This window comes from Malania oleifera, chromosome 3 (genome assembly GCF_029873635.1).
Source record: "Malania oleifera isolate guangnan ecotype guangnan chromosome 3, ASM2987363v1, whole genome shotgun sequence".
Lineage (NCBI taxonomy): Eukaryota > Viridiplantae > Streptophyta > Magnoliopsida > Santalales > Ximeniaceae > Malania > Malania oleifera.
In genome coordinates this window covers 125,701,353-125,773,441 of record NC_080419.1, presented here as the reverse complement: position 1 = coordinate 125,773,441, position 72,089 = coordinate 125,701,353, and the positions used below count along the sequence as shown (strand labels likewise).

Below are 72,089 nucleotides of genomic sequence, written 5' to 3'. Positions count from 1 at the left end.
TTTAAATATAAGTTAGCAGATAGGCGGATATCCATCGGATAAAATCCTAAATTTGCCAACCAATTCATTTAAAGGCGGATAAAAAAAATTCAAACCATATGAGTCAATTTAAGCAAGTCAGATTTGGTTCGGATTAATAAATTTTTATCCATTTTATCAGGTCTAGACACAAATATACTAGAATTAAAATAACTTTGGGAATGACTTACTTATAGGAGATGGGATCACTATTTAGTTGACTTAAAAAGGATGTAATATCAAATGGACACTTCTTATATTAGAGTTTGGGATATTTGATATATAATTTTACATTTCAATATAGCTATAATGTATTTTATTTAATAACAAAACATGTTGTTGTCATTTTATTTCTTTTTTTAATATCAATTAATATTTTATACTAATTTATTAGCAGTTTTTTATTAGTATTTTTTTGTATTAATTTTTTTAACATAGGCTAATAAGTAAAAGATGAAAAACATATCGTAAATACGCTTCTTCATCACCTTCATGCCGTGAAATGAATTAATCATCATTTTCAAACTTGTTATTTATATATCATAGAAACGATGTTAATTCATCAAATTTAACGTTTTGGTTTATAGAAAGGACTCTTTGTAATTAAAGGATTTTAGTGTTACTTTTAGAAGTTTACGAGATATTTGTCAAAAAGTAAATAGTTCATGGGGTATAAGTGCATTTTTCTTAAATTTGATTGGAATTAATCATTAGGCTTAAGCTATATAAGGATAGATAACTCATTTTTCATTTCTATATCTCATTATAGTTCCTTTAAAAGTTCAAACTAAGATTTAAAAAAACAAAAAAATTCTAAACTTTAACTGTCAGTTTGGAATTTGTAAAATATTTTAAAAAAATTATAGGGAAATATGAAGAAATCCGATGCATGTTTATTTGTGAGCAAAATTTTTAATTTTTAATTTTCAAAATTTTAAATAATTGCAAAATGCACTTTAGTTTCCACTTACCCTATAAAAATTTTAAAAAGATGCCTTTCAATTTTTCTATACACATCTAGAAAATTGAAAGATAATACGATATTTTTATAATTATTTTAAAAATAAAAATAAATTCACAAGTGAACATGATTTTGGAAACTAGGCCACTAAACAACCCAAAAAAGCCCTCGGGTTGGTCGGGCAACTCGAACCAGTAGTTGAATCAATGACATCAGCATGATGTCATTAATATGTATACTTACATATAAATTCATAATTATTAATAATGAAAAATAGAAGGTATCTAAGAATTATGTCATATATGCTTAACATTTATCTCTCAAATTCAAGTAAAATCATAGTGACTTTCATTTTAAAAATATCTAAGAATTATATTAATTAAATATCATTTTATTTTATTTTTTTCTTCCTTTTTTAATTTTTAAAATTTTGATTTACAAAATTACCCTTTAGGTAAATGAGTTTTACCATTTGATATAAAATTATTTTTAAAAATAGTTTCAAAATTAAAATAAATGAATTAGGTTGAACCAACAACAAACTTGAATCGCACCAGTTTCAGCCAGTTCGCACGAAATCAGCCAATTCTCCACCAAGTCACTCAATTTTTGGTTTTCAACCAATGCCTGATCTGGACAAGCATGTGCCCGATTCTGGTCAAACGGGTAATGGTTAGGTTTTTGTGTGGCCTCACATTTTTATATTTAGTTAATTATTAAAAATAAAGAAATATATAATAATTTAACACAAAAAAATGAAAAATTAATTTCTCTCTCATTTGATATTAATAAGTCCAACAGGTAATTAAGATGTCCCTTTCAGGGTTTAAAATAAATTCAAGTGGGGGTTTGGAATGCATGAGGGAAGTAGCAAAATAAATAGGCTTACCAACAAGAATTAAATACCTTGGAGCACACTCAAACTCAACTCCCGAACAATTAATTAATTAATTAATATCTCATATTAAATCCTCATAATTCATGTGTGTTTCACAAGCTCCATGAGATCAGTACACACAAAAAATATAAATGAGATGGTTCTTATGTTTAGTCGTGAAAAAAACAATATTTTTTATTTTAATTTTTTAATAAAAATTATTTTAAAAAGTATTAAATATTTTTTTTAATTTTTTAACACTTGTATAAAAGCTTGAACAATATTGTTCAAATTATTTTCTATCATTTACATTAGAAAACTAAAATTTTGTGTCATTTTTAGAATTCTTAGAAAAAATTTAAAAATAAAAATAATTTTAGAAAATTAAACCGACCCAAGCCTCCTAATCTATCACATCGTTAACATTTTTTAAGTTTTCATTGTCGACAAAGAGGAAAAAATTTTAAATCCTGTGCCATGTGTCTAACCACAAGTAGTTTTTTAATTAGGCTAACAATTTTCTTCTTAAGAAGAAGTGCAACTAGTCATGTACTGATGCAGAATATCATTCTTTATGTAAATTCTCGTATGTGTGTTTGAGTAATCTCAGACCAATAATAAATATCACATAGTAACAATGATGTGATTTATCATTAGTTACTCGATTCGTGCTATATAAAATTGTATATCGAAATTATATCCTTGTCAAGGAAAGAATCATTAGCCTTTTACAAATGAAAATTATATCTTTTCTTTCATTTTTCTGAATCTTATTTATCAAAGAGATCAGTATGTTATGTTTTAGGGATGAAAAATGTTAAAGGGTGGAGGCTCGTGATAACATGGACCCATGTGATAGATATTCAGAAGATGCAGCAGTGTGAGGCTCACATTGATACATCCACCTAATACTTGTCACATGATAGGCCCGGATCAAATAGCACGTAGCCTACAGAGATGGGTCATCGCTCTTAAAGAAAAAATAAAAGAGAGAAAGAGAGAGAGAAAGAAGAAGAAAAAGTTGTCCATATTGTAGCCATTCTTTGTGGAACAAAAGGAAATGTTGTGTGGCTGCCACTTTATGCAGAGGTTGTCAATAGAGATCCGTATGATACTCTTAAAAGTTTTTGTCAGATGCATATTCCAATCTTAGGATCCAAAGCACTAACGTGTCTTCCTTTCCTTTGTTTAATTGGAATTAACCAGTCAAAGAATGATTGGTACGTAGTATTATATGTATTAATCCCATGGGCTAGATTCAATCAAATCTCTAGTTATCACTTACCCTCTTCTCTGCATTTGTATGAGAATTGTGTTTGGTAGAAAAGAAAATTCAAAAAACACCCAAGACCTGAATTTATGGATAAATAATTTTATTTTAAACAATTATTACTAGTGTTAGATGTGAATGTATATATTTTTTAGTTATTTGTATAAGAAAACATGAAAACAAAATATATTTATTTTCTCTTTATATATTTTTTGTCCCAACTCAGGAAAATTTCTAGGTCCGCTATTGCTCACTAGGACACGAGAAGTTAAACTCTCTTATATACTTGCACAAATGGGAAATGTGTGAAATATTGTAGTCCTTTTTTGTAATCTTACGAAATATTCACACACAAAAAAAAAATATTGGATCATAAAATTTGTTAAAAAGATACAAATCTCAAGAATTTCAGAGATTTTTCCTAAATTTTGTTAAAAAGATACAAATCTCCTCTTATATTTTGTAAAAAAAAAAAAGTCTGTCTTTTTGACAATTTCAAGGGAGGTTTGTAATATTTTTGAAATCTCAAGAAAGGTCTCTGCCATTTTTGAAATTTTAAGAAATGTTTCTATCTTTTTGTCAAATTTTAGGAAATGTGAGTGTTTTTTGTCCTAAAAATAATACTACAATTTTTTAAGCTATAATTGTAATTGTAAATAGATATTTTTATTAATAGAAGATTGTTAAATTTAATGGATTAACATTATGTGTATAACATGTAAATGATTAACAATTTTTAAATGAAATTGCCTCCATATCCCTAAGGAAGACACAAATAAACTTGGCAATGCAGATCGGGTTGGAATCCATAGTGGATTAGGTGGATTATCGGGTGAAAATATTAAAATTCATATTCGACTCATTTAAGTTTTAGATTTATGACAGTTTGGATCGAATAATTCGTGGCAAATGGCGGATAATCCATCATTTTCATCTCGGATATAATTTTCTTTACCATCCAATAAACAATTTATTTTATAACACAATAACTGAAGTTGTTTTTAAAATTATAATTTGTTAATATATTAAACATTTAATAACTAATCACAAAATTAAATATATTTTTTAAAATATTTTCAAAGCATAAATTTAGAGACTTTTATTTTTATAAAAAAAAACTAAGCATTTGGGCTTGAGTTTGAATGTGGGATAGGGTAGACCTAAATACGCTTATAGTAGTACAAAAGTTGAGAGTGTGGGACTAAGTATTGACCAATACAACTTATGCTAATTGATTTGATGTCTAATAAGCATGAGCATATCGGATTTTCAATAAATCTAAATATAAGATAGCGGATAGGATCCATCGGATAAAATCTTAAATTCGTCAACCAATTCATTTAGAGGCGGATAAAAAATAATTCAAATCATATTCGACTTATTTAATATATGGATCGGTTATGAGTCAATTTAAGTGAGTTAGATTCAATTCAGATTAATAGATTTTTATCCATTTAGTCAGGTCTAGACACAAATATGCTAGAATTAAAATAACTTTAGGAATGACTTACTTATAGGAGATGGGATCACTTTTTAGTTGACTTAAAAAGGATGTATATCAAATGGACACTTCTTATAGTAGAGTTTGGGATATTTGATATATAATTTTACATTTTAATATAGCTATAATGTATTTTATTTATTAACAAAACTTGTTGTTGTCATTTTATTTCTTTTTTTAATGTCAATTAATATTTTATAATAATTTATTAGCAGTTTTTTATTAGTATTTTTTGTATTAATTTGTTTAACACAGGCTAATAAGTAAAAGATGCAAAACATATCGTAAATACGCTTCTTCATCACCTTCATGCCGTGAAATGAATTAATCATCATTTTCAAACTTGTTATTTATATATCATAGAAACGATGTTAATTCATCAAATTTAACGATTTTCGTTTATAGAAGGGACTCTTTGTAATTAAAGGATTTTAGTGTTTCTTTTAGAAGTCTACGATATATTTGTCAAAAAGTAAATTGTTCATGGGGTATAAGTGCATTTTCCTTAAATTTGATTGGAATTGATCGTTAGGTTTAAGCTATATAGCAATAGATAACTCATTTTTCATTTCTATATCTCATTATAGTTCCTTTAAAGGATCAAATTGAGATTTAAAAAAAAAAAAATCTAAACTCTAACTATCTATTTGGAATTTGAAAAATATTTTTAAAGAATTATAGGGAAATATGAAGAAATCCGATGCATGTTTATTTGTGAGCAAAATTTTTAATTTTTAATTTTCAAAATTTTAAATAATTGCAAAATGCACTTTGCTTTCCACTTACCCTATAAATTTTTTAAAAATATGCCTTTCAATTTTTCTATACACATCTAGAAAATTGAAAGATAATACGATATTTTTATAATTATTTAAAAAAAAAAAAAATTCACAAGTGAACATGGTTTTGGAAACTAGGCCACTAACTGACCAAAAAAAGCCCTTGGGTTGGTCGGACAACCCGAACCAATAGTCGAATCAATGACATCAGCATGATGTCATTAATATGTATGCTTACACATAAATTCATAATTATTAATTATGAAAACTAGAAGGTATCTAAGAATTATGTCATATATGCTTAACATTTATCTCTCAAATTCAAGTAAGATCATAGTGACTTTCATTTTAAAAATATCTAAGAATTATGTTTATTAAATATCATTTTATTTTATTTTTTTCTTCCTTTTTAAATTTTTAAAATTTTGATTTACAAAATTACCCTTTAGGTAAATGAGTTTTACCATTTTGATATAAAATTATTTTTAAAAATAGTTTCAAAATTAAAATAGATAAATCAAGTTGAACCAACAACGACCTTGAGTCGCACCAGTTCTGGCCAATTCACACGAAATCAGCCAATTCTCCACCAAGTCACTCAATTTTTGGTTTTCAACCAATGCCTGATCTGGACAAGCATGTGCCCGATTCTGGTCAAATGGGTAATGGTTAGGTTTTTGTGTGGCCTCACATTTTTGCATTTAGTTAATAATTAATAAATAAATAAATAAATATATAATAATTTAACACAAAAAAAATGAAAAATCAATTTCTCTCTCATTTGATATTAATAAGTCCCACGGGTAATTAAGATGTCCCTTTCAGGGTTTAAAATAAATTCAAGTTGGGGTTTGGAATGCATGAGGGAAGTAGCAAAATAAATAGACTTACCAACAAGAATTAAATACTTGGAACACACTCAAACTCAACTCCCAAACAATTAATTAATTAATTAATATCTCACATTAAATCCTCATAATTCATGTGTGTTTCACAAGCTCCATGAGATCAGTACACACAAAAAATATAAATGAGATGGTTCTTATGTTTAGTTGTGAAAAAAACAATATATTTTATTTTACTTTTTTTAATAAAAATTATTTTAAAAAGTATTAAATATTTTTTTAATTTTTTAACACTAGTATAAAAGCTTGAACAACATTGTTCAAATTATTTTCTATCATTTACATTAGAAAACTAAAAATTTGTGTGTCATTTTTAGAATTCTTAGAAAAAAAAATAAAAAAAAAATAAAAATAAAAATAATTTTAGAAAATTAAACCGGCCCAAGTCTCCTAATCTATCGCGTTGTCAAACATTTTTGAAGTTTTCATTGTCGACAAAGAGGAAAAAATTTTAAATCATGTGCCATGTGTCTAACCCCAAGTAGTTTTTTAATTAGGTTACAATTTTCTCGTATGTGTGTTTGAGTAATCACAAATCAATAATAAATATTACATAGTAACAATGATGTGATTTATCATACCCCCAGGGTGTGGTTCAGGTGTTAGTGCGGGTTGCGGAAATGCCTTTCACAAGGTCAGGTGTTCAAACCCTCCCGAACTTGTTTCCGCTACTGGACTCCTGAATTTACCCTCCCTTTGGAATTGTGGAGTCAACTTCAAGGGGTGCAAAATTAGTCATGTAGACCGTAAAACGGATGCGTGGATACCTGATGCGTATTCCAAAAAAAATGATGTGATTTATTATTAGTTACTCGATTCATCTTATATAAAATTGTATATCGAAATTATATCCCTGTCAAGGAAAGAATCATTAGCCTTTCACTAATGAAAATCATATCTTTTCTTCCATTTTATGAATCTTACCCGTCAAAGAGATCAATATGTTATGTTTTAAGGATGAAAAATGCTATAGGGTGAAAGCTTGTGATGATATGGACCCATGTGATAGATATTAAGTAGATGCCGCAGTGTGGGACCCACATTGATACACCCACTTGTCTGGATCAAATAGCACTTAGCCTATAGGGATGGGTCGTCGCTCTTTAATTGAAATATTTAAAAAAACAAAAAACAAGAGAGAGAGAAGGAAAAAAAGTTTGTCCATATTGTAGCCATACTTTGTGGAACAAAAGGAAGTGTTGTGTGGCTGCCAAAGGACCTGACCCAATTGAATACATGGGCAAAAGGAAAATGCCTCTTTATGCAGAGGATGTCAATAGAGATCCATATGATACTCTTAAAAGTTTTTGTCAGATGCATATTCCAATCTTAGGATCCAAAGCACTAATGTGACTTCCTTCCTTTGCTTAATTGGAATTAACCAGTAAAAGAATGATTGGTACGTTGTATTATATGTATTAATCCCATGGGATAGATTCAATCAAATCTCTAGTTATCACTTACCCTCTTCTCTGCATTTGTATGAGAATTGTGTTTGGTAGAAAAGAAAATTCAAAAAACACCCAAGACCTGAATTTATGGATAAATAATTTTTTTTTTTTAAACAATTATTACTAGTGTTAGATGTGAATGTATATATTTTTTAGTTATTTGTATAAGAAAACATGAAAAAAATATTTATTTGTTTTTTATATATTTTTTGTCCCAACTGAGGAAAATTTCTAGGTCCGCTATTGCTCACTAGGACCCGAGAAGTTAAACTCTCTTATAGACTTGCACTAATGGGAAATGTGTGAAATATTGTAGTCCTTTTTTGTAATCTTTCAAATTATTCACACACAAAAAAGAAATATTGGATCATAACGTCTATAAATAAATGCAATGTCTAGCCTCTAAATAAATTTAGAGTTATTATTTTTAATGCTTGACCATGAGGAAGCATAATTAAAACAAAAAAGTGCAACTAAAATTAAATTTTGAAATTTATTTTTTAAGACTGAAAATTTGATTTTCGATATTAATGATCAATAGGCATCATTAAACTACTAAAAGTTAAACAAATTTAATGATAGTTGGGATGTGATAATTTTCATAATGACACAATTGCCCTTTGATTGCCGTTTATTTTAAATTTAAATTCCTATTGCATCCAAAAATGTCAAATATGTCTTAAAAACCACTATGTATATATAAAATATTAAATTGATTAAAATCGATTAACTTATTTAACCGAAATTCAGTTCAGCAGGTTTTAAATTCGGTTAAATATGAAATTTCGATCGGTTCGGTTAATGAGATTTTTTAATCTAAAATTTTTAATTAATTAATTAATCGAACCGACCAAATTCTCACCCCTATAGTAACAATAATGATATACTAACATATATAAATAAATCAATTTAAGAGGTAGGAATTACAGTGAAATTGTGTAAAAGGAGAAGCTTTTTTGGCACAAAGATTGTTTCCATGAACTCTTTTTCTTTTTGCATTTATTTTCATTTTTGGAATTGCTACACTTGCCTTCTAAACATCACACTTTTATCTACCTATGGTTTTATATATATTGTACTACGGTACAATATATATAAAATAATGGGTAAGTAAAAGTACAATGTTTGGAAAATAAATATAACACTACTTTTAATAAATTTATCGGTAATCAAATATACATAATAATTGATACAATTAGAGATATTGACATTATTTCAATGTATAGATTTTTTAAAAGCATTTATATTATTGATAAATATTAGAACAAAAGACACTGACCTCCCCTGATATTTAACAAAAAGATAATGACATTCGCTGAGATTTCAAAATGTCACAAACCTCGCTCGAGGTTTTAAAAACGTCACACATCTCCCCTGAGGTTTGTCAAAAAAGTAAAAATCTTCCCTATATTTTACAAAAAAAAAAAAAAGTAGGAAAGATTTGTATCTTTTTGACAAACTTGATGAAACGTATGTGTTATTTTTTAAACATCGGGAGAGATCTATAGCATTTTTGAAACCTTGAGGGAAGTTTTTTGCCTTTTCGACAAACTTTAGGAGAGGTAAGTGTCTTTTTCCCGAGTCTTATTTATCTCTAGCCATAATATCAAATATTTATTCAAAAAATTCAACAATAATCATTTTCATGGAGACAAAACAAAAGAAAGAGCATCAACTCACAACTTGCTTAATTAAATAGTTTCCAAGAAGACATATCTGTCTCTTCGTTTCTCTTCAAATGGGTCACATGCATCCACCAAAAGAGCAAGAAGAAATTTGAGAGGGAGCCCATCTGCAATTAGGTTTGATACCCAACACATGAATCCACAGTTCTAACTATAATTGAAGGGTACATAACTAAGCAACATACATACATATAAAATGTCCCCTGCATAATTAAACGATGTACATGTATTGTAAATACAAAAAAGAAAACGTTTTTATAACAACAATGTTTTTTCTCATAATATCTTTATAAAAAAATGGGCAAAAGATATTGACTCCGAGGTTTAGTGAAAAAAATAGAAAAATATTTTAAAGTTTTAAAAATACCACAGACCTTCCTTAGAATTTGTTAAAAGAAAAATATAAGAAAAGTTTTATCTACTTTTGACAAATTTAATGAAAGGTTGTTGCAATTCTTGAAACTTTAGGGTCTGTTTGGACCAAGAATTTTATGTGAGAAAAGAGAAAGGAAATATACTCATTTTCCCTTATATTATCCATCTTTATTAAATACTATAAAAAATTAAGGTTTGTTTTAATTAGGGCAGTCTGGTGCACAAAACTCTCGTGTATGTGAGATTCGGAGAAGGGGCGGACCACAATGGGTCTATAGTACGCAGTCTTACCTTACATTTTTACAAAATACCATATAATTGATATAATTTTTATTTTCTTTTTCCTTTTCCTTGATAACCAAACGTGAAACTAAGATTCCTTCCTATTTTTCTTTCCTTTCCTTGGTATTTTTTAAATTCCGAACAAATCATTAGGGAAGATCTTTGAAATTTAAACCTCAGAAAAAATCCCTATCTTTTTACACAATCTCAAAAGATGTTAGTATCTTGTGTAAAAAAAAAAAAAAAAAAAAGAGGCAAAATCAGAGTCATTTACAAACAATTTGAGTCATATATATATATATATATGTCCTGTAAAGCTTCATGTTTATTTATCAGATAAAATAATAATGCACCGACATGTTAGTGGGAAATCTCAACAGCTGCAGCATGAAGATGATTAATTATTTAGGTTTAAGTGAGGAGAATATATAGAACAATGAACATTAATCCAAGCACTGATGCAAACATCCATACAAAGACTGTCATTTGGTCATTTTCAAGGGTTGCATTATGGACACAGTGCCCACCTCTCAGATCTGAAATTAATTGCTTTCACCATATATCTTATCATTATTGGAGGGGAGGAAAGAATTGATTACTTCTATTATTCTATTAATCATTGATAAAACTTTCTATCCACACCTCTATCATTGACAAAATGGGTGAAGAACCAACAATGGTGATGGTTACCCATCTATTTATACTAGATTTGGATCTTAAAAGAAATGATCTACTTATAAATGAGTCAATTCGAACCTAACTCGTTTAATAAATACGTTAGATGGGTTTGGATCGGGTACTCGTTAAGTCATCCGTTTATATTTAAAAATAATAATTTATAATTTTTATTTTTTACTTTTGAATTTTTAGATAAATAATATTTTATAGTTATAAGTTATATAACTAGATTTGTTGAAAATTTTAAAAAAAAAAATGATACACAACACAACTGATAGATTATATTAATATTGGTATATTTTTTAAAAAATTTTAAATTATATATTTTTTAAAAAAAATTAAAGAGAATGTACTGTTTTTAAAATTTTAAGTTTTTTGTTAAGATATTAGTAAACAAAATAAAAAAACTAAATGAGCATTGTGTTTTTTTTTTTCAAAAATTAAGTTAATTTTGGTTAAATGTTAGAGAAAAAAATAAAAAAAAATAAATTATATTTTTATACGGGTACTTAACAAGTACCCGTTTATGACATATTTATTAAATAAATAGGTTCGGATTTATAGGTTATTTACTTGTTAATAAATGAATCAATTCAAACTGAACCTATTTATCACTTATCCGTTTATGACTTGTTTTGCCACCCTTAATTGGTTTTTCTGATTAAAGATATAACAAAGCAAATTTAAAGCGAGATGGGCAATTATTCATATAGTCTATTGATCCAAATTTGCTTCGAGGTTTGATTAGGGTTTTGTAAAGTGGGGCGATATTTGGGGCAAAACAAATTCAAGATGAAAATTGCACTTTTCCCTTGTTGCTAAAATCCGTCTTTGCATTCACAAAATTCATTCCAACTTCTTTTCCTAATATGCTTTTAGAAAATACTAAGTTTGCCCTGCAATAACGAATTAGGATACGATATCCATCATCCCGACTCCAACTTCATCCCTATTTTTGATCTATACAGAAGCTTGTTAGCATGAGTTTGACCTTTTTTTTGGATAACTTTTTTAATAAAAAATAAAGTATAATACTTTTTGTAGACTTTTTCTCGGCATTTAAAAATTAATTTTTAGGCCATTTTTATTTGTGAAAAAATATTTTTATTTTTGTTTTTAGTTTTATAAATAAATATAGGAATGCCACCTTGCCTTCTAACTTTCTTAATTTACAAAAGAAAGTTGAAAAATAACTTTTACTTGTTTTTTAAATTGTTAATATATTTTTTAAAAAATAGAAAGCAATGGGGTATTTTTGTAATTTCATGAAGATCTGAAAATAGAAAAACAAAGATTAATTTTCGTGACTAAAGTTATCCTCAATTTTTTTGGAGAACCTTTGGAAATTATGTATTTCAAACAATTTTTAACAACTAATTAAAGACTTTAATATTGCAAGTCTCTAGTCGAATCTTTAAAAATTTGCATCTTTTTAAGAAATTTCAAAAAGAGCACGTAGAATAGAAAAGACCAAAAAGAAAAAAAAAAAACCATCAAAATGCAACAGTCGTAGGTTGCATTTGTAAATTTATAAGTAGGGGTGGTAAAACAGGTCGAAACCCAACGGGTGACCCGTTTATGATCCATTTAAAAATAAAATGAAAGAGTAATATATATATGAAAATTTTTAAAAAATATTAAAATAAATAAATTAAATTTTTCAAATGGGTGACCCGTTTATTAAACGGACAAGTTTTAATATACATAGTAGTCGCACGTTAATAAACAAATCAATCCAACCTCAAATCTGTTTGATCCCGACCCGTTTATGACCCATCCGAACCCAATCCATTAACCCGTTTTGTCACCCTTATTTATAAGGAGACTAATTTATTAACTAAATCATACGCATATCATAATTGTTATTCAAAGAGTTCGACATAACCTTAGGGCAATAGTCTTCTCTACTCTGAAACGAAGTTTGATTAAATTTAAAATACTCAATGAAAAATTATCCATCTTTCATTTCATACCTTTTCTCATCTCTTCTAATATTTAAATTTAAAAATTAATAATGTAAAAAATTAAATGTAATCATTGAAATGTCCTCAAAAAAACACTATAGGTTTTTTACAATACAAATGAAATGAAATTATGCAAAGGTGGGTCTTAATTTTTTTATTTTTTATTTTTAATAAATAATTTGCACCTTTTCAGGAGATTAAATAACCAGGCCAATCACTCATTTTTATATGATGAAGGTGAAATCTACAATGCTAGTGTCCAATCATTAAGGTCCATAGATCACTTCTCATTGATCCCTATACTTTAAAATAGTGTGAATTTTAAGAAGTTTGTATTTGTGTAAATATAAAAATAATTAATGTAATTTTATATTATATTTATTTAAATTTATGTAAATTAAAATTTAAAATTCAAAATTTATGCTTACGAACACAAGGTAAATATATATTTTTTTTTTTTCTTTTATCAAAAACAGAAAAAGAAAAAAAGAAACGTTCTTCATTTCTATGCATTCCCTAATTTGTTCAATGATTTATAAATAAATTATACTCGGTTTTCAGTTGATTTTACGTCTGACTGAATATCGAAGCATTTATTTATTTAATTTAATTTATAAAAAAATTATTCCGACCAAAGAAATGAAAATTTCTTTTTCTTCCTTTCTTTTTCATTGCAGAGACCGATTGGCTTGGTAATTTTTCCAATTTGTACCATGATGCAAGTGGGCCTGTCTTGGTTTTAGATTCCTAGAGTTTTGTGGGCTCCTAATTGAATTGTCTAATTGAAATATCAGTCCATTGGAAGCCCAAACCAAGGGCCTCTCTTTTTTTTTTTTAGTCTACAAATGAGCCCAAGCCCACTGAGTTCTTGGATTTCTGCTATATATTGGGCCTAATGGGCCAATTGCGATCCAACTTTAGGTATTGAGTTCTTCAATCATACTTCATTATGTGTCAAACACATTTTCCACCTCACTATTGAATTTTTCTAAAATAAAAATTAGGAAAAAAGATCTTGATCTCCCATGAGATTTGGTAAAAAGACAATAAACTCCCCTCAGATTTTAAAAATCTCAGAGATCTTACTTAAGATTTCAAGAATTTGCTAAAAAAAAAACATGAACCTCCCCTTATATTCTGGAAAAAAAGAAAAAAAAAAAAGCGTTCGTATGATAAAATTTGGTAATAATTATGGACTTAACCTTACTCTCTTATTAGTCCTATAAAATAAAGTAGATACATGTATGTGATCAGTGTAATTAAAATTCCAACATAATTTATTTGAAGATTATTTCAAAATAATCTACAAAGAGGAGTAATAATTTCAAATTTTCATTTTCCAATGAAACTGTTGAGCTAGAAAAACCTCATTGCAATTAAAAAAAATTCTATTCATAAATAAATAGAAATAATTTGGTCAAGTAAGAAAGCAAAAATAGAAATGATAAGTTTTTCCTCTTGAGACCATAGTTGAAGCACATTTGTTGATATTTATGTTAGTACTGTATCTTTGGGCACTTGTTATGAGTCTGTACAAGGACCATGTATCAACAAACCTTTAAAAAAATAAAAAAGTTATAAGCATGAATACACTATTAATCATCGACAGACGTTGCATGCTAAAAAATCCCTCGTTATAACATTAAGAGATGTATTTTCTTCTCTTCTTCTTCTATTTGTTTTTCCGTTTTTCTCATCCTTTTTGTACAAATATGGATCATACCATAAAATGTTCCCCTTCTCAAATACATCACGAACTCCCACTTCCTTTTATAATATCCATTAGATTGGGTTACAAGGATCACTTACATTGTAATTGTATGAAATAAAAAAAAATATATGAAAATTGTATGGTTAAACACTAAGCTTGCAACAGATAGTTCGACAAGATCTTGATTATTGTAAAGGCGTAAATAAAATACAATTAAGAGAATATTACCTCTTTCTCCACAATTTTAAAAGTTGACAACACTTCTCTAACCCAAAAAAAAGAAAAAAGAAGTGTAGGAAGAATCTAAAGGTGTTTCCCTTTTGTGAATTCTCTCTATTTTAGGTTAATTTTATACTAGTATATAGACCTAACATGAAAACAATGCCTAATGAACCAACAAGTACGATGCACATGTATATATACCCATGACTTTTATATAATACAAATAGCAGGAGTTGACTATTATTATTAGTTTTAGTTGGTTTTATGATCCCTCACTTTCTTTCTATTGCAAAAATATAAAATAAATTGATAGATGAATAAATAAATAATTAGAAGTTATCCAAAAAATAATAATAATAAAACTAAAAATTACACAAAAAAAAAAAGAATACTATAGTTTCGAATCTTAAATTTAAATTAATTTTAATAAATTATATATATATATATATATTATATTATATTATTCAAATCTAAAACAAATGTCTCCAAACATTGGATAAAAAGTTGCCTAAATGAAAGAATGAGTATGAGCCCCTCTACCTTTGGGGAACCCTCTCTGGCTCTCTCCCAAATCCTCAACTACGAGGCTGGCTATCGTATAAACTTCCAAACTTTCAACTTTCAACCAATATTTTCTCATCCTGCTTTCCTATCTGCTCTGCTTATCGTGGGTTTTCCCATTTTCCTTTTTGTTTCTAGACCGTTAAAAACCTGATCGAAGTATCAAAAGCCCAACGTTTTTCCTGTATTTTCCTTCGTTTTCTTACTCTTTTTCCTGGGCTTTCTCGTTCATTGCCTCGTTGATTTCAACTGGGTTTCTTGCAAAAATGGGTAAGAATCAAGCTTACAAAGCTATGCAGAGAGCGAGGTTGGGATCGAGCTCTGCGGGGCCCGAGGAGATCGAAGACGGCATGGTTCGTCCCCTTCCATATTACCAATTCCTTCAATTTCAATCTCACACTCTCTCTCTAAAAACCCTTTAATCTGATTATTTATGTTATTTTGTTCCCTGGTATCAACGGCAGTGGCGCTATTCCGTGTTTATGCTCTAGTTTTTTATCTGGTGCTGAATGTCTAGGTCGATAACGTGCATCAAACCGTGCGAAATTTAATGATAGTTTTCTTATATATTTTTTTAAATTATGAAATTTAGTGTGTGATGGGTTCTTTGTCTTGTAAGTGCCATGCGATATCTTGTTTCCAAATTTTCCTTCTGAATTGTGAAGGGTTTCTAAGCCCAGCATGTTTAATTCAATCGATTCCGACTTGCTCAAGATTTTATTTTTTGGGGTAGTGGGTGGGGGGAGGGGGTCTAATGTAGATGGCTTAGAATGTCTTCAAACGACTGTCCATATGTGTTGAATTTTGACCTTGTATACCTTTATGAAGTTTTGATATGTTAGCAGCCATTTCTTCTGTCTATCGGAAGTAGGGAGTGCTATGCTTGAATTATCAAGGTATCCCGTGAACATGAGAAGTGAGCTGCTTAATGAGATAACATGATACAATATGATGGCTTCCCCCCCTTTTTTTTTGGGTAGAATGATGGTGTCCTTATCTTAAACTCTTGTTCCTCCTTGATTGGGTTTTTATTGGAGTTTTTTTTTTCCATCACATCTATTTGTTTTCTTATTGTCACTTCCACGCTTGGTAGTATGATAGAATATAATACGATATGTACCTATATGAACATTTTGTAGTTTGTGTGTATTGTCCAGTATGTGATTAAATGAGCAAAATATGTATTCATGTGTTGACTCCTTTCTGGGTGTACTGCATGATATGTGACATACTGATACAATTCACTAATTATGTCACATGTTTGACTATTTTAGTTGTTTTTAGAATAATATAAGTTTCTTAAGGCTGCAATTGGGCCGAGGTGGGCTGATCTTTAACATGTTTAGGCTTGACTTATTTAGCAAACGAGCTTCAAAACCAAGCTCAAGCTAGGCACATTAAATAAATGAGCTGCATGCAGTCTTTGTCTGACTCACTAATTAATCAAGTTTAAACGAGCCTAATGAGGTAAGTCTTATCTTGTTCAAATGTTCATTGTTTATCGATGAGGTTTAATATTAAATTTAAAATTGCACATTGATGTGAACAGACAAATGGTTTAGTTGTTTTACCAGCATAGGTGTAATATTTTGATTTGTGCTTTTAGTGTTTTGCTATCTTAAAAAAAAAAAAAAAAAAAGAATATATTGATTAGTGATGACTAGAGAAAAAAAATTTCTTTAAGCAAACATATATGTAGAATTAATTTAAAAGGAACTCCAAATTGAATGTATAAGTTAAGGTGCTTCTTCGTGAGCCAACAAACAAGTAAATTTTTGAGCCTATGTACAATAGTCCAAGAGCGTACTTGATTAGTTAACTCATAAAGCTTTATTAGTTCTCTTGAACAATAGGCCTATTGTTGCCGTTTTTAAACAAGCTAGCTTGTGACTTGGCAAGCCAAGTATTATAAAGCTTGGCCGATTACTTTTCCAATTTCAAATCTAAGCTCAAGTTTGATTCATTGATCTTAATGCAAAAGCTCGATGAGCATTATCGAGCCAATTACATAGCAGCTTGCAGTTCATTTGCAGCCCTAAGCTATATTCTTTCGTTGAAACAATAAAACAACAACAAAAAGAACAATTGAGTCTTTAACCCAGCTATTTAGATTTGCTAGTGGATCCACTTAGCACCATTCTCCCTAAAAGCTTTACTATTAGGTTGTGAGCCAACAATGTATATCAAGCTTTAACACGCCCCTGCACATGCCGCCTAATAGCACGTGGAGAGATAAACAAATGATAAATAACACCTATTACATGGAATAGAGTAATTTTTAAACACCAAACAATAAACAGGCAACAAGATTAGAACTTAGGACCTCTTGGTAACTTGTTTTGATACCATGTTGAATAATTTGGTAAAATGGAAGACCTTATAAGAGCAATTGGTCTCTCCCTTTATTTCTAATATATGTCTGTATACCAATAACCATAATACCTTTACTAGCTCACACTTCCCAACATAACGCTAGCACATGACCATATACTAATAATGCTAAATGATCAAATAATCATTAACACTCCCCCTAAAGTTGGAGCATATACAACATATGCTCCTAGCTTTTAACAAATGAATTTAACATAAGCACCCCACAATGTTTTAGTGATTAATTGGCAAGCTACAAATTAGACTTTGCATGAATGGTCATAATGTGCTTCTGAACAAGTTTCTTTTGAACAAAGTGGCAATCAACTTCAATGTGTTTTGTACACTCATGGAAGGCCGGTTTGGAGGCAATATGAATAGCAGCTTGATTATTGTGCATCAATTCCATGGACTAAGAATGTGGAAAACCTAGTTCTTTCAACATGTTCTTCAACCAAGCAAGTTTACATGTAGTGTGAGTTGTTGCCCTGTACTCTTACTCAACACTTGTCTTAGCCACTACATTTTTGTTTCTTATTCTTCCAATAAAATGAATTACCATCGATAAAAATACAATATTTGGTTGTGAACCTTTTGTTGGAAGGTGACCTGACCTAATTTGCAACTGTATATCCCTGAATATGAGTGTGACCTCAATCTTGGTATAAGAGACCTCTCTTAGGTACACCTTTAAGATATCTAAAAATGTGAACTACTACATTCCTAACTTGTTCTTGGAGAATCAAGAAACTCAATCACAACACTTGTTGCGAAAGAAATGTTGTGGTGTGACTATGAGATTAAAAATTCAATATTCCAACAAGTCTTTGGTACCATTTTGGATTAGGCAACAACTTATCATGTCTGGCACTAACTTGCTATTGGGATCCACAAATGTATCAACTTTTTTGGATCCCAATAGCCAATCTCATCTAAAAGACCAAAAACATACTTCTTCTATGACAAGACAATTCCAATACGATAAATCGATACTTCTATACCCAAGAAGTACTTCAGTGGTCCCAAATTTTTGGTCTAAAACTTAGTCTATGACAAATTCTTTAGCCCCTAGATACCTTGGTCATCATCACCAATAATAGTACCATCCATATGCATAATAAGAAGAATCTTACTAGATGAATATGGTGATAAAATGTAGAGTGATCTACTGCATAACGTTAAAGGCCAAACTTAATTATTACAACACTAAATAGACCAAACCATGCTCTAGAAGACTATTTTAAGCCTTATAATGTTTTCTTGAGCCAACACACCAAGCTTGACTCCCCTCTGAGCGACAAACCTAGGTGGTTGCTCCATATAAACCTCCTTTTGAAGATCACTATGTAGAAAACAAAGCATTCTTCACATCTAACTGATGTAGAGGTCGTGATAGCTAGTGGGTAAGGAGATTAATGAACATGCTGAGGCAAGTTTGGCAATTGGGGAGAATGTGTTTGAATAATCAAAATCATATACCTGAGTATATCCCTTGGTTGCAACCATTGGGATTGGCCTTCATGTTATACAGCCATCGAGTTTGGAGGAAGCGATACCGTATCTTGTAGGGCATGCATCTCTTTAGTCATTTTAGTCCTCCACTTAGAATGGGACACGACTTCATAAATACACAACAATAACAATAACAAAACCAAGCCTTAAGTCCCACTAGGTGGAGTCGACCATATGAATCCTTTTCTGCCAATTTGTACTTCATAAATAGATTTTGTAAAAACAATAGAATACATAGTACCGAACAAACTATAATATGAAGGTGACAAGAAATCATAACAAACAAAATTAGAGATTGGATGTTGGGTATAAGTGTGTTTACCTTTTTGAACAACAATTGGAGGATCAACATCTTGGGGAATAAGGTCATTTAATGAGAGGACTAGAGATGTTGAAGTGGAAGCTAGAGGAGTCTCTCATTCCTTAAGTCACCGTGTGTACACTTACAACTTGGGATGATCCAACGAGAAGGACTCAAACTAGATGAAGTTGTAGGAGGATTGGGCAGAGATAATAGGCTAAAATTTGGAAGGCTAGGTAGAGGAAGGGACTCATCAAGGTCAACAAAACTCATAAGGAATTAGAATGGAATGGTGTAGGCTAAAAAAAGGTGACATGAGCAAAGACAGAGAATCTGTACGAAGTAGGGCTATAACATAGATATCCCTTTTGAGTGCAGGGATAGCCCAAATGATACATTTGATAGCATGAGGATCCAACTTATTTGTTCTTGGACTTAGCTAATGTACAAAGAGCAAGCAGTTAGTGCAGCATCACTCCAAAAAACTTTAGGGACATTCATCTAATACACTAAGGCTTGAGTGACTTCAAGAATATGTATGTTTTTTCACTCTACAACTACAACTTGTTGTTGTGTGTGGGTATAGGATGACTGATGGATCATACCAGAATTAGTCATATAGTTAGTGAATTTTGTGCTGATGTACTCCTTAGCTTTATCACTATGAAGTATCATGATTGACGTATTAAACTAAGTGCTTATTTGAGAACAAAAGGAACAAAAGATATTATACAACTTAGAAGGTTCTTTCATTAAATACAGCCAAGTAATTTTTGGAGTAGTCATCAACAAACATAACAAAGTATCCAAACCCCATCGTTAACATGAGTACATGAGACGACGAGGACCCCAAACCTCCGAATGGACTAACATGAAAGGGCTAACTACTTGTTTATTGGCTTGAGAAGCAAAGAGAACAAGATATTGCTTCCCAAATTGGCAAGACACACTTAAAATTAGACACATAATTCGAAGTAGGAATTAGTTCTTTTGACTTGTTGAATGAAGGATGACCAAGGCGACAATGAATTTGATGTAGCAGCGACATTGCAGGCAATAAGAAGAGAGAGCGACTCAAAGTAGTAAAAAGCCCACGACCTCACGTCCTGTGCCAATCATTTTCCTTGTCTTTAATCAGAAAAGAAGGTTACAAAACAATTTAGTGGCTTTGTAAATTTACTAACAGGCATGATATTGAAGGGAGATTTAGGAATGTACAAAATAGAAGAAAGAGAGATGGAGGGAGTAGGATTTACTGTTCCTGTCCCCTTGATTGTAGTAGTTGACCCATCAACAAGGGTAACTTTTGGCAGATTTTTAGAATACTAGAGAGTAGAAAAGAAGTTGGTGACACTTGTCATATAGTCAGTAGTAGCAGAGTCAATGATCTAGGGACTAGTTGGGGAAATACCAAATGGCATATAGACTGTAGGTTTACCCTTCTGAGCAAAAATGTAATGTGATGAGATACTTGTTGGGATGCTTGATACTGTAGGAACCTTGAATACGCTTCCTCTGAGACAGTTATTTTATGCTATTCACCTGAACTAGTGACTAAAGAGGGAAACACAGATTTGGGGTCTCCATTCCAACACACACAACTTTGATACAACAGAAAATCATAAATGCATAGGGAACAAAATGCTTTTGAAATTCACGGACTCCATCTTAACACACACAACCTTCGACGATTGGAGCAAACCACAAGCACAGCGAACACCACAGTTTCAAGCCCCAATGAACTCAATAAACATTGAATAACAGTTTTGGGCATTACCAAACAATCAATCGTGGAGTGCTACACATGAGCAACTAAAAAAGGTGAGATCTTCAGACAAGAAATATGACAAACAACTTGATATTATGGTGTGGGGGAGGATTCAAGTTCGGGAGGAATGGAGCAAAAAGGCTGCTCAAAACATTCTCATGCCCTGACGCATGGTGTCATGGCTTTTGGCTTTTGGTCGGCACATGGTGGTTCATTTGGCTGTCAGATTTTGAAAGCTAGCAGATCAGCAGGTTTTGTGGCTTGCTATGTGGTTGATTTTGCAAAATATGAAGGATTTCTTGAGGTTTCAAAGAGGACTGCAATGTCCAGGAATTTTCCAGTGACTGCAGTGTTTTTGGGCAACTATTGAACCTGCTTCTGTTCTTTGGTGATGCTGATGACTCCTCTACAGTAACAAGATAGCGTGGGATTATGATGTATGGGGTTTGGTTTGGTGGTGTTTATGCAATTAGGGTTTAGGTCGGTTCTTGCTGTGTTATCATGTTAGATTACCACTTTACCTAAAAGTTAAAGCTATTAGGTTGTGAGCCAACAATGTGTATCTAGCTTTAACACTCCACCTGCACATACCACTCATTAGCATGTGGAGAGATAAACAAACGATCAATAAAACCGGTTACAGGGAATACTATAATTTTTAAATACCACACAACAAATGCAGGCAACAAGACTAGAACCCAGGACCGCAGGGTAACTTGCTCTGATACCATCTTGAATAATTGGGTAAATTGGAAGACCTTATCACAGCAATATGTCTCCCTCTATTTATACGTCAAGTGCATACAAATGGCCACAATACCCTTATTAACACACACTTACCAGCATAACATTAACACATATAATAATGCTAAATGAACAAAATCCCCATTAACAGATCCTTTTTCTCCATTAAGATAGATTAGAGTCTACCTCTATCTATAAAAGAAAATTTATTTATTTTATTTTCATTTTTCTGCCTTTATTTTAACAGTGCTCTCAACTTCAATCAGAATTCTGTTTACTGAAGAAAAAAAAAAAAAAAATTGCCTGATTAGTACCTTGCATGAGACTAACTAAGCTCCCCTTTGAGAAACTTAGCTTTAAAAATTATCAAAGCCACCTTTGTGATGTTCTCGTTGGTTTAGTAATGGATTTCCCTCAGGGCAGCAATGTTATGTCTACAAAAGACAAAATAAATTGTTGGCGCTGTTGAAAGTGGAGTGGTCCGCAAATCTATGTGGGATTTGTTATGATTAATCAACAACCTTTGCTAAGTGCTGCATGCTTTCTTGTGATGTCTACAATTTTTATCTGTGGGACAGCTGATCATGTCTTGTTGAGCAGTTAATAATATTCTTAATGTTGTGGGTTAACTACGATGACTTCTGCATGCACCAAAATATGTTGTGCTATTTAAAGCGCACTTCACTTGTTGTGAAGTTTGCAGTCAAGCCACTAACTGGCTTGAAGTGATTTCTTAATTAATGTTATTAATGGGACAAACAGTTCTCTTTCCTGCATCCAAGTTACAATAATAGATGTAGGTTACCTAGAAAATTAAAGATAATAATGTTATAACTCTTTTTATTGGTGGGCTATGGTTTCTGAAAATTTTGATTTTAAGATTTTAGAATATGGAAGGAAGGCTGGAAGATTACCAAAGAGTATGATCTAAAATATAAAAATACTGATTTTTGAGTGAATGAACTGAAATCGTGGCTAATCTTTGAGATTTTGGAGATGCCAGGGGTTTAGATTTTGAGGGAGTAAAAGATTGGGGATTTCGGAATGAGGGTTTAGTAATGAAAAGTAAAGAAATTTTTTGCTGATTGTGAATTAAATGGCGTTGAGAAGCCCTGGATATGAAGAAGAAGAAGATTGGCTTTATGCCTAGATTATTTTTTGCCTCACTTGAGTTTTATTGCCTATATTCTGTATGGTAACACAAAATTTATGAAGAGAGAGAAAAGCAACAAATGGAGGATGGAAAATCCTACTGGAAAAGAAAGAGAAAAAAATAACGAGAATTAAAACAGCTTATGGAAGAAATCCTTCTTCAAACTCCACTCTTCATAGTTTGTAGAGTACATTAAATTATCCAGATTTTTTGTCATTTTCTTCTTAGTCTTGCCATGGTCTGAACTTATTTCTCGACTTCTAAGTGCTATCAGTCTCAATCATATTATATTCAAAAGATCTTGAATTTTATTGTTTGACTTTATCTTTGAAAAAATGGGTGTTGGTAATATACCATTCCCTATGAAATCACTTTCTTACTCCCTTCTGGCTTTATCACCAGCAGCATTTGAATTGGCCAGTATATGATTTTTTTTCTTTTTAAAAGGGGGTGTATATAGTAGGTATACTGATGTTATTAAGGATATGTGTGATGGAAAGATGACTAGTATTAGGACTATAGGTGAAGAGACTAGAGAATTTCCAATCATAATAGTTGTATATCAAAGATTTGCTTTGAGCTGTTATCTTTTTGCTTTAGTGATGGATGAACTGATTAGGAGTATCCAAAATGAGGTTCCATGGTGTATGTTGTTTGCAGATGATGTTGTCTTGATTTATGAAACTAGGGGTGGAGTAGAATCTAAGTAAGAATTATGGAGAGAAGCTTTAGAATCTAGAGGCTTTAGGATAAGTAGAAATAAGACAAAATATATGAAATATAATTTCAGCATGGTTTTAAATAATGGCCGCGACCGTTACGTAACACCGTTAAGTATCGGTTTTTTGGGTTACCAATACTACACACTGCGAAATCAATGGGAAGAAAAATCACGGCTGCAGTGGCCGTTACGGACTGTTACGTGAAGGCTGCTACAACTGTTACATAATCGCTACAGGACTGTTACGTCAAAAAAATTATTTTCTTTTTTTACTTTTTCTTCTCACTTTTCCCCTCTTTCATAAATCATTCTCAATATATACCATGTGGCGGAGGGCGAAAAGATTATAATGAGGATGACAATGATACAAAATTTACTATTTCTTTAAATACTCACAAGAGATGCATTAATTAATAATTTGAAAATACTAACTTGTTAGGAAAATATTTTATTTTGATAATATTAGTAATTTGATATTTATGTTCTATATTTTTCAACTTCAACCTTCTCTCTCTTCTAGTTATTTTATATTTGTATTATTCATATATCTTATGTATCTAATAGATTAATGGAGCCTATAATGTATTTTGTTTTATTAATTAATTTTGCACACGTAAGAATTTATCATAAATAAGAACAATGAGAAGTATAAAATATGCACACACGTAATTTTTCTATTAATTGTGGTTTAAAACAAATGTAAACTTGTTGCCTTTACCGAATAATTTATTTAGTCAAACTAAAAGATTCAAAATACACTAAAACTCTTTCTAAGAAGGGCTAAAAGTTTAAAACATGCAAGTACGCTAATATGCACAAGGTTGTATGTGCTCCAAAAAAATTCACGACCGTTACACCCGTTTCCCGTTATGTAACATCTGCTACACCCTTTTCCTGTTATGTAACATCCGTTACCCCCGCTTCTTGTTACACCTGTTATCATCCGCTACCCACTACTGTGATTTAAAATCATGAATTTCAATAATACTAGGAGGATTATTGGAGACAGTTAAACTTGATGATGAAAAAATCAATAGCACTCGTAAATTTCAATTCTACACACCGCAAAATCAGTGAGAAGAAAAATCACGACTATAGCGGCCGTTACGGACCGTTACGTGAAGGCCGCTACGACCGTTACGTAATCACTGCAGGATCGTTTCGTCAAAAAAATTATTTTCTTTTTTTACTTTTTCTTCTCACTTTTTCCCTCTTTCATGAATCATTCTCAATACATACTGTAACAACCCCGACCCACCACGTGGGCCTGAAGTGCTACTTTAGTGACGTCTGTGTACCTAATACCTTGTTCATCATATATAAAATACATATATGCAGCGGAAATAAAATATAAAATTTTCAAATTACATTACTAGAGTTTTAACTATTTTTATACACAAATATATTCATTTTCATATAATTACGTCCCATAAAATTAAACAAATATGAAATCTCTATCTACACACTACCTACATAAAATTTACACCATTAGCTCGGCTCCTTTAGCCCGTTAGAGCCGATCTCTAGGATTTCTGAAAAGATAGTTTGTAAAGTAGGGGTGAGACACAATTCAGTAAGGAAAAGACTAAGTTTGATAAGTATTCCAAGGGTGTTAAGCATATGGAATTGAAATACTTTGTTGTTAAAGAAGACGCACAGAAACATTAAGTGTCAATTGAACATATTAGTACCGATTGTATGATAGCTGATCCTTTGACGAAAGGATTGTCACCCAAAACATTTATTGGTCATGTTGAAAAGATGGACATTATTGAATCTTAATGTATGTTGTTCAATTGATATTTGAGCTCGATAATGAAAATGTTTCTGTTATTTCTGTTTTCCATTTTATGTACATAATTGTTATGGAATAATGATAACAGGTTTAAATTTGGACCTAATGCATGCCTCTGTGTGGCCAACATGCATTTATTGTATAGAAAATAACCAGTTCACTAAGTGGATAAACACATTTATGAAAATATTTTTATTTTACACTCATACACACAATTAGCCGAGGATAGAGAAGATTACCCGCCCATACCAGTAGCTTCCCTTTGCTCTAATACCATTATTACTATTAGGGCACTCACCTTTCTCAGCAAGCTCTTGAAATTATCTTATTAATTATTCGTATTCATATAAATTAACAGATATGCATATTAGACACTCCCTATGACAAACACACCATTTACTTTCCTCATGACACGGGTTGTGCGGCCCGAAGCCTGGACTAATGTCCTGAGGGATCCACCCAGACAATAGTCATTTGTACTCTCCGCTAACATACTCCGCGGGTATACGCAACTTCAATTGATGGTCCAATTACCCTCACCCAGAGGGGTGCATTCACCTCACGTAGGCAAATCGGATAAGGTCACCCTACACCTTTCAGCATAGGTGTGGGCGCACACTGCCATATAACAAGTCTCTAGCAATGGTACCGTGCTCACAATACACTGGTCCCCAGGGTTCGTAAAGCATATCATGCAATTTAGATAATAAAAAATACCATTTAAAATATCAATTCACATATATTTCCTGTTATTCCAAAAACCTGGCTCCCGGCTACAAAATACAATCCGGCGTATAGTCGTAAATTAAAACTCGTCCCTCGGCCACCATACTAAATTGCTGCATTATTCACAAACAACTCTAGTATTTTTCGCAACAATTCCAGTATTTCACAAACAGTTCCAGTATTTCGCAAATAGTCTCAAATTCGGTTAAACAATAAATCCTACCAAATAATCATTGGCCACACGATTTTAACATTTAAACATAACCATATAAACAACCAAACTTTCTACCATTCATTTCCATTCAAAATACCATACCATATATCTTAGGTTTGTAAAATTCATTTCGAATGGTTGGTTTTCGAAATAACTTTCAAATTCTTAAATAAATAAATAAATATATTAATTTAATTGGTTCAAATTAAATAAAATTTATGACTTAACTTAATCCCCTTACCTGATTCTTGAAAAAGCTCAATAAAACCCCGGCCTACGCCCCACGGCGTTCAAAATCCTTGAACCCTGAAATTCAAATTCCATCGTATTATTCGTCACAATCCCCAGAGTAACTTTTCCTAAAATTTTCCTAGGTTCTGAATACCCTAAATAGCCTAATAAAGTCTAAATTATTAAACTTACCCTTGATTTAGGATTGGTACCCCGGAGCTCCAATTCGAAAACCCGTTCCGGTTAGATTGTAGAGAATCTCCGCACGAATCTTCTGACAATTTTCGTTTGTTAATTGAGATTATGGTTTAAGAAAAACTGAGGTAAGAGTGAAAATTGACCTTATCCCAGGAGATATGCCTACGCCGCTCATACGATAAATCTGCTCCAGTAAGATTGTCGGTGGCGATGATAGGAACCCAACGGTATCTTCGGATTTCTGATTGGCCGAATATTGGAGACGAGATTGAGGAGAGTGGGAGAGAGGAGACGGAGGAGACGAAGCTGCGCTGCGCTGCTTCTATGTTTTCTTCTCAGGTAAGGTAATTCCTTCGTGAAGCTAGAGGCTTCAGGAAGGTTATATATATATATATATATATAAAATAATTATTATAATATTATATTATTACTATATTATATTATTTAATTAATAATAATTATTTAAAATTTAAAATTAATTAAATTAAATTTTAATTTTAATTTAATTTTTATTTTTTGGGATCACTACATTCTCCCCTCCTTACAAAAATTTTGTCCTTGAAATTTGTTAACTATTACTGATCGCCTCTTTAATTCACGATCCCTGTTTATAGAAGAGTCGAGTCGGTAGCCACCCACATAGTGGCCTCATCCCACGTTTATTAATTACCCTCACTTATGGCGGAGGAATACTGTGGTTACAATACTGCCTTTGGAAAATTACAATAATCATAACAAATTTTCCCAAAGACTATCCATAATTAAAATTACACACCACTAATTACGCAACCTACTCTAATCCCTCCATATACAACCATACCCTTACCCATTTGATACTAGCCCTCGCTGAACAACTGCAGGTACTTTTAGCGTATTTCCGTTTCTAACTCCCAATAAGCCTCTTCAACTACATGATTTTGCCACAACACCTTCACTAACGGTATATCCTTAGTACACAGTTCATATATTTTTTAATCCAGAATCTGAACTGATACCTCCTCGTATGCCAAAGTATCCCTGATCTCCAACGATTCATAACTGATCACATGTGAGGGGTCTGGAATGTACTTCCTCAACATGGGCACATGGAACATGTCGTGTATCTTGGATAGTGCTGGGGGTAATGCTATTCTATACGCCGCCGAACCAATCCTCTCCAGGATCTTGAACGGTCCAATGTATCTAGGGCTCAGCTTGCCCTTCTTTCCATACCTCATCACTCCCTTCATTGGAGCAATCCTCAAGAATATCATATCACCTATCTCGAATTCTAGCTCCTGTCGGTGAGTATCCGCATAATTCTTCTGCCGACTCTGGGCTGCTTTAATTCTTTCCCTGATAAGTTCGACTTTTGCAGAGGCCTGCCAAGTTCGGGCTCCAAAATCTGCCGCTCGCTTACTCCATCCCAATACAACGGAGATCGGCGCCGACGACCGTACAAAACCTCATATGGTGCCATTCCAATGCTGGTCTGATGATTGTTATTATTTGCAAACTCAACCAACAATAGATATCGGATCCAACTGCCCCTAAAATTTAATACACATGCTCATGGCATATTTTCCAGAATCTGAATTGTTCATTCGGACTGTCCATCCGTCTGAGGGTGAAATGCAGTACTGAAAGTGAATTGAGAACCCAATGCTCCTTGCAAACTCTTCTAGAAACGGGAAGTGAACCGCTGATCCCGATCTAAAATGATGGACACGGGCACGCCATGTATTTAGACAATCTCTTGAACATAAAGTTCTGCTAGCTAATCCATGGAGTAACTGGTTCTAAGTGGAATGAAATGGACAGTCTTCGTCAATCTGTCAACAACTACCCATATGGCATTTTGTCCATGCACCGCTGAAGCCAATCCCAATACAAAGTCCATTGAGATGTGTTCCCACTTCCACGTAGGGATGTCCAGTGGTTGAAGTGGTCCTACTGGTCTCTGGTGTTCTACCTTCACCTGCTGACATGTCAAGTACTGACCCACAAATTTAGTAATTTCCCTTTTCATGTTACTCCATCAGAACAATTCTTGCAAGTCTCTATACATTTTCGTGCTACCCGGGTGAACAGTATAGAGAAAGCGGTGTGCTTCCCTTAGAATCATTCTCTTTATCTCTGTGTCATCTGGCACACATAATTGAGTGTGAAATTTAAGAACTCCATCCTTAGAAACATTAAAGTCTATGTGCTGCTCATCCCGTATCTTCTCTACAATCTCCATCAATTTTGCATCTTTCCACTGAGCTATTCTGATTCTCTCCTGTAGAGTCGATTGAACCACCAGACTAGAAATGAACGCCTAATGATTCCCTTCTACCAATTCTACACCCAACCTCTCCAGGTCCATCATAATCTGGTGCGAAACCATAACTGCTGAGACTGACGTACCCCCAGATTTCTGGCTCAATGCATCGGCCACCACGTTCGCCTTTCCTGGGTGATAGCTAATGGTGCAGTCGTAATCTTTTATCAACTCAAACCATCTGCGCTGTCTCATATTCAACTCCTTCTGGGTGAAAAAGTACTTGAGATTCTTATGGTCAGTAAATATCTCGCACCTTACACCATAAAGGTAGTGTGGTTAGATCTTCAACGTCAACACAACTGTTGCCAGCTCCAAGTCATGTGTAGGATAGTTTTTTTCGTACTCTTTCAATTGGCGAGATGTATACGCAATGACTTTCCCCTGTTGTATTAGAATACAACCGAGTCCTTTCTGCGATGCATCGCTATAGATTACAAATCCACCCTCACCTGATGGAAGGGTCAACACTGGGGCAGTGACTAGACGCTGCTTCAACCCTTGGAAGCTCTGCTCGCACTCGTTGGTCCAGTTAAACTTCATATTCTTTCTCGTGAGTTGTGTCAAAGACCTTAATAATCTGGAGAACCTCTCGACAAATCGGCGGTAGTATCCGGCAAGACCTAGAAAACTTCTAACTTTTGACTTCCTGCACGTTCTTTGGTCTTACCCAATCAACTACAATCTCTACTTTGTTTAGATCCACTGAAATCCCTTCCTTGGATACCACATGACCCAGAAATGCAACTTGCTCTAGTCAGAATTCACATTTCTAAGTTTAACAAATAACTTCTTTTCCATGAGTGCCTGAAGTACTAGTCTCAGATGAGCTTCACGCTCCTTAGAGCTCCTCGAGTAAACCAAATATCATCTATGAACACAATAACAAACTGGTCTAAGTACTCGTGGAATACCCTGTTCAGCAGATCCATAAATACCGCTGGAGCATTTGTCAACCTGAACGGCATAACCAAGAACTCGTAATGGTCGTACCGAGTTCAAAAAGCAGTCTTCGCTACATCATTTGATCTAATCTTCACCTGATGATATCCAGATCGCAGATCGATTTTAGAGAAAATCTGCGTACCCTGAAACTGATCAAACAGGTCGTCAATTCGGGGTAATGGATACTTGTTCTTCACTGTTACTTTATTAATCTCCCGATAGTCGATGCACATCCTCATTGACCCGTTCTTCTTCTTCACAAATAACACTGGTGCACCCTAGGGCAATACACGTGGTCTGATAAATCCTTTGTCTAGAAGCTCCTGTAGTTGCTCGTTTAACTCCTTTAATTCAGTTGGAGCCATTCTATATGGGGCTTTGGAGATTGGTGCTATCCCTGGGATCAGATCAATTGCAAATTCCACCTCATGATTAGGAGGCAGCTCGGTAAATCTTTTGGAAAAACATCAGAGAACTCCCTTATCACTGGGATATCTTCCAACTTGAGCTCCTCCTTCGGTGCTTCCTTCACAATTGCAAGGTAACCTTGGCATCCCCTCAAAAGTAACCTCTTCGCCTGAATAGTAGAAAGGATTCGTGGTGCCGAACGCTCACATGACCCAACAAATACAAACTCCTGCTCCCCAGGAGGTTTGAATACCACCTTCTTCCTGCGACAGTCAATGCTAGCGTAGCTAGATGCTAGCCAGTCCATGCGTAGAATAATGTTAAAACCATGCATATTAAGGACTATCAAACTAGTAGACAGCACTCTCCCTTGAATCTTTACTGGATAATCTTTGATCACCTTACTACATACTAACATTGACCTTGTTGGTGTGCCTACTACTAACTCTCTCTAATAGTTTAGCTCCTAATCCACATAGTTTAACAAATCCCCAAGATACAAACAAGTGGGTTGCACCTGAATCAAATAATACAATGACACTATCTGACAGTATGTAAATAATACTTGTCACCACATCGCTGGTGTTCTTCGCATCACCCGGCGTAAGGGAGCATACTCGCGCTTGAGCCGTACCTCGCTGGTGACCACCGCAGGGTGCCTGGTTACCTCCTTGATACTGTGGCTGCGGTGGCACGTAGTTCAACATCGCGCGACAATCTCGCATCTGATGTCTCGCCTCTTCATATTGGTAGCAGACAACTGATCCTCTCCTGCACTCACTCCAATGCCTCTGATGACATCTGGAACAGATAGGACGTTGGGGACCTCCCTGATGGCCTCGGTATCCCATCTCCTATCGCTGGCCTGAGAAACTACTAGGCAGCTTCTATGAGCCTTGGCTAGTGCTGGTCTGAAACTCCTGAGGCAAGGGCCTATTCTTTTGGTTCACCACTCTCTCCCCCTCCTGAATGTTGGCCTTAACCACTATAGCCCGGTCCACCAGCATAGAAAAGTTTTGAGTCAACAAAGCCACCACTTGTGCGCATATTCTCTGTCTCAGTCCTCTCTCAAACATCCACGCCTTTAATGGCTCGTTCGGAACCATGTGTGGAGCGAAACGGGATAACTCCACAAACTTGGTCGCATACTGTTGCACAATCATTGGCCCTGAGTCAGCTGCAGGAATTCCTCTACCTTAGCTGTTCGGGTAGTAACGGGGAAATACCTGTCGAAGAAAACCTCCCTGAACCGGCTCCAAGTGATAGTCTCCAGCCTTGGGCGCTGCTTCTCCACCATTTTCGCCGATCACCACCATCTCTTTGCTTCCCCCACCAGTTTGTAAGTGACATACTTCACCTTTTGCTCCTCAGTACACTCCAACACCCCCAACAGCTCCTCTATTTCTTGAATCCAATCTTCGGCTGCGATCAGGTTTGGTCCACCTGCAAATGCCGGTGGGTTCGCTTGGGTGAACTGCTGAAATGTGCAACCCCTATTAGCCACTAGCTGATCTTGCTCTCTAGAGTCCCTCCTATTTTCCTTTCTAGCCTGCCGTGCTATATTTCGCAACACTGTTGAAGCATCAGCATTATCCTCGCTAAAGGTATCTCCTCCAATCACAACATCTTTTCCCCTGGAATCCCTCCTGTAAATAGGATATATATCGACTTAGAAATTTCACATTTAAATAATTAATGCAAATATGGAATAATGGAATTGATCTAATATATAGGTTCTAATTTAATAATTCATATTCCAATTCTATCACAAAACCATTAAGGTAAAAATCTACATCCTAACATTAACTTCACACGCATACCCACTCATCCTAATATTCAAACCTAAATTTTCTGATTTTTTGAGTTCCAATCCCCCAACCTAGAAACGAAACCATCGATGAATTTACCATGGTTTTCTGAAACTCGTGACTGATTCAGAAAATCACAGAAGTCTGTCAATAGATTTCTACCTCCAAGCTTCTAGATCAAAACCCATCTTAACCTACCTACTCCTATCCCTATCTTATCTCAACCTATACTCTGGTAATTATTAATCCTCAAAGTCTACAGAACCTAGCAAACCTAGACTTTGATACCACCTGTAACGACCCCGACCCGCCACATGGGCCCGGAGTGCTATTTTAGTGACGTCTGTGTACCTAATGCCTTGTACATCATATATAAAACACATATATGCAACAGAAATAAAATACAAAATTTTTAAATTACATTACCAGAGTTTTAACTATTTTTATATACAAATATGTATGCAACAGAAATAAAATACAAAATCTTCAAATTACATTACCAGAGTTTTAACTATCTTTATAGACAAATATATCTATTTTCACATAATTACATCCCATAAAACTAAACAAAAATAAAATCTCTATCTACACACTACCTACATAAAATTTACACCACTAGCCCGGCTCCTCTAGCTTGCTAGATCCGATCTCTAGGATTTCCTGAAAAAATAGTTTGTAAAGTAAGGGTGAGGCACAGTTCAGTAAGGGAAAGACTAAGTTAATGTTAATGTGTGGTCAACATGCATGTACAAAAAATAACTAGTTCATTAAGTAGATAAAAACACATTTATGAAAACATTTTTATTTTACACTCACACACACAATTAGTCGATGATAGGGAAGATTACCGGCATACAAGTAGCTTCCCTTTGGTCTAATACCATTACTGCTACTAGGGCACTCGCCTTTCTCAGCAAGCTCTCGAAATTATTTTATTAATTATTCGTATTCACATAAATTAATAGATATGCATATAAGACACTCCTTGTGACAAACACGCCATTTACTTTCCCCATGGCACGGGTTGTGCTGCCCGAAGGCTGGACTAATGTCCTGGGGGATCCACCCAGACAATAGTCATTTGTACTCTCTGCTAACATACTCTGCGAGTATACGCAACTCCAATTGTTGGTCCGATTGCCTTCACCTGGGGGGGTGCATTCACCTCGCGTAGGCAAATCGGACAAGGCCACCATACACCTCTCAACACAGGTGTGGGCGCATACGGCCACATAACAAATCTCTAACAACGGTACCGTGCTCATAATACACTGGTCCCCAGGGTTCCTAAAGCATATCATGCAATTTAGATAATAGAAAATACCATTTAAAACATCAATTTACATATATTTCCCGTTATTCCAAAAACCTGGCCCCTAGTCACAAAATACGACCCGGTGTATAGCCGTCAACTAAAACTTGGCCCTCGGCTGCCATACCAAATTGCTGCATTATTCATAAGCAACTCCAGTATTTTTCGTAACAAATTCCAGTATTTCACAAACAGTTCTAGTATTTCGCAAACTGTCTCAAATACAGTTAAACAATAAATCTTACCATATAATCATCGACCACACGATTTTAACATTTAACATAACCATATAAACAACCAAGCTTTCCACCGTTCGTTTCCATTCAAAATACCATACCATATATCCTAGGTTTGTAAAATCCATTTTGAATGGTTGATTTTCGAAATAACTTTCAAATTATTAAATAAATAAATAAATGAATAAATTAATTAATTAATTTAATCGGTTCAAATTAAATAAAATTCCTGACTTAACTTAATCCCTTTACCTGATTTCTGAAAAGTCTGATAAAACCCCAGCCTATGCCCCATGACGTTCAAAATCCCTGAACCCTAAAATTCAAATTCCACCATATTATTCGTCACAATCCACAGAGTAACCTTTCCTAAAATTTTCCTAGGTTCTGAATACACTAAATAGCCTAATAAAGTCTAAATTATTAAACTTACCCTCGATTTAGGATTGGTACCCGAAACTCCAATTCGAAAACCCGCTCCGGCTAGATTGTAGAGAATCTCCCTGCGAATTTCCTAGTAATTTTCGTTCGTTAATTGGGATTATGGTTCAAGAAAAACTGAGGTAAGAGTGAAAATTGGCCTTACCCAAGGAGATATGCTTACGCCGTTCCTACGATAAATCCGCTCTAGTAAGATTGTCGGTGGCGGTGATAGGAACCCAACAGTATCTTCGGATTTCCGATCGGCCGAATATTGGAGACGAGATTGAGGAGAGTGGGAGAGAGGAGATGGAGGAGATGAAGCTGCGCTGCGTTGCTTCTGTATTTTCTTCTCAGGTAAGGTAATTCCTTCGTGAAGCCAAAGGCTTCAGGAAGGTTATATATATATATAAAAAATATTTTATTATAATATTACATTATTACTATATTATATTATTTTATTAATAATAATAATTATTTAAAATTAAAAATTAATTAAGTTAAAATTAAAATTTAATTTTAATTAATTAATTTTTAGGATCACTACATATACAGAGGGCGAAAAGATTATAATGAGGATGACAATGATACAAAATTTACTATTTCTTTAAATACTCACAAGAGATGCATTAATTAATAATTTAAAATACTAACTTGTTAGGAAAATATTTTATTTTGATAATATTATTAATTTGATATTTATGTTCTATATTTTTCAACTTCAACCTTCTTTCTCTTCTAGTTATTTTATATTTGTATTATTCATATATCTTATGTATCTAATAGATTAATGGAGCGTATAATGTATTTTGTTTTATTAATTAATTTAGCACACATAAGAATTTATCATAAATAAGAACAATGAGAAGTATAAATATGCACACGCACGTAATTTTTCTATTAATTGTGGTTTAAAACAAATGTAAACTTGTTGCCTTTACCAAATAACTTAGTCGATTTAAAAGATTCAAAATACACTAAAACTCTTTCTAAGAAGGGCTAATAGTTTAAAAAATGCAAGCACGCTAATATGCACAAGGTTGTGTTGTTTCAAAAAAATTCACGACTGTTACACTCAGTTCCTGTTATGTAACATCTGCTACACCCTCTTCCTCGTTATGTAACATTTGCTACTTCCGCTTCTTGTTACACCCATCACCATCCGCTACCCGCTACTGCGATTTAATATCATGAATTTCAGTAATACTAGGAGGATTATTGGAGACAGTTAAACTTGATGATGAAGAAATCAATAGCACTCGTAATTTCAATATCTTGGATCTATTATGTAAGTTGAAGGAGAAATTGAAGAAGATGTGATATATAGAGTTAAAGTAGGTTAAGTAATTAGAAAATTAAAAATATACAATCAAAATTAGAAAGTTACTTGAAATAATATTCAGCTATTCGACTTGGCACATCAGAGGCATCTACTGACTTATGAATTACGGTGTCTGTATTGCAGTAAACTAAAATTTTTATTATGTGTTTTCTAGTTAGTCCTCTCCGACCATCATATATAATGGTTACACCTCTCTCCTTCCAAATTCCAGCAAAAGAAGATATATAATCTTTTATTTCCCAATACTCTTGTTCCATATAAATTTCAGATACCTCATAGGGTGATGGACCCTTCACCCCCTTTCCAACCTTTGCAGCAACATCAAGCATAGGTTGCATAAATGGAGAGTCAGCTACATTTGTTGGAATCTGATTATAAATTAGGAAATTCTCAACTATTTTTTCTAATTTACTTCTTAAACCTTTCAATACCTTAGTGTTTATTTTTGGTTGTTTTGCACTCTTACATCTTTCTGAAATATGATCCATTGCCCTTAGTCTAGCTTTAGGGGCATCGGTATTAATCCATTGTCGTCCACAACCTCTAGCTTCTCGAACACTAATCGAGCTCTACTGAAAGCACTGGTAGCAACACTGCCAAAGTCACCTCCCTTTTCATAAATATTACCTCCTCCAGTTGTTCTTACTCGAAATCTCTCTCTTCCCAGTGTTGTTGTGATTGTATGTTTTTTTGTCAAGCAAATCTCATTCTTTATTCTTCCGAGTCTTTTTCATCACTCAAATTCTAAAAATCTCCTCTATTTTGAGCTTCCACTTCTTCTTGCCTTTTTTTGTTGATCTCTTTTCTTCACAGCATACTATTGTAGATGTTTTATCACTTGTTCTCTTACTTGTATGGTTACATTTGAGCATCTAGCCACTTGACCTTTTTTATGTACCAAGTGTTGTTTTAAGCATGTAATGCCTCCATTAAATTTATTTTTCAAATCTTAGCATTTAGGAATTTAGGATTTTAGGTAAATCTCATATAATATATAATATATAAATAAAGTTAAACCTGATATAATGTATAAATAATTAGAGCAATATATAATATATAAATTATATACTAATTTAAGATTTAAGTAAACAGGGGGGGTGGGGAAACAAGAAACCTGAGAAGTAAAGATTAAAGAGTGAGAGATAAGGAAATTAAGGCATAACCGAATAAGGTTGCGTGCTGGAGCTTGGAGGAGTCTCAAAGTTGAAGGAGTCCATTGACTCCACTCCAACTCTCCAAGATGGCAAGACCCGAAGTCTCGAGTCTCTCAACTCTTGAACTCTTGAAGATGGAACTACGGAAGACAAGAGATGGGGCTGGCGAGTGGTGACGACTGGCGGAGGGAGCTGTTGCAGGACGTACTGGTGATGACTCGCGGAGCTGCTGCAGGGCTGGCAGCGACTCACAGAGCTGCTGCAAGGCTGGCCCGCGAGGCTGCGACTGCTTGAGGGGGGCAGATCTTAGGCTTCGAAGTTCAAAATCGGAGAAATGGAGGAGGTAAACTGGTGAAGCTCTGGTCGACTGCAACGAACAATCCTTCTTATTCTTCAGCTTCCAACAACAAATCAAAGGTACAATTATTTTATTTTAGTCTTTGGAATGGTAGATCTGCCAAGGATGAGCGGTTGGGAGAGGGGGAAAGCAGGGAATCGTGAGAAAGTTGGGTGGATTCAAAGGAGACAAGTAGAGTCGCCAAATCGGAGTGTCAAACTGTTAGCTAGCGTAACCTCTGTTATGACTGAATTTTTTTCTCTCCGCAATATCGGTCCGTAACGTTTTCGGTCCCCTTATTTTCTGTTACTTAACAGGCGTTATTTAAAACCATGGTGTAGGGTTTTTTCATTTACTTGGTACATTTGGGTTGGTGAGGAATGTTATAACTTTTGAAGGTGTTGTTACTTCTCTTACTATGGTTTAGAGTAGGCACTTTTCTTGCTCTACTTTGGTGCATTGTGTACGACTTTTTTAAGGGTGTTTCTTTAATGGATAAATTGTGAGATTGTAATGTTTTGTTTTGTGTATTTTTCCTCTCTTTTTGTTTGCTTGCTTCCTTGATTTGTTAGAGGATGCGTAGTCCTCCACATTGCATCTCCTTTGTTTCCCATAGTGAAATTTTTGTTTTATAACAAATGGAAAATTATCCTATGGGATTGGACAAAAAGTTATGGGTACAACTCTCTCCCTTTCTATTATATAGAATGATTACATTGAAAACTAAGACTAACAAGTAAGGAGAGTGGAACAATATTTTAACAATGCAAAACATAACCACTTGCACTTTTAAGGTTGAAAAACACCAAAAAAAAAAAAAAAGTTGCCCTTGAGTTTGTGCTTTTTAGTTTGAAGGTTATGTTTGGTTAGGGATGAGCATTCAGTTGGTTCAACCAAATTAACTGAAAAATATCAGTTAAAAATCTCATTAACCGAACTGATCGAAATTTCATATTTTACTGAAGTCAAAATTGACCAAATCGAATTTTGATTAAATCGGTGAACTGATTTTAATTGATTTAATATTTTAATATATATATAATATAAGTAATATATAATATATATAATTTTAATATATAAAAAATAAATAAAATTTTAGTATATATATAATATATAAAATATTTTAATATATAACATATATAATTATTTATTATTAATTTATACTATTCGATTAATTCGGTTAACTGAATTAACTGAACCCAAAAGCTGAACCAAAAATCGAAAACCGAAATTCAACGAAAATGAAAATCAAACTAAACTAAATAAATTTTTAATCGAACCAAACCGACCAAATTTACTCGGTTAATTTGGTTTTAACCCGAATTATGCTAATTTAGGAGTAGAATGGTCATTGTATAACAATTTGATAGCTTATAAAAGAAAGTGTGTTGTTATCACAAGGTAAATGACAAACAAAAAATTTATCAAGCCATAATATGTTGTAGACAATGAATGACTAAACTCTACCATGGGAATGTCTATCTCAATCGTATTTCATATTAGATGAAATGAAACAAACTTTTGCATAAGTCACTATTTTCTAATTAATTATATTCTTGTACAATTTTTAGGGCAAATGACACTAACCTCCCCTGAGGTTTGGCATCCTTTGAGGTTTCATGAATTCTAAGGATATCCCTTTGAGGTTTGTCAAAAAGACACAAACCTCCCATTGTATTGATAAAAAGACAAGTCTTTTAATGGGAGGTTTGTGTTTTTTTGGCAAACCTTAGGGGAGGTCTGTGATATTTTTGAAATCTCAGGGGAAATCAAGGGGATTTTTGAAACCTTAGGGGAGGTCTTAGGCCAAGAGATAATAAATATTATTAGTGCTTATGCTCCTCAAGTAGGCGTAGCAAAAAATCTTAAGAGACATTTTGGGAAGACATGGATAGTATTATACAAGGCATACCAAGGACTGAGAAAATATTCATAGGAGGAGATCTGAATGGACACGTTGGAATGAATAATAAAGGTTATGAAAGCATACATGGAGGATATGGATATGGAGATAAAAATGAGCTTAGGGAGATGATCTTAGACTTAGCTATGTCATATGATTTTATTACAATGAATACTGGATTTAAGAAGAGAGAATAACACTTAATAACCTTTAGAAGTAGACAAAATAAAAATCAAATAGATTTTTTCTTAACTAGGAAGGTAGATCGTTTATCATGCAATGATTGTAAATTTATTACTGGTGACACAACATAGAGTTTTAGTGTTAGTTATATGTATTAATAAATAGAAGAAAAGGGATAAAATAAATCAGTATAAGAGAACTAGGTGGTGGAACCTAAAGGGAGAAAATACAATAAAAATTAAAAATAAAATGTTCAAAGATGGGGATTGAACTATAGAGGATGGAATAGATACAAATACTCTTTGGAGTAGATTAAAAAATAGCAAAAGAGATTTTAGTTGAATTTAGGGGAAGATTCTCAAATATCAAAGAAAGTTGGTGGGATAAAGACGTCCAAAAAGCCGTAAAGACAAAAATTGGTATAGAACGTGGCAAAAATGTAGAAATATGGATAACTTTGAAAAGTATAAAGAGGCAAGAAAAGATGCAAAAAAGGTCATTAGTGAAGTTAAACACAGATGATTTAATAGTTTCTATGATAGATTAGATACAAAAGAAGGGGAAAGAGATATATTTAAACTTGCTAAATCTAGAGAAAGGAAGAGTAAGGACTTAGGAAATGTAAAATGTATAAAAAGTGAGGATGATATTGTCTTGGTTAAGGACAAAGACATAAAAGAAGTATGGCGAAGTTACTTTAGTAAGTTGTTCAATGAAAACCAAATAGAAGGCTTAGAATTGACAAATGAGGAAAAGACTAAAAATATTGGATTTATTCTCAAAATTAGAGTTAACAAAGTTAAGGTTACACTAAAAAACATGAAAAATGGAAAAACTATAGGATTGGATAACATCCCAATTGAAGTTTGGTAATGCTTAGGTGATAACAAAATTATATGGTTAACTAATTTATTTAACACAATTATAAAAACTAAGAAATTGCCATATGAATGGAGGAAAAGTACTTTAATACCTATATACAAAAATAAAGAAGATATTCAAAATTATAATAACTATCATAGAATTAAACTTATGAGTCATATGATGAAATTGCGGGAAAGGATAGTTGTACAAAGATTAAGGCTAGAAGTGAAGGGCTTAGAAAATCAATTTGGTTTTATGCCTAGGAGATCTACCACATAATCTATATATCTTAAGAAGATTAATGGAAAAGTTTAGGGAAAAGAAGAAGGACTTGCATATGATATTTATTGACTTAGAGAAAACATATGATAGGGTGCCTAGGGAAGTTCTGTGGTGAGTCTTAGAAAAAAAGGGTGTATGTAGTAGGTATATTGATGTCATTAAGGATATGTACGATGGAGTAATTGTCAGTGTAAGGACTATGGATGGAAAAACTAGAGAATTTTCAATCACCATAGGTGAACATCAAGTATCTGCTTTGAGCCCTTATTTTTTTGCTTTAGTGATGGACCAACTAAGAGCATTCAAAATGAGGTTCATAGTGTATGTTGTTTACAGATGATATTGCGTTGATTAATGAAATTAGGGACGGTGTAGAAGCTAAGTTAGAATTATGGAGAGAAACTTTGGAATCTAGAGGCTTTAGGATAAGTAGAAATAAGATAGAGTTATGCAAGCTAAAAGGGAAATTGAAGATGATGTAATGCAAAGTTAAAGCAAGGTGGGTGAAATGGAGAAGTTCTTCAAGTGTGTTTTGTGATCGAAGAATACTCTAAAAATTAAAAGGGAAATTTTATAGGACGACTGTAAGACCAATTATGCTATATGGATCAGAATGTTGGATGACTAAGAACAAATATCCAAAAAGTAAAAGTTTATGAGATGAGAATGCTTAGATAGATGAGTGGAAGAACGTTAAAAGATAAATTCAGAAATGAACATATTTGTGGTAAGTTATGCGCAGCTCTTATAGAAGATAAGATGGAGGGACGACTCAGATGGTTTGAGCACTTGTAACGTAGGTCACATAGTACTGTAGTGAGAAAGAGTGAATTAGTTACTGTTAAGGGTAGTAGAAGAGGTAGGGGTAGACCTAAAATAACTTGGAATGAGATAGTAAGGATTTAATAATTCTGAATTTGTCAAAAGAATGGTCCATGATTGCATAAATTGGCGAGAATGATTCATATAGCCGACTCCACCTAGTGGGACTTAAGACTTGTTTTTGTTGTTGTTATTGTTGTTTATAGGGGAGGTCCCTGTCTTTTTGCCAAACCTCAGAGAGGTCATTGTCTTTTGCCCTAATTTTTAATCCGTCAACATCTTATTCCATTATATTCCAATGAATTGACAATCCATGTAGCAAACATAACCTAGGATGTATGATCCAATTAGGACAAATTTTTAATAAAAATGCAAAGTAAAAATCATTGTTTGTTGCTTCTCTTCTTTTGTTTCAAATGGATATTTTATCCTCCATTATTATCTTCTTTTTTCTTCTTGTACTTTTTTCCTATCTCTCTAATAAATTTCTGTTTATCAAAAAAAAAAAAAAAAAAATATCCGTAAGTTGATTTTTATGTAGAAAATTATGCAATTAGAACAAAATTGAATATTAAAATGCAAAGTAAAAGTTAGTAGTTACCATCAAGTTGGTGCTTTTAAAAGTGTAGAAAGGTACAGGTATTAGGGCAGAATTTTAATTCATCTTGCATAACAGAAAATTCTATTTGTCCTTGTGTGGTGTTTTTTTATATAGCACTAAGATGTAGCTCAGTAAAATATACCTCTATTTTGTAATGTCCATATGTTTGATGCATTATCCTTGACTTGGAAATTGGAACCTCTTCTATACTGCTAGTATCTTTTTTTTTTTCCCTTCTTTCTATTAATGATTTTGTTGGATAGCACTGTAAGTAGATATTGCTAGATTGTCCTATTTCTTCTACTTTTACTGATGAGGACAGTCGCAGGTGGATGGTTCATTTCATTCACCAGCGTGGCATGCTGCTCGTTTGGCTAGCCTTAACACTTCTCACACAATTACCTGGGAGGAGTTCAAAAGAAAGCAAAAGGTAACGCGTTGAATCTTGCTATGTGCTGATAAGAGCACAAGTGCCTCCAAACATAACTTACTGTTAATCGTCCTACACGGTGGACTGTATCACATTTTATATTGATATTCTCTTAGGTGTTTTACCCTTTTTTGTGTGTGCACATGCATTGTTCCTGTACATTAATTTATTCTTGCAACAATGTGCACTTGCGTGTTAAAAATAATCTGAAGGGTCTTTTTACCTATTAGTGCTTTCCTTGCAGTTTGGTTATGGCCTCATCAGCCCCTTGAAGCTTTACATTTTATTAGTTTTAGCTTTCTGCGAAGCAACATGGAATTATGGGAAGCACTATATGGCATTTTAAGGTTATTGCCTTCACTAGCTAAACCAAAAATTTCTATTAAAAAAAAAAAGGAAATAAAAAAGTAAAGGTTATGTACAGTATATTTTGTTTATTTTTGAGAAACTGGTTACTTTTTCCATTGTCTTTCATTGCTCTTGGAAGTTAAATATCAACTACAGGACTGTCAAGTCCTAGTTACAGGTAAATTATCATCATTTACCTGATTGATGTACAGACAAAAGTCTTGGGTATCAAGTAAAACTACAGAATATTTAAGTCTAGATTTGCCCTTCCTGGACTCTGCATGGTGGGACAATAACTGGGTGATAACCTGGTCAACATGTCAGTAATTGAGAACTAGTTAAAGCTATGTTGAGTATTGTTGAACCTACTTAACTCTTCCACACAATGTCCGCAGTCTTTGGAGAACATGATATGTGCAGCCTTTCTGCCACTTTTGGAGAGGCTGTGTTGATGATTTAAGCTTTTGACCTTTAAGCTTTACATCCTTACGATTGGGTCAAGCATATAATATGTCTGAAATCCAACAACTAAATAATTCTATTTGGTCAGGCAGAGATGCATGTCGCTATCCAGTACGGTGAGATTAACAAACTTGTAATGTTATGCCACTGCTATTATGTTGAGAATTCTTGACAGAGCAGAAGAGTTGAAATGGTGTTGCCACGTCACTTGTCTCATGTACATAATCTGATATTTTCAAACTTATAACAATTTGTATATGCAATAAAAAAATTTAAAATATTTTATTTTATTTTAACTTTTAAAAAACTAGACTTTAGAGTAAGGCTAGTTCCAGTGGATTATTGTGTGTGCGTGTCAAGTTTTTCATAGCCTCATTTGTGCCCTCTCATGAATAAGTTTACAATACTAGCAAATTTGACCCCCAAAATTTTGGCTCCTGAACTGAATGATAATCAAAACCAGTAAATTTCATTTTTCACTCTGCCTAGTACAACATGCTGAACATATGGATTTGAAAGACAATTTATAGATTGGTTAGTATCTTATAATGACTTTTAACATCTCTCTCTCTCTTAACAACACAGTGTTGTACTTGCTAGCTTCCCTGACTAGCTACAATACTCATAAAATATGTTTATGTTTTCAAAAATACTGTCAACCTAGATCCATGGGGAACAATTTGTATAATTTGTGATAGAACTTATCACAAGCAACACTAAAAAAAAAAAAAGGGCCATAAGCGAGAATTCTCATGTGCTAACCACAATTGAGACAAGCTGTGCCTTTATTACAGCATTTTTTTTTCCTGGAGTATCTCAAGTAGTTGTGGCATCCAGTGATCAGTGATATCAAGTTTTGATATTGCTAGTTTTCTTCTCATTATGATTCCATTAACAAATGAATTATTTCTTTTTGTATGTTAATGCTTCAGTTGAAACCTTAAGTATTTCACTGTTATTTAATTGACTCATTGTCCTGCACAACAATTTTTTTTTTTCAGAAAAAAAAAGAAAGAAAAAACTTTGTTCATGCATGCCTCCAGAATGCATGCTAGTTGTGTGCTTTCATGTTTCTGAGTTTTATACTATGCGCCTTTGTTATAAAAATATGTTTATTGCATGTCATGTAATACTAAATGTGCTTAGGAAGACGAAATACGAAAGGGGGAGTTAGAAGCAGATAAAGATAGAATGATGAGAGAGTACAGGGCCCAGCTCGATGCTGAAAGGGCACACAAGCTTGCTCATGGAAGGAACCATTCTAAAAGTAAGTCTCTTTAAAAAGATAGCATATTTGAAGAACTTCTGTAAGGAAAATGTTTTTTGTTTTGGTTTGAATACTTGCTATCTGGACTCTCAAGTTGAGATTTATCTTGCAGGTAGGAAAGACAAAGATTCGAAAAAAAGGAGCAGCAAAAAGAGAAAGGTCCTTCCAATTCCTAATAACACCATCATTTAATTTTTTTTCTTTTGTTCATTCGAAAACAGAAATGCAAACATAAATTTAAAAAATGTGTTGCTAGTTCAAAATTATATCCTTTGTGTTTCATAATAAAACAGACACATATTCTAATTTCTTTATACATAATTAATTATCATGTAATAAGTGGACCATTTTGTGCATATCAAAATTAGTAACCTGATAATTCTGAGCAAGTGACAGCTCGTTGAACTTTGCGGTTTGAAATTGGAGCTTTGATGTCATTTCAATCAATATTGAAGGAGATGAGTATTCTGGTCTATTGGATGAATATTCCGGTCCATGCTTGTGGATGATGATTTGGTGTTTTCCTGACCCAAGTTTAAGCTTTTCATGGAAGAACTTAATTTGATTGATCTGTTGGGTTGTAGTATAAAGCTGCCTGCGCTAGAAATTGACCAAAAGGCAGTATTTCCTTTTAAATATGATAAAAGCAACTGCGTTTGTAAAAACAGGCACCAGTACAAATTACAAACTGCTTTCCTTGTATAAAATTTTCAAAAATTAAGAATGTCTGTAGCCAGTTGATGCAACTCTGCCTGGAAGCTATAAAAGTCAACTCAAATAGAAGTTTTGGGTCCTTTCTTTCCTATATTTGAGTTTATGAAAATTGTGGTATTAGCCTCTGACCTTCTCAATATTAAACCCAAGGAAATAGATTTTTAATTTGTTATTGACTCATTTAGTTAGTCCCCATCCAAGTTTACTAGTTAACTAATCATGTTTTTGTCTTCTGTATTCTTCCTAAGCATTTTCTTTGAAATTTACCTTTGTAGCACTCAAGGAGATCTCCCCCGAGTTCCTCAAGTTCATCGTCTGAATCTTCTAGTAGTGATGATGAAGAGAGAGAGTCAAGAAGATCAAAATCCAGGTCTAAGAGAACAAAGAAGGAAAGGAAACATAGGTCAAGATCGAAACGCCCGAGCCATAGCAATGAAGAGGCGGAAGGGCCAGTGCCACTGTCCGCATTCTTTGGGAGCGTGAAGAGCTGATGATGCCCTTGTAGGAGAACACTATTTTGAGTCATTTGTATTTTTAAAGATTCTTTCCTTCAAACAGTAGATGAGTGAATCCATTCTCCCTTTGCTTTTGGTGGAAATTGGGCCCTCTTGTTATCTAGTTTTATTTTATCATATTTATTTTCCTTTTAATTTCTTTACGAGAAATAATTTAATTTGAGTATTTAGCACTGTAATATTTGATGATTGATGTGGCGTGTTAAAAACTTTGAGCAGAGAAATTGGTCATTACACTCTTGCAAGTGCATTTCTAATGTGTTGTTATTGCAGGAAAAAAATTATGTATGAAAAATGTTTTTCTCGGGAGGAAAATAGTTTGTTTGAAAAGTATTAGAATTCTCGTCAACATGATGTAATAAAAATAGAATTGAATTGATCTTTATGATAGTACATAATTATTATATGATTTTTATTCTGAATCTATTTCATTCTAGAATACAAAATATTGGGTTAGTTTTCTTGGAGGGAGAATGTTTTTCATTGACCCTAAAACCCTAATCAAGTGTGCCAAGTGACAGAGGACAGATGAGAAGGGAGAGAAGAAGTAGGATGTTAAAAAGAGAACAGGGAATGACGAATGAAGAATGAAGAATGAGAACAGACCTGATCAGAAATATGAGGTCCAGTTTATTCAGAACTGGACGTAACTACACAACTTAAAGGAAAATAAAAAATACTTCACTTTTTCATGTTTGGTTATTAAGTGAGAAAGAAAATAAATAAAGAAATAAATAAATAAATAAATAAAATTAATTAATTATTAAATTTTAATTTTAGAAATTTTTAATATTTAATTTTTCTTAATTTGTAATCATATTAGAATAATTTTTTATTTTAAATGGTATTTAACATAAAGAGAAAATATAGTGGAAAATAAATTTCCTTCTTATTTTACAACATTACTCCTTTTAATTAACATACTCCCTTTAATTAAAGTTTCCGCAATGCTCGATAACAAATTAATTCTCAGCAATTTAAATGAGTATCCACAAAGTTTATATATGTAGAAATTAAAAAGATTTAGGGAAGAAGATAAAGACATTGGATTTTTAGGAGGTTCAGCTATTCCTACCTACTCGCTTTATGCAATATATCCAAGGATTTCACTATACCACTCTTTTAATCAGGCGGAGCAAACCGTTTTCACACTCCTTCAAATAGGATGGAGCCATTCTCTCCAAGCGATACCCCACGCTCGGTAACCAACGATTCAACAACCCTAAATTGTCAAACAATAACCAAAGACACAAGAAACAATCTTGTGTACAATAAGAACTCTCTACAAGAGCAGATTAGTACAATTGAAATTACAGTATACTTCAATTCAAATCAATATAGAAAGATGAAACTCAAATGATTGTTACCAGATTTTTGATTTAGAATTGAAATTCTCAATGTAAATAGATTAGAAAAACCTTGGCTTTTTCAGCAATAGCACAATAATTAGCTTTTAGAAAATTTTAGCAGTAGTATTCTAAAATTTGTATTATGTGCTTGCTAGTTATTGTTTAATTCTTGAAATCAACATGTATTTATAGAGTTAAAAAGTAATTTTTCGTGTTGCCCAAGTTGTTTGGAGTGTTTCTTAAGTTTTCACAAAGTTTGGGGATCAAATTTGGAAAGTTTCCTTCGCTGTTATAAATTTAAAATCACGAAGGTCAGTCGCCTGTGCCTTTTAAATTTCAGCGTATTTTTTAAACACAGTACATGGTCAATCACTTGAGCCTGAGGGGTTAGTCGCTTGATTCGGTTCTGTCTCCTTTCTTAAAAAGCTTATAAAATGTTAGTCGCCTGTCCTGCTATCAGCTTCAACCACCCTTTAGTATTTTGGATAAAACTTTCACTATAAACCTCCAAATAAGACATCTTGGAATCAAAAGAAAGGTAAGAAAAAAAAATACATTTTTTATGTTGAACATTTTTTTTAAGATAGGAAGCCATTGATAGAGAAAATTGCACATTAATTTAGATATAGAAAAAAAAAAATAGAATTTGGGGAATCCTATTTTGGTGTTTTTCATTTCAAAAAAAATATGAACCCTTTTGAAATAAATTTTGACCTTATAAAAATATTTTCTAAATATTTTAAAAGGTATTTAGGTTCAAGTAATTAACAAGAGTTTCATGCATCCATATTGAAATCGTTTGAAGTACTTATATGTGACTATAAAATAAGACTATCTTAAACACTAAGTCTTCATACTTTAACTTTCATTCATCATAATCACCTTGTCTTCCAATCTTCAATAGTCATAAGATCTTGAAATATTAAGTTCGAGCTTTCATCATACTTGTCAAGCACTTTGATATTACTAGGATCAGGATCAAGCTCAAGACTTGGTTATGGATCTCTTCCATTGATTCTCTCTCCACCGAGTGCCTGCATAGATCCCTTTGTCTCGTTGTAGCTTGATTTGTGGGTAATTCATTCATTCCTCCTCTTTCCAGTTTTCATAAATTCTAGCCTGCTTATTTGCTTTAGCTTTTCTCATTTCAAGTATTTCCTATATTTATGCATTTCATAGTTTTATAATTATTCGTTTAGCTTATTATAGCCATGTCTTTCAACACTTATGCTTTAATATTAGAATATCATGTTTAGAAATTACGAAGTGTTTCTTTAATCGATCACTACCTTTGATTACTCGTACACTCAAGGTTTTAGATTTTGATTTTCATAAAATTTTGAAACTCTAAAAGTAAAGCAAATAAGTATGCGGTGTATAAGATGGAATACCCATAATACAATAACTCAATAAGGGGATATTTGTTTTCATTTTAAAGAAATAAGGAAACCTTTGTTTGGTCCGAATGAATTCTGAATAGAGAATAAAGGTTACCTTTGAATTGGTTCAATAAATAAATAAATCAATTAGACGTTTGAGTGTTTGATAATAGTTTTGAATTTTTTTTTTAAAATTCCTCTAATAGAATCAAACTAAAAACTCAGTACTCAAATGATTAAAATTAAAATGATAAAAAAAATCCTCTATTTCATATTTAAATGTCTCTTTTCCAATTATATCTTTTATAAAAAAATGAAATCAACAAAAAACTCAATAGATTCAAATCAAAATAATAAAATTTATTTTTGTACAATATAAAAATTATGTTATTTTAATTATTAATTATTAATTAAATATGTGATAAGAAAATATTTTTTTATGTTAAATTAACATATCAAATAAAAATATTATAACTCACTAGTATCTAAGCTTGATTAATTTGCATTTATATTCACAAAGTAATTAATTTATTCAATGGATCATCTTAAGGTTATATTTGATTCGCAGAATGCCTATTACCAGGAATATATTAGTTTTAATTGGTTATACAAAAATTTATGTTGTTACTGTAAAACGAATAATAATGTGAAAATTTTTATGAATCCATAATAAAGAATAAATAAGAAATAATTATTTTCAAATTTAACCATGAGAATGTATATTATTTTTTTATATAAGTTTTTTTTTTTTTTGGGAAAAAGAGGACGACACCTCATTTTTTTATTAGAAAATCCCTCACTTATGGCGGAAGAATACCATGGTTTCAACCTTGAGATTTGGGGATAACAAAATTAAACCCCAAGAATCTAAAACTGACTTAACGAACTTATTCAAAACTAATAAACCAATGACTCACAACCAAACAAATAACTAAGAACTGAACAACTATAATTGGAAAACAAACAAAACGCTTGAAGATCTCAAAAAATCGACTACTACAACCTTCACAAACACCTGCACAAATCATCATGAGCACAAGGAGGGAAATCCCAACAAATTTAATCAAATCATTTCCCTGACTTGCTGTGGAAGATCATTTTGACAACTATATGATCGAGATGTACCAGATTCCCCCTACTTGGCAAAGAAATTGGATACATAATCACGCACATAAATATTGGTTGGATGGTAAAGTTTATATGTATGTGTGTGTGTGTGAGATTATGTATGAATACTGTAATTAATGCACCATTAATAGGTGATTGAAACTAACAAATAAACATTTTATAACTAAGACAATAAATATCTTTAGAAAATAGTAGTAATAAAAATGAAGGCTTTGATGAAGTTTTCTATCATTTAATATTTTAAGTTATTTTTTTATCTTTGCAGTTTTCATTGAATATTTGGGATTACCAGATACAATTTTTTGGTCCAAATTATGCTCAATTTTATATTTTATTTTAATACACATTTTTATCTCCAAGTATTGCAAGTATCTATTAAATTCGGTAATGACTATTCTTGGGCAGCCCAAAGGTCGAAATAGAATACTAAAAAGGAAAAAAGAAAAGGAAGAAGAAAAAGAAAAGGAAGTGCACAAATGGTTTCTCCTCACCTGGTACTGCTTCACTCCATTCAACCTTTCTCTATGTACACATGCATACTCCTCATCTCTTCAAATTAATTAAAGCAATATTATTTCCCATTTGACCTGATCTCTGCCTTATCCTCAGTCCCTGCGTACATCCATCCGACTCGCTGCTTGATTTGTGGGTAATTCCTTCCTCTTCTTTAATTCCACTTTCATAAATCCCTGTGCTTTTACTTTAGTTTTTTCCTAATTTCGAAGATATATATTCATATGCATCTGCCTATAATTAATTCAATTTTATTGCAGAGTTATTTTATGTACAAAATGTATAATTTTTCTTTTTTTACAATTTTTGTTTCCCCTGATCTGATCGGAACCGGATATGAAGATCTGGATTTTTTTTCCTGGAGTATCTCAAGTAGTTGTGGCATCCAGTGATCAGTGGTATCAAGTTTTGATATTGCTAGTTTTCTTCTCATTATTATTCCATTAACAAATGAATTATTTCTTTTTGTATGTTAATGCTTCAGTTGAAACCTTAAGTATTTCACTGTTATTTAATTGACTCATTGTCCTCCACAACAAATTTTTTTTTTCAGAAAAAAAAGAAAAAGAAAAAGAAAAAAATTTGTTATTGCTTATAAATCATCCTTATATGGTCAAAAACTCCCTAATGCATACTTGATCTGGTATTTTAATAGATTTTCTCATTTAATATCCCAAGTTTTCGTCAAAGTGACCCACACCTCTTTGATCCATCGCACCGCAAAACCCCAAAGTGACTTTTGTGCTAAATGCAATGGTCTTGACCCAAAATTTTGACGAAATATTGTATGCATTGGACCATAGAGCCTCCTAATTTTGCTGCATGAAAGGCACTCACAAGATTGAAGTATAAACCATGGTAAGTAAGAACAATTTGCAGGATAAAAGGCTCAATAAACCCATAGTAACATATGAATTTCTTATCCTCCTTTTTTTTTTTTTTCTCTTTTCTTTTTCTTTTGTGTAATATTTTCCCCTCTCTGATAATTTTTTTTTGTTTATTAAAAAAGGATAAATTTTTTTTTTTTTTCGTTTATTTGGTGAAACATGACTATCTCTTACCCTTTTGGTGTCAAGTAGCAATGAATATGGAGTTGCACAAAAGGGTTAGGCAAGTACATTAACCTTGATGAAAAAAAGCAAAATTTGAAACAGAAGTTGGAATTATTGGAAGTTCGTGAGTCTGACAAAAGCATAGAAGTTAAAAATTTGGAGTTTCAAACGGGAAGGAAACGAAAGAGGGAAGTTGAAAATTGGTTGAGAAATGTACAAAGCAAAAAAGATGAAGTACAAAGAATAGAACAAGAATTCCAAGGAGGTGGGAGCATATTATACATATTTCTTCAACGCATAAATCTTGGGAATCAAATTGAGAAAATGACCAAGGAGGTGGAAGAACTTTTAGAACAAGGTAAATTTGCTGAAGGGCTCACAGTAGATGTGCAAGATCCCTTACAACTATTGACAGTGAAATTAGTGGGCCAAAAAGCAGAAGAGAGCATGAAAAAACTCTTGGCATGCGTAATGGATGACAGGGTGTTCAGCCTTGGCATCTATGGAATGGGGGGAGTTGCGAAAACCACACTTGCAATGCATATCCACAATGACCTGTTAAAGAATCCTCGAAGTTTTGATCATGTTTGTTGGATTACCGTATCGCAACAATCCAGTATTTACAAATTGCAGGATGACAATGCCAAAGTACTACGCCTAGAAAATCTTCTTTCGGAGGAGAAGGAGAGGCAAACAAGGGCTGCCATTTTGTTCAGCGCATTGGAAAACAGGAAGAAAACGGTGCTAATTTTGATGATGTGTGGGAGCATTTTAACCTGAAAAATGTCGGGATACCTAATGGGCCAGATGGGCCTAAGTTAATTCTAACCGCTCGATCATTATCGGTGTCTCCCCAAATGGGTTCCCAAGAAACAATCAAGGTGGAGCCTCTTTCAAATGAGGAAGCTTGGGAGCTATTTATGGAAGAACTCAAGCCTTATGACAAACTATCTCCGGATGTGAAAGTTGCTGCTATGTCCATGGCTAAAGAATGTAGGGGTTTGCCACTTGGGATTATCACAATGGCAAGGAGCATGCGAGGAGTCAATGACATTCATGAATGGAGGACTGTTGTGAAGGAATTGAGAGAATCGAAGTTAGGGAGACCTGATATGGAAGAGGAGGTCTTCTCTATATTGAGAATCAGCTATGGTCGCGTGAAGGATCCAATAGTGCAGCAGTGTTTCTTATATTGCGCATTGTATCCCGAAGACAATCTAATGAATCGAGAGGAATTGATAAAGTACTTTATTGCAGAGGGACTGATAAACGGAATGGACAGTAGGCAGGCCGAGTTTGACAAGGGTCATGCCATATTAAATGAACTGGAAAACTCTTGCTTGCTAGAAAATGCAATGTGGGGTGAAGATGCATGATTTGGTAAGAGACATGGCGCTACAAATAAGTGGTCCTGGTTTCGTGGTAACAGCTGGACTTGAATTGAGAGAAATACCGGAGGACTGGGCACAGGATCTGGAGAGAGTTTCCTTAATGTGTAATGATATGACAGAAATTAAGGCAGGGATATCACCAAGATGTCCTAAATTCTCAACCTTGATGCTACAGGAAAATCGTTTGAGGAAAATTCCAGGCTCTTTCCTTTTGCAGATGTGTGCCCTTAAAGTTGTTGATTTATCTAGAAATGAGGTTCTACAGAGGCTACCAAATACCATATTAGACTTGGAGAATCTTACTGCATTATTGCTCTGAGATTGTCGGAGTCTAAAATATGTGCCTTCACTAGCGAAGCTTCAGGCATTAAAGGAGTTGGACCTTGGAGGGACTGGTATAGAAGAAGCACCTGAAAGTATGGCAAATTTGGTCAACCTGAAAGTCTTGTATATGGATTGTCTAAAGGAGAATGTTGTTGTAGGAGAAGAGATATTGCATCAAATGAGGGATCTCGAAAAATTTGTTGGCCGATTCAGGGATGTGAGAAGATTTCCCTCACGGCTAAATGCCTACTCTATAATAGTTGGATCCGGAAATGTTCATGATTTTGATGTAATGCAGCGGTATTCTTCTAGAGCAGTAATTTTAAAGGGGTGTAGTGTGAATACAGAGATCCTTGTTTATTTACCTCCTAACATTGAGTACCTTAATTTTCATTGGTGTCATGATTTAAGGGCACTTCCATGCGGCACATTTTCAAGTCTCAAAGTGTTGAAAATAGGTGGGTGCCCAAGTATCAAGAAGTTGTTCACACGTGGCTTGCTGCAGCAATATCTTCCTAGCCTGGAAACAATCAGAGTCTGGGAATGCGAGCAAATGGAGGAGATAGTAGCAGGTGAAGATGAAGGAGAAGTCAGTGGCACATTTTCAAGTCTCAAAGTGTTGAGAATAGGTGGGTGAGCATGGAAACATTCAGTGTCTGGAATTGCGAGCAAATGGAGGAGGTAGTAACTGGTGAAGAAGAAAGAGAAGTCATTGGCACATTTTCAAGTCTCAAAGTGTTGAAAATAGTTGGGTGCCCAAAAATCAAGAAGCTGTTCACATGTGGGTTGCCGCAGCAATATCTTCGTAGCCTGGAAGAAATCAGTGTCTGGAATTGCGAGCAAATGGAGGAGATAGTAGCAAGTGAAGAAGAAAATGATGACGGGGCAACTGCTGATCTAAGTATTACCTGTTCAGCCTCAAACAATGACGTAATCGGCATAAAAACAATCCACATTCCAAAATTAAGGATATTACGGTTGTGGAATCTACTGGAATTGAAAAGCATTTGTAGGGGAAAGATGGTTTGTGATACTCTTCAATGTGTTGATATAATAAGTGAGTGTTCGAAGCTAAAGAGGCTCCCTCTCTATCTCCCCCTGCATCTCAAGGATGGACAACCATCTCCATGAAATCATTGCTGATGATGTGAATGATGGGAATCGTTGGTCTGGGACCATCCTGCTGCTAAACCTGCCTTGCAACCCTTCCTCAATATACAAAAATGGTACTAAGCTGTTTTAAGAAATGCCTGAGAAGAAGACACCAGCATAGTCTCACATTATTTACTGTACTTGTGAGCCATGATTGGAATGAAGTTATGAATGCGTGTACATTTTTGTTCTGAAATGCTAAATCAAGCGATCTAAAGTTAAATTTAAATTTTTTCACAGAACATATTTTTTTAGTAGTTAAAGTGGAATTGCATTATAATTCTATTTTCAGAAATTATTAATCTATTCCACAAAAGCATATGTATTGTAGACTCAAAAACACCTCAACATCCTCCCAAATCGGACATTCTCATGTGCTAACTATAATTGAGACAAGTTGTGCCTTTATTACAGCATTTTTTTTTTTCCTGGTGTATCTCAAGTAGCTGTGGCATCCAGTGATCAGTGATATCAAGTTTTGATATTGCTACTTTTCTTCTCATTATGATTCCATTAACAAATGAATTATTTCTTTTTGTATGTTAATGCTTCAGTTGAAACCTTAAGTATTTCACTGTTATTTAATTGACTCATTGTCCTCCACAACAATTTTTTTTTTTCAGAAAAAACTTTGTTCATGCATGCCTCCAGAATGCATGCTAGTTGTGTGCTTTCATGTTTCTTCTTTTTATACTATGCGCCTTTGTTATAACTTGGCCTAGAAAATCTTCCTTCGGAGGAGAACGAGAGGAAAAGGACTGCCACTTTGTTCAGAGCATTGGCAAACAGGAAGAAAACGGTGCTAATTTTAGATGATATGTGGGAGCATTTTACCCTGGAAAAAGTCGGGATACCTATTGGGCCAGATGGGCCTAAGTTGATTCTAACCACTCAATCATTATCAGTGTGTCGCCAAATGGGTTCCCAAGAAATAATCAAAGTGGAGCCTCTTTCAAATGACGAAGCTTGGGAGCTATTCATGGAAAAACTGAAGCCTCATGACAAACTTTCTCCAGATGTGAAAGTTGCTGCTATGTCCATGTCTGAAGAATGTAGGGGTTTGCCACTTGGGATTATGACAATGGCAAGAAGCATGCGAGGAGTCAATGACATTCATGAATGGAGGACTGTTGTGAAGGAATTGAGAGAATCAAAGTCAGGGAGACCTGATTCTCTATATTGAGAATCAGCTATGGTCGCCTGAAGGATCAAATAGTGCAGCAGTGTTTCTTATATTGCGCACTGTTTCCCAATGACTGTGTAATGAAAAGAGAGAAATTGATAAAGTACTTTATTGCAGAGGGACTGATAAATGGAATGGACAGTAGGCAGGCCGAGTTTGACAAGGGTCACACCATATTAACTGAACTGGAAAACTCTTGCTTGCTAGAAAAAGTAATGGGCTGGGATATGAAGATGCATGATTTGGTAAGAGACATAGCGCTACAAATAAGTGGTCCTGGTTTCTTGGTAAAAGCTGGACTTAAATTGAGAGAAATACCGGAGGACTGGGCACAGGATCTGGAGAGAGTTTCCTTAATGCGTAATGATATGACAGAAATTAAGGCAGGGATATCACCAAGATGTCCTAAACTCTCAACCTTGATGCTACAGGAAAATCGTTTGAAGAAAATTCCAGGCTCTTTCTTTTTGCAGATGTGTGCCCTTAAAGTTCTTGATTTATGTAGAAATAAGGTTCTACAGAGGCTACCAAATACCATATCAGACTTGAAAAATCTTACTGCATTATTGCTCAGAGATTGTCGGAGTCTAAAATATGTGCCTTCACTAGAAAAGCTTCAGGCATTAAAGGAGTTGGACCTTGGAGGGACTGGTATGGAAGAAGCACCTGAATGTATGGCGAATTTGGTCAACCTGAAAGTCTTGTATTTGTCTAAAGGGGAATGTAGTTGTAGGAGAAGAGATACTGCATCAAATGAGGGATCTTGAAAAATTTGTTGGCCGATTCGGGGATGTGAGAAGATTTCCCTCACGGCTGAATGCCTACTCTGTAATAGTTGGATCCGGAAATGTTCATGATTTTAAAGTAATGCAGCGGTATTATTCTAGAGCAGTAATTTTAAAGGGGTGTAGTGTGAATACAGAGATCCTTGTTCATTTACCTCCTAACATTGAGTACCTAAATTTTAGTAGGTGTCATGATTTAAGGGCACTTCCATGTGGCACATTTTCAAGTCTCAAACATTTGGAAATAGGTTGGTGCCCAAAAATCAAGAAGCTGCTCACACGTGGGTTGCTGCAGCAATATCTTCCTTGCCTGGAAAAAATCTGTGTCTGGTGTTGCGGACAAATGGAGGGGATAGTAGCAGGTGAAGAAAGGGGAGAAGTCAATGGCACATTTTCAAGTCTCAAAGTGTTGAAAATAGGTGGGTGCCCAAAAATCAAGAAGCTGCTCACATGTGGGTTGCTGCAACGATATCTTCCTGGCCTGGAAACAATCATTGTCTGGAGTTGCAAGCAAATGGAGGAGATAGTAGCAGGTGAAGAAGAAAGAGAAGTCAATGGCACATTTTCAAGTCTCAAAAGTGTTGCAAATAGGTGGGTGCCCAAAAATCAAGAAGCTGTTCACACGTTGGTTGCTGCAGCAATATCTTCCTAGCCTGGAAAAAATCAGTGTCCAGAACTGTTAGCAAATGGAGGAGATAGTAGCAGGTAAAGAAGAAGGAGAAGTCAATGGCACATTTTCAAGTCTCAAAGTGTTGGAAATAGGTGGGTGCCCAAAAATAAAGAAGCTGTTCGCATGTGGGTTGCTGCAGCAGTATCTTCCTAGCCTGAAAAAAAATCGTTGTCCAGAACTGCGAGCAAATGGAGGAGATAGTAGCAGGTGAAGAAGAAAGAGAAGTCAATGGCACATTTTCAAGTCTCAAAGTGTTGGAAATAGGTGGGTGCCCAAAAATCAAGAAGCTGTTCACACGTGGGTTGCTGCAGCAATATCTTCATAGCCTAGAAAAAATCATTGTCCAGAACTGCGAGCAAATGGAGGAGATAGTTGCTGGTGAAGAAGAAAGAGAAGTCAATGGCACATTTTCAAGTCTCAAAGTGTTGAAAATAGTTGGGTGCCCAAAAATCAAGAAGCTGTTCGCACGTGGGTTGCTGCAGCTATATCTTCCTAGCCTGGAAACAATCATTGTCCAGAACTGCGAGCAAACAGGTGAAGATGAAAGAGAAGTCAATGGCACGTTTTCAAGTCTCAAAGTGTTGAAAATAGGCGGGTGCCGAAAAATCAAGCTGCTGTTCACACGTGGGTTGCTGCAGCAATATCTTCCTAGCCTGGAAACAATCAGTGTCTGGAGATGCGAGCAAATGGAGGGGATAGTAGCAGGTGAAGAAGAGAATGACGACCTGGCAACTGCTGATCTAAGTATTACCTGTTCAGCCTCAAACAATGACAAAGTCGGCATAAAAACAATCCACCTTCCAAAACTGTGGATATTACGGTTGTGGGATCTGCCCGAATTGAAAAGCATTTATAGGGAAAAGATGGTTTGTGATACTCTTCATACTGTTGCTATAATAAGGGAGTGTCCGAAGCTGAAGAGGCTCCCTCCCTATCTCCCTCTGCATCTCATGGATGCACAATCATCTCCTCCCGTTGCTCTCCCGGAAATCATTGCTAATGATTGGAATGCTGGGAGTCATTGGTCTGGGACCATCCCATTATACGTAGACGGTACTAAGCTGTTTTAAGAAATGCCTGAGAAGAAGACACCAGCATAGTCTCACATTATTTACTGTATTTGTGAGCCTGATTGGAATGAAGTTATGAATGGTCTGAAATGCGTGTACATTTTTGTTCCGAAATGCTAAATCTAGCGATCTAAAGTTAAATTTAAATTTAAATTTTCTCGCACAACATATTTTTTTTGTAGTTAAAGTGGAATTGCATTATAATTCTATTTTCAGAAATTATTAATCTATTCCACAAAAGCATATGTATTGTAGACTCAGAAACACCTCACCATTCTCCCAAATTGGACATTCTCATGTGCTAACAATAATTGAGACAAGATGTGCCTTTATTACAGCATTTTTTTTTCCTGGAGTATCTCAAGTAGCTGTGGCATCCAGTGATCAGTGATATCAAGTTTTGATATTGCTAGTTTTCTTCTCATTATGATTCCATTAACAAATGAATTATTTCTTTTTGCATGTTAATGCTTCAGTTGAAACCTTAAGCATTTCACTGTTATTTAATTGACTCATTGTGCTCCACAACAATTTTTTTTTTCAGAAAGAACTTTGTTCATGCATGCCTCCAGAATGCATGTTTCTGCTTTTTATTCTATGCGCCTTTGTTATAAAAATATGTTTATTGCATGTCATGTAATACTAAATGTGCTTAGGAAGAAGAAATACGAAAGGGGGAGTTAGAAGCAGATAAAGAAAGATAGAATGATGAGAGAATACAGGGCCCAGGTCGATGCTGAAAGGGCACACATGCTTGCTCGTGAAAGGAACCATTCTAAAAGTAAGTCTCTTTAAAAAGACAGCATATTTGAAGAACTTCTGCAAGGACAATGTTTTTTGTTTTGGTTTGAATACTTGCTATCTGGACTCTCAAGTTGAGATTTGTCTTGCAGGTAGGAAAGACAGAGATTCCAAAAAAAGGAGGAGCAAAAAGAGAAAGGTCCTTTCAATTCCTAATAACACCATCATTTGATTTTTTTTCTTTTGTTCATTCAAAAACAGAAATGCAAGCATAAATTTAAAAAATGTGTTGCTAGTTCAAAATTATATCCTTTGTGTTTCATAATAAAACAGACACATATTCTAATTTCTTTATACAAAATTAATTATCACGTAATAAGTGGACCATTTTGTGCATATCAAAATTAGTAACCCGATAATTCTGAGCAAGTGACAGCTCGTTGAACTTTGCCGTTTGAAATTGGAGCTTTGATGTCATTTCAATCAATATTGAAGCAGAAGAATATTCCGGTCCATGCTTGTGGATAATGATTTGGTGTTTTCTTGACCCAAGTGTAAGCTTTTCATGGAAGAACTTAATTTGATTGATCTGTTGGGTTGTAGTATAAAGCTGCCTGCGCTAGAAATTGACCAAAAGGCAGTATTTCCTTTTAAATATGATAGAAGTAACTTGGTTTGTAACAACAGGCACCAGTACAAATTACAAACTGCTTTCCTTGTATAAAATTTTAAAAAATTTAAGAATGTCTGTAGCCAGTTAATGCAACTCTGCCTGGAAGGTATCAAAGTCAACTCAAATTGAAGTTTTGGATCCTTTCTTTCCTATATTTGTGTTTATGAAAATTGTGGTGTTAACCTCTGACCTTCTCAATATTAAACCCGAGGAAATAGATTTTTAATTTGTTATTGACTCATTTAGTTAGTCCCCATCCAAGCTTACTAGTTAACTAATCATGTTTTTGTCTTCTGTATTCTTCCTAAGCATACGGAAGAATAATTTAATTCGAGTGTTTAGCGCTGTAATATTTGATGATGCCCTTGTAGGAGAACACTATTTTGAGTCATTTGTATTTTTAAAGATTCTTTCCTTTAAGCAGAAGATGAGTGAATCCATTCTCCCTTTGCTTTTGGTGGAAATTGGGCCCTCTTGTTATCTAATTTTATTTTATCATATTTATTTTCCCTAAGTGTTTTGCACTGTAATATTTGATGATTGATGTTGGCGTGTTAAAAACTTTGAGCAGAGAAAATCGGTCATTACACTATCCGCAAGTGCATTTCTAATGTGTTGTCATTGCAGGAAAAAACTAATGTATGAAAAATGTTTTCCTTAGGAGGAAAATAGTTTGTTTGAAAAGTATTAGAATTCTCATGAACATGATGGAATAAAATAGAATTGAATTGATCTTTATGATAGTACATAATTATTATATGATTTTTATTCTGAATCTATTTCATTCTAGAATACGAAATATTGGGTTAGTTTTCTTGGAGGGAGAATGATTTTCATTGACCCTAAAACCCTAATCAAGGGTGCCAAGTGGCAGAGGACAGATGAGAAGGAAGAGAAGAAATGAGGACATTAAAACCCTAATCAGTCACCTGTGCCTTTTAAATTTCAGCATATTTTTTAAACACAATACAGGGTTAGTCGCCTGAACCTGAGAGGTCAGTCGCCTGACTCGGTTCTGTCTCCTTTCTTAAAAAGCTCATAAAATGTCAGTTGCCTATCCTGCTGTCAGCTTCAACCACCCTTCAGTATTTTGGGTATAACTTTCACTATAAAACTCCAAATAAGATGATCTTGGAATCAAAAGAAAGGTAGGAAAATATCCTACATTTTTTATGTTGAACATTTTTTTAAGATAGGAAACCATTGATAGAGAAAATTGCACATTAATGCAAATATAGGAAAAAAAAAAAAAAAGAGAATTTGGAGAATCCTATTTTGGTGTTTTTCATTCCAAAAATAATTTGAACCCTTTTGAAATAACTTTTGACCTTATAAAAATATTTTCCAAGTATTTGAAAAGGTATTTAGGTTCAAGTAATTAACCTAAGAGTTTCATGCATCCATATTGAAAATGTTTGAAGTACTTACATGAGACTTGAATAAAATAAGACTATCTTAAACACTAAGTCTTCATGCTTTAACTTTCATTCATCATAATCAGCTTGTCTTCCAATCTTCAACAGTCTTAAGCTTCATAAGATCTTGAAGTATTAAGTTCGAGCTTTCATCATACTTGTCAAGCACTTTAATATTGATAGGATCAGGATCAAGATCAAGACCTGGATCTGGATCTCTTCCATTTACTCACTCTCCACCGAGTGCCTGCATAGATCCCTCTGTCTCTCTGTAGCTTGATTTGTGTGTAATTCATTCATTCCTCCTCTTTCCAGTTTTCATAAATTCCAGCCTACTTATTTGCTTTAGCTTTTCTCATTTCAAGTATTTTCGGTATTTATGCATTTCATAGTTTTATAATTATTCGTTTAGCTTATTATAGTCATGTCATTCAACACTTGTGCTTTAATATTAGAATATCATGCTTAGAAATTACAAAGTGTTTCTTTAATCAAACACTACCTTTGATTACTCGTATACTCAAGGTTTTAGATTTTGATTTTGATAAAATTTTAAAACTCTAAAAGTAAAGCAAATAAGTATGCAGTGTATAAGGTAGAATACCCATAATACAATAACTCAATAAGGGGATATTTGTTTTCATTTGAAAGAAATAAGGAAACGTTTGTTTGGTCTGAATGAACTCTGAATAGAGAATAGAGGTTACCTTTGAATTGGTTCAATAAATAAGTAAATCAATTAGGCGTTTGTGTGTTTGATAATAGTTTTGAATTTTTTTTTAAAAATTCCTCTAATAGAATCAAACTAAAAACTCAGTACTCAAGTGATTAAAATTAAAATGATAAAAAAATTCTCTATTTCATATTTAAATGTCTCTTTTCCAATTATATCTTTTATAAAAAAAATGAAATCAACAAAAACCTCAACAGATTAAAATCAAAATAATAAAATTTATTTTTGTACAATATAAAAATTATGCTATTTTATTTTTTAATTATTAACTACATATATGATAAGAAAATATTTTTTATGTTAAATTAACATATCAAATAAAAATATTATAACTCACTAGTATCTAAGCTCGATTAATTTGCATTTATATTCACAAATTAATTAATTTATTCAGTGGATCATCTTAAGGTTATATTTGATTCGCAGAATGCCTATTACCAGGAATATATTAGTCTTAATTGGTTATACAAAAATTTATGTTGTTACTATAAAATGAATAACAATGTGAAAATTTTTATGAATCCATAATAAAGAATAAATAAGAAATAATTATTTTCAAATTTAACCATGAGAATGTATATTCTTTTTTATTATATGTTATTATTATTATTTTTTTGGGAAAAAGAGGACGATACCTCATTTCTTTATTAGAAAACCCCTCACTTATGAGTTATGGCGGAGGAATACTGTGGGTCCAACCTTGAGACTTGTGGATAACAAAATCAAACCCCAAGAATCTAAAACTGACTTAACCAACTTATTCAAAACCAATAAACTAATGACCAACAACCAAACAAATAACTAAGAACTAAACAACTAGAAGTGGAAAACAAACAAAACGCCTAAAGATCTTGAGAAAAAAAACCGACCACTACAACATTCACAAACACCAGCACAAAGCATCACGAGTGCAAGGAAGGAAATCCCAACAAATCCAATGGAATCATTCCTCTGACTTGCTGTGGAAGATCATCTTGACAATTATATGATCGAGATATACCAGATTCACCCTACTTGGCAAAGAAATCCGCACTTTGATTTGCCTCTCTGTAAACATGTTCCACTTTGTAATGTATGCCTCTCAATGCTAACACAAGCTCTTCCCACAATTCCCATAAGTTCCAAGTCGAACACTTCCCAGAATTAATCCACTAAACCAACAAAGCAGAGTCACAGACAATCTCCACTTGATCAAATCTGAGATCTTTACACAGATTAATCCCTATAATAATCGCTTTCAATTCAGCCATATTATTGGTTCCATAACCCAGTAATGAGGAAAAAGCTACTTTAAATAATCTTCTTTCATCTCTTATCACGCCTCCACCACCACAATTACTTGGGATACCTCTACAGCTTCCATCTACATTCAACTTAATCCAACCTATCCCAGGTTTACACTATCTGACTACACGAGGAAGACGAACCCTCACATTTTTTACTTGAATATCCAAAGCACGAATGACTGCAATATTCGTGCAAGAAGCAAGTGCACATTTAGTTAACTTGTCTGAAATGGATCTCAGCCAATATTTAATATTAAGCCACACAGTTCTCACCGAATCATGAATTAATTCCATCCTGCTCTACATCGACGAGTCCAAAATCAACAAATTATGAGACTAGATATGAGACCTACCAAAATGCCTAACTGTGAGGCCCGTCTTGCACAACTAAACCAGAAATTAACTCTGACTTTCCATATATTCGTTGTCATACAACTAACACCCAATGCCACTGCTGCTCGTTTCCATACCTCCTGAGCAAAAGATCCCGTGCAAAACACTGGGTCTAGAGATTCAATCTTGGCATTTGAGCAACGATCACACCGAGAGGCCATTTGAACACCTACGTCTTGATTACGATTATCAATTGGATGACAAGCGAACCAAGACTTCCACATACAAATTGACACCCGTTTTGGCAACATAGGATATCAGATCCATTTTGAAACTAAGAATTCCTTTTTACGCTCCCTTATAATTTCCCCAACACTTGCCATGGTAAATTTCCCATCTATTGAAGGTTGCCAAATTACTGTATCTGGACCCTCCTTGCAAGAAATAACAGAATTCATTATTTCCTCAGCCTGTTCTTCACCCAATAAATCCACTAATAAATCAACATTCCACCCGTCTCTATCCCAACAATCTCGTATTCGTAGCTTATGGTTTCTAATTTCCTGAACCTTAGCACAAAGGGGACCGGAGGCTAACCATCGATCAAACCAAAAAGAGGCTGACCCTTCGTTAATTTGAACACGAACATGCTCTAATACTTCAAGTATCACACGAGCAATCGATCTCCAAAATCTGGTTCCTTTATCTGGCTTCATTTCTCTCAAGTGGTGTCTATTATTCAAATACTTGGCTTTAAAAAATTGAGTCCACAGATTATCCATAGTTAACAATCTCCACACAATTTCATATGCAATGATTTTTTTACTTCCTCAAAATTCCTAATACCCAAACCACCCTCACAAACATGCTTACATATATTAGGTCAGGAACACCATTTCCTTATCCTTTTATCATTTACTCCACTCCAAAAAAAATTCAATAACATAGAATTTATCTTTGTGAAGACAATATTAGGAATGTCAATTACCGCCAATTGATGAACCGCCATTGATGATAATACATGCTTAATTAAAGTTGAGCAGCCCCCTTGAGATAAAAGTTTAAATTTCCAACCCGTTATCTTTTTCCTCAATTTAGCAACTAGAAGCTCTAAAATACGGGTCGTAAGACGACCCGATACCAAAGGAACACCCAAGTATGTAGCAGGGAATCCTCCTTCCGTAAAGCCAATCAGCCTTAACAAGGATCGCTTTCGAGCATAAGCAATTCTCTTTCACAAAAAAATACTTGACTTGTCTTTATTTATCATTTAACCTGACTAATCCTCATATTTCTTAAGAGTGTTGATAAGCATTCGAATGAAACTTTTCTTACTATTGGAAAAAATAAGAATGTCATCTGCATAGAGTAGGTGAGATACCAAAGGCACCCCACGAGGATGATAGCACGCCCCTATCTTATTCTCCATAAAATTTTTCTTTAGAAGCCGAGAAAGAACTTCTTGTAAAATAATAAACAGATAAAGAGATAGAGGGTCTCCTTGGCGAAGCCCTCGAGAAGGTTTAAAGAAACATTTATAAGTGTCATTCATAATAATGGAGAACCAAGGAGAGGAAACACATTCCGCCACTAAACCACAAAATCTTTGGGAGAATCCAAAGTTTTTCAGAACCAAGTTTAAAAAATCCCAATCGACCCTATCATATGCCTTAGCCATGTCTACTTTGATCATTACATTTCCACCATTAGACTTCTCATGCAGAGAATGAACTATTTCTTATGCCAATGTAATATTTTCAAATATACTTCTACCGGGAATGAAAGCTCCCTGCTCCGGAGATATCAATGGAGACAATAAACCTGTTATCCTTGCAACAATAATTTTTGAAAAAATTTTGTAGATAACACTACAAAGACTAATAGGCCTGAACTTGTCAAAACTCTGGGGATTCTTAACTTTTGGGATTAGAACAATGTAAGATGTAGAATAAAATCTAGGAAGAGAAAACCTAGCAAAAAAATCTCTAGCTGCATGAATCACCTCTTCTTTTACAATATCCCAACAATCATGGAAAAAAGCTGAACCAAAACCATCTGGACCTGGGCTACTATTTCTCGGGAAAACATCCACTTGATCTGCCAATAAATCCACCTCCACGCATATTCTCGCACCTGTAGCCCTAGTTCGGTTAAGCGTAGCATTGTCAGTTCCCAAATATCGATCAAACCTCGTGGCTAGAATCTGTAAACAATCAGGCCTGTACATGTGCATCGGAAGACCTGGGAGAAATAACCATTGAGGGGCCAAGGATGGTTCTTGATTATATGTTAAATGAAATAATTAGAAATATAAAAGGAAAAACTTTTCTTTTGATTCAAACTTTAAACTATATTTTATTTTATTTTAAAGAATAATTAACAAACAAAAAATATATATATAGTTATAATTATTAGAAAATCTAATATAAACATATAAACTATAATAGACATAAATTATTTACAACTATAAAAGTAGTGTAGATTAAAGTTAAGATTTGCTTTAATTTCCTTAACGCCTTAAGGCTTATGCCTTGTCTCGCATAGGGTAAAATGCCTCGCCTTAGTTATGGAATTCATACATAATCACACACACAAATGTTGGTTGGATAGTAAAGTTTATATGTGTGTGTGTGTGTGTGATTATGTATGAATACGTAACTAATGCATCATTAATAGGTGGTTGAAACTAACAAATAAACATTTTATAACTAAGACAACAAATATGCTGTTTCAATTCTTTCTATATAAATATCTTTAGAAAATAGTAGTAATAAAAATGAAGGCTTTGATGAAGTTTTTTATCATTTAATATTTTAAGATATTTTTCTGCCTTTGCAGTTTTCATTAAATATTTGGAATTAATATATACATCCAAATTATGCTCAAATTTATATTTTATTTTAATGCACATTTTTATCTCAAGTATTGTAGATATCTATTAAATTTATTTACTTGGATGTTTAGATATTTAGGCTTTTAATTTTTCTGCCATGCTGGAATTCTATAAGTATATAAGAAATCTTGAAATTAAATTAGTGATTCTTAAAGGAAACTTGTGCTTCTTCAAAATGGGTTTTCACCTATTCCAGTCATTGGAAATTCACCTTTCGTTTTTCGTCATGTTATGGTAGTCCAATTTTGTCTCTTTCAATTATCTTCTCTTAATGACTTTCCTATATATGCTTTCTTCTACTTGAGAGAGAGGGTACTTGTCCTCATCTCCACCTCACTCCTTATCTTTATCCTCAGCTTCCTGGCTGGTGTCCGTCCACCTCACTCCCTTATCTCTATGTACATATGCATACTCCTCATCTCTTCAAATTAATTAAAGCAATGTTATTTCCCATTTGACCTGATCAGATCTCAGCCTTATCCATGCCATCCTCAGTCCCTGCGTACATCCGACTCACTGCTTGATTTGTGGGTAATTCCTTCCTCTTCTTTAATTCCACTGCATAAATCCCTGTGCTCTTACTTTACTTTTTTCTTAATTTCGAGTCTATATATATATATAGTATATAGATATGCATCTGCCTATAATTAATTCAATTTTATTGCAGAGGTATTTTATGTACAAAATGTATAATTTTTTTTTTTTTTTTTTTTACAATTAAATCAATTTTATTTCCCCTGATCTGATCGGATCCGGATATGAAGATCTGGATCTAGATCTAGATCTCTGCCTTACACTTTATGCCTTGCCTCACAGAGGGTAAAATGCCTCGCCTTATGCTTTACGCCTTCGCCTTACTCATAAACATTATGTATGAATTGCATAACTAATGCATCATGAATAGGTGATTCAAACTAACAAATAAACATTTTATAACTAAGACAACTAATCTGCAGTTTCAAAATGGGTGGGATGATAAGATTTGGTGTTAATTTCACCTATTCCTGTCATTGGAAATGCATGTATGAAATTCACCCTTCATTTTTTTTTTTTTTTGGGGTCATCGGATTTGGGGTGGCCCTTTGGCTTTTATGTCCCTTGTCTCTTTCAATTATCTTCTCTGAAATACTTTCCTATATATGCTTTCTTCTACTTGAAAGAGAGTGTACTTCCTTGGGATTTTCATTTTGCAAGGAAACCTTACGAGAGAGATTGATATATGTGCCTCATTCTTTTCAATTCCAGTTTGGGAGTGACAAAAGAGTTTGGGTTTTAGATTTTTTTGGGAGGTTTTCTTGTAATTCTTTCTTTTCTTGTTTGACTCTTGCCCCCAATGCTTTTCCTTTTGCTCCTTACTCCCTTGTTGGAAAGTTGAAGTTCCCTCCAAGGTTAAGGCCTTTTTGTGGACAACGATCTTGGAAAAAATAAATACCAGTAATGATCCTAAGTTGAAGTTCACTTGTTCTTTCATTTTCACTTCACTTGGTCCCTTTGCAACAAATTGTTTGGAATTTTTGGAGAGAACTGGATTTGCCCTTGCCCTTGCTCTTGCTCTTGCTCTTTGACTTTTAAGGGGTTTGGAATGGTATGGAGAGAGAGGCTTTTTGCAGGTTCTTAGTTATGGTTTTCTTCTTGCTGTATTTGGCTAGAGAGGAATGCCAGAATTTTTAAGAACTTGGACACCCCTCTTACCTTGCTTTGGATTAGAGTGGTGTTTTTAGTGTTGCTGTGGGTTTCCGCGAATGCATTCTTTCAGGATCTTCCTCTGGCAGATTTAGAGCGGGACTCTGTGGCTTTGCTTGAGTAGAGCTGATATGTAATCTTTATCTTCTGGAGTTTTTATTTTGCTCCTTTTTCTTTTGTTCTAGTGGATATCTTATCCTCCTTTTTTTCTCTTCTTTTTTCTGTGTAATATTTTCCTCTGTCTAATAAATTTCTTTGTTTATTAAAAAATGATTAATTTTTTTTTTCATTTATTTGGTGAAACGTGACTATCTCTCACCCTTTTGGTGTCAGGTAGCAATGAATATCTTATGGAGTTGCACAGAAGGGTTAGGCAAGTACATTAACCTTGATGAAAAAATGCAGAATTTGAAACGGAAGTTGGAATTATTGGAAGCTCGTAAGGCTGACAAAAGCATAGAAGTTGAAAATTTGGAGTTTCGAACGGGAAGGAAACGAAAGAGGGAAGTTGAAAATTGGTTGACAAATGTACAAAGAATAAAAGATGAGGTACGAAGTATAGAACAAGAAGTCCCCGGGGGCATAAATCTTTCACGCATACATCCTGGGAATCAAATTGAGAAAATGACCAAGGAGGTGGAAGAACTTTTAGAACAAGGTAAATTTGCTGAAGGGCTCACAGTAGATGTGCAAGATCCCTTAGAACTATTGACAGTGAAATTAGTGGGCCAAAAAGCAGAAGAGAGCATGAAAAAACTCTTGGCATGCATAATGGATGACGGGTTGTTCAGCCTTGGCATCTACGGAATGGGGGGAGTTGGGAAAACCACACTTGCAATGCATATCCACAATGAGCTCTTAAAGAATCCTCGAAGTTATGATCATGTTTACTGGATCACCGTATCTCAACAATCCAGTATTCACAAATTGCAGGTTGACATTGCCAAAGAACTCGGTCTAGAAAATCTTCCTTCGGAGGAGAATGAGAGGAAAAGGGCTGCCACTTTGTTCAAAGCATTGGCAAACAGGAAGAAAACGGTGCTAATTTTAGATGATATGTGGGAGCATTTTACCCTGGAAAAAGTCGGGATACCTATTGGGCCAGATGGGCCTAAGTTGATTCTAACCACTCGATCATTATCAGTGTGTCGCCAGATGGGTTCCCAAGAAATAATCAAAGTGGAGCCTCTTTCAAATGACGAAGCTTGGGAGCTATTCATGGAAAAACTCAAGCCTTATGACAAACTTTCTCCAGATGTGAAAGTTGATGCTATGTCCATGGCTGAAGAATGTAGGGGTTTGCCACTTGGGATTATGACAATGGCAAGAAGCATGCGAGGAGTCAATGACATTCATGAATGGAGGACTGTTGTGAAGGAATTGAGAGAATCAAAGTCAGGGAGACCTGACATGGAAGAAGAGGTCTTCTCTATATTGAGAATCAGCTATGGTCGCCTGAAGGATCCACTAGTGCAGCAGTGTTTCTTATATTGCGCACTGTTTCCCGAAGACAGTGTAATGGAAAGAGAGAAATTGATAAGGTACTTTATTGCAGAGGGACTGATAGACAGAATGGACAGTAGGCAGGCTGAGTTTGACAAGGGTCACACCATATTAAATGAACTGGAAAACTCTTGCTTGCTAGAAAATGCAATGAGGGGGGAAAACCCAACATATGTGAAGATGCATGATTTGGTAAGAGACATGGCACTACAAATAAGTGGTCCTGGTTTCTTGGTAAATGCTGGACTTAAATTGAGAGAAATACCAGAGGACTGGGCACAGGATCTGGAGAGAGTTTCCTTAATGCGTAATGATATGACAGAAATTAAGGCAGGGATATCACCAAGATGTCCTAAACTCTCAACCTTGATGCTACAGGAAAATCGTTTGAAGAAAATACCCGGCTCTTTCTTTTTGCAGATGTGTGCCCTTAAAGTTGTTGATTTATCTAGAAATGAGGTTCTACAGAGGCTACCAAATACCATATCAGACTTAGAGAATCTTACTGCATTAATTCTCAGAGATTGTCGGAGTCTAAAATATGTGCCTTCAGTAGCAAAGCTTCAGGCATTACAGGAGTTGGACCTTGCAGGGACTGGTCTAGAAGAAGCACCTGTAGGTATGGCGAATTTGGTCAACCTGAAAGTCTTGTATATGGATTGTCTAAAGGAGAATGTAGTTGTAGGAGAAGAGATACTGCATCAAATGAGGGATCTCGAAAAATTTTTTGGCCGATTCGGGGATGTGAGAAGATTTCCCTCACGGCTGAATGCCTACTCTATAGTAGTTGGATCCGGAAATGTTCATGATTTTATAGAAATGCAGCTGTATTCTTCTAGAGCAGTAATTTTAAAGGGGTGTTGTGTGACTACAGAGATCCTTGTTCATTTACCTCCTAACATTGAGTACCTAAATTTTAGTAGGTGTCATGATTTAAGGGCACTTCCATGCGGCACATTTTCAAGTCTCAAAGTGTTAAAAGTTGGTGGGTGCCCAAAAATCAAGAAGCTTTTCACACGTGGGTTGCTGCAGCAATATCTTCCTAGCCTGGAAACAATCAGAGTCTGGGAATGCGAGCAAATGGAGGAGATAGTAGCAGGTGAAGAAGGAAGAGAATTCAATGGCACATTTTCAAGTCTCATAGTGTTGGAAATAGGTGGGTGCCCAAAAATCAAGAAGCTGTTCACACGTGAGTTGCTGCAGCAATATCTTCCTAGCCTGGAAAGAATCAGAGTCAGGGAATGCAATCAAATGGAGGAGATAGTAGCAGGTGAAGAAGAACGAGAAGTCAATGGCACATTTTCAAGTCTCAAAGTGTTGGAAATAGGTGGGTGCCCAAAAATCAAGAAGCTGCTCACACGTGGGTTGCTGCAGCAATATCTTCCTAGCCTGGAAACAATCAGTGTCTGGAGTTGCGAGCAAATGGAGGAGATAGTAGCAGGAGAAGAAGAAAGAGAAGTCAATGGCACATTTTCAAGTCTCAAAGTGTTGCAAATAGGTGGGTGCCCAAAACTCAAGAAGCTGCTCACACGTGGGTTGCTCCAGCAATATCTTCCTAGCCTGGAAACAATCGTTGTCCAGAACTGCGAGCAAATGGAGGAGATAGTAGCAGATGTAGAAAAAAATGACGACCGGGCAACTGCTGATCTATGTATTACCTGTTCAGCCTCAAACAATGATGAAATTGGCATAAAAACAATCCACCTTCCCAAATTGAGGATATTACGGTTGTGGAATCTACCCGAATTGAAAAGCATTTATAGGGGAAATATGGTTTGTGATACTCTTCAAAGTGTTGATGTAGGGAAGTGTCCGAAGCTGAAGAGGCTCCCTCTCTATCTCCCCCTGCATCTCAAGGATGGACAACCATCTCCTCCCCTTGCTCTCCAGGAAATCGTTTCTGATGATGATGAATGGTGGGAATCGTTGGTCTGGGACCATCCTGCTGCTAAACCTGCCCTGCAACCCTTCCTCAATATACGTAGATGGTACTAAGCGGTTTTGAGAAATGCCCGAGAAGAAGACACCATCATAGTCTCACATTATTTACTGTATTTGTGAGCCATGATTGGAATGAAGTTTTGAATGGTCTGAAATGCATGTACATTTTTGTTCTGAAATGCTAAATCTAGCGATCTAAAGTTAAATTTAAATTTAAATTTTTTCGCAGAACATATTTTTTTAGTAGTTAAAGTGGAATTGCATTATAATTCTATTTTCAGAAATTATTAATCTATTCCACAAAAGCATATGTATTGTAGACTCAGAAACACCTCAACATCCTCCCAAATTGTGCCTTTATTACAGCATTTTTTTTTCCTGGAGTATCTCAAGTAGCTGTGGCATCCAGTGATCAGTGATATCAAGTTTTGATATTGCTAGTTTTCTTCTCATTATGATTCCATTAACAAATGAATTATTTCTTTTTGAATGTTAATGCTTCAGTTGAAACCTTAAGCATTTCACTGTTATTTAATTGACTCATTGTGCTCCACAACAATTTTTTTTTTCAGAAAAAACTTTGTTCATGCATTCCTCCAGAATGCATGTTTCTGCTTTTTATTCTATGCGCCTTTGTTATAAAAATATGTTTATTGCATGTCATGTAATACTAAATGTGCTTAGGAAGAAGAAATACGAAAGGGGGAGTTAGAAGCAGATAAAGAAAGATAGAATGATGAGAGAATACAGGGCCCAGGTCGATGCTGAAAGGGCACACATGCTTGCTCGTGAAAGGAACCATTCTAAAAGTAAGTCTCTTTAAAAAGACAGCATATTTGAAGAACTTCTGCAAGGACAATGTTTTTTGTTTTGGTTTGAATACTTGCTATCTGGACTCTCAAGTTGAGATTTATCTTGCAGGTAGGAAAGACAGAGATTCCAAAAAAAGGAGCAGCAAAAAGAGAAAGGTCCTTTCAATTCCTAATAACACCGTCATTTGATTTTTTTTCTTTTGTTCATTCAAAAACAGAAATGCAAGCATAAATTTAAAAAATGTGTTGCTAGTTCAAAATTATATCCTCTGTGTTTCATAATAAAACAGACACATATTCTAATTTCTTTATACAAAATTAATTATCACGTAATAAGTGGACCATTTTGTGCATATCAAAATTAGTAACCCGATAATTCTGAGCAAGTGACAGCTCGTTGAACTTTGCCGTTTGAAATTGGAGCTTTGATGTCATTTCAATCAATATTGAAG

The 72,089-nt window shown here is 34.0% G+C and overlaps 4 protein-coding genes and 1 pseudogene across 7 annotated transcripts; all 5 read left to right on the top strand.

Annotated features, from left to right (window-relative positions):
- The first annotated feature begins 15,151 nt into the window (after positions 1-15,151).
- Positions 15,152-45,859, top strand: LOC131150360 (uncharacterized). Its single transcript, XM_058101045.1, has 5 exons — positions 15,152-15,593; positions 42,221-42,322; positions 44,279-44,399; positions 44,512-44,558; positions 45,389-45,859. The coding sequence occupies exons 1-5, from the start codon at positions 15,507-15,509 to the stop codon at positions 45,602-45,604; spliced, it is 573 nt and encodes a 190-aa protein (XP_057957028.1). The 5' UTR covers positions 15,152-15,506; the 3' UTR covers positions 45,605-45,859.
- A 4,044-nt stretch (positions 45,860-49,903) lies between these two features.
- On the top strand, positions 49,904-71,109 carry LOC131150359 (putative disease resistance protein At4g10780). 4 transcript variants are annotated; one of them, XM_058101041.1, is made up of 5 exons: positions 49,904-49,978; positions 50,094-50,133; positions 58,281-58,405; positions 58,518-58,564; positions 67,715-71,109. In XM_058101041.1, the coding sequence occupies exons 3-5, from the start codon at positions 58,330-58,332 to the stop codon at positions 70,877-70,879; spliced, it is 3,288 nt and encodes a 1,095-aa protein (XP_057957024.1). In that variant the 5' UTR covers positions 49,904-49,978; positions 50,094-50,133; positions 58,281-58,329; the 3' UTR covers positions 70,880-71,109. The 4 variants fall into 4 exon arrangements, with proteins under 4 accessions (XP_057957024.1, XP_057957025.1, XP_057957027.1 ...); XM_058101042.1 differs by lacking the exon at positions 49,904-49,978 and having other exon boundaries at positions 50,020-50,133; XM_058101044.1 differs by lacking the exons at positions 49,904-49,978; positions 50,094-50,133; positions 58,281-58,405; positions 58,518-58,564 and adding an exon at positions 66,080-66,225.
- Positions 51,374-52,425, top strand: LOC131151559 (disease resistance protein RPS5-like). Its single transcript, XM_058102799.1, has 2 exons — positions 51,374-51,697; positions 51,781-52,425. The coding sequence occupies exons 1-2, from the start codon at positions 51,374-51,376 to the stop codon at positions 52,423-52,425; spliced, it is 969 nt and encodes a 322-aa protein (XP_057958782.1).
- LOC131151558 (probable disease resistance protein At4g14610) lies at positions 52,439-53,401 on the top strand. The gene is made up of 2 exons (XM_058102798.1): positions 52,439-52,696; positions 52,799-53,401. The coding sequence occupies exons 1-2, from the start codon at positions 52,439-52,441 to the stop codon at positions 53,399-53,401; spliced, it is 861 nt and encodes a 286-aa protein (XP_057958781.1).
- LOC131151557 (probable disease resistance protein At1g12290) lies at positions 53,404-57,614 on the top strand (annotated as a pseudogene).
- Positions 71,110-72,089: the final 980 nt, after the last annotated feature.

Bases quoted from the DNA above. Each gene is read 5' to 3' on its own strand.
- LOC131150360 (XM_058101045.1), top strand. From the start codon at position 15,507: ATGGGTAAGAATCAAGCTTACAAAGCTATGCAGAGAGCGAGGTTGGGA. The intron at 42,323-44,278 runs GTAACGCGTTGA...AAATGTGCTTAG, and splicing joins AGTTCAAAAGAAAGCAAAAG to GAAGACGAAATACGAAAGGG. The intron at 44,400-44,511 runs GTAAGTCTCTTT...TTTATCTTGCAG, and splicing joins TGGAAGGAACCATTCTAAAA to GTAGGAAAGACAAAGATTCG.
- LOC131151559 (XM_058102799.1), top strand. From the start codon at position 51,374: ATGACCAAGGAGGTGGAAGAACTTTTAGAACAAGGTAAATTTGCTGAA. The intron at 51,698-51,780 runs GTACTACGCCTA...ATTGGAAAACAG, and splicing joins TGCAGGATGACAATGCCAAA to GAAGAAAACGGTGCTAATTT.
- LOC131151558 (XM_058102798.1), top strand. From the start codon at position 52,439: ATGGCGCTACAAATAAGTGGTCCTGGTTTCGTGGTAACAGCTGGACTT. The intron at 52,697-52,798 runs GTTCTACAGAGG...TCACTAGCGAAG, and splicing joins TTGATTTATCTAGAAATGAG to CTTCAGGCATTAAAGGAGTT.
- LOC131150359 (XM_058101041.1), top strand. From the start codon at position 58,330: ATGATGAGAGAATACAGGGCCCAGGTCGATGCTGAAAGGGCACACATG. The intron at 58,406-58,517 runs GTAAGTCTCTTT...TTTGTCTTGCAG, and splicing joins TGAAAGGAACCATTCTAAAA to GTAGGAAAGACAGAGATTCC. The intron at 58,565-67,714 runs GTCCTTTCAATT...TTTTGGTGTCAG, and splicing joins GGAGGAGCAAAAAGAGAAAG to GTAGCAATGAATATCTTATG.